The sequence below is a fragment of the Carcharodon carcharias genome, chromosome 3 (assembly GCF_017639515.1).
Source record: "Carcharodon carcharias isolate sCarCar2 chromosome 3, sCarCar2.pri, whole genome shotgun sequence".
Classification (NCBI taxonomy): domain Eukaryota; kingdom Metazoa; phylum Chordata; class Chondrichthyes; order Lamniformes; family Lamnidae; genus Carcharodon; species Carcharodon carcharias.
The window spans coordinates 92,452,895-92,524,983 of record NC_054469.1 but is presented as its reverse complement, the minus strand read 5'-3'; the positions used below and the strand labels follow the sequence as shown (position 1 = coordinate 92,524,983).

The following is a 72,089-nucleotide window of genomic DNA, read 5'->3' as shown; positions in this document are numbered from 1 at the left end:
CTGCCTGCAGCCATTTATGCAAGGAGTAGCCTTAATTGGTTCAGAGTGAGATTTCCACCTCCATCTGGGAGGAAGTCCCTCCTTAGCGAGCTGCAGCTCTGTAATCACAGCAGTGCTAGGTTTGAACATTGGTGTTTGCTGGGACTACAAGCAGTTCTCATGAAGAAGAAGTGATGGAGCCTGGAGCCCAGATTTCAGGCAAGTCCAGGGCTTTGAATGGGCCTGACTGGCAGACCCCAGTGAGAGGGGTGAGGGACAGGGTTGGGGGGCTGGTTTTCAGAGGTCAGAGGGGGAGGGCATAATGACTCGACAGAACAGACAGGTTTCAACAAGGAACAGATAAACTTTATTACAGAGAGTTTTTCAGGTGCTACATGCTTGATCAGAACTCTCGTCAGGAAGCTCCCCCACCAGCGCCCCCCTCCCCACCCCCACCCCCCGGGATTGCCCACACTTAGTGCTCATTGGTCAGGGCCGCCAAGAATGTCACATGACCCCTGATAGCTAGCATGAGAGCTATACCTTCAGTTACTTCATTTCCTCCCCCTTTAGTTTTTTTTTATAATTTCTATTTACAGAGAACATTTGAATATCCAACTATATATACAACTTCAGGTGATTAAAAATTAAGTCTCTGAGGTGCTCTCCTTAGATGGCTAGAGCAGCATAGCTCTACCACTTGAGGTCCCTCAACAGGATTGACATGATCAGGAACTTCAGCTCGAGACACATCATTAGAAAGTGGCAGTTCTGGGTTTGGTAACTCTACAGAGACATTGGGCATGTCTTTTCTAGGTTGATCTGTCACCTCAGGAATTGATGGTTCAACGTTAATCACAGGCAGAAGCTGGTTGTTGGAATGTCTCTATCACAAATGTGTTTCACGTGTTTATGACTAATTCTGTCATCCACTTGCACCTGGAAAGATAAGGGACCAACCTTTGAGACAATGTTTCTAGGAACCCAACATGGTCCACTTCCAAAATTTTGCACGAATGTGCGAGCCTTGCTGTGAATATTGTGATTCAATTTTTGATCACTCTGATTGCTCTTTACCTTCCCCTCTAAATTTGGAAACACCAGACTTAATCTTGTATGTAGATAGTGTTTCATCAAAAATTCAGATGGTGATGAACCCTCTAGTCGAATGTGGCATTGTACGATAACTGAGAAGAAAGATGGAAAGTCAAGTTTCCAGAGTACCTTCTTCATAACAGACTTGAAAGTTTGTGCAGCTCTCTCAGGTACCATTTGATAAGGGATGGTAAGTGGCTGTTTTAATATGTATGATTCCATTTAGATTCATGAATCTCTGAAACTCTATACTGGTAAAGACTGTTACCATCATCAGAAACAACAATTTCAGGTAGGCCATATATACTAAAACAATTACGTAGCTTCTCAATAGTTGTGCTCGCTGTTGGTGTTTTGACTTTGGAGTCATCTATCCACTTAAAATGTGCTTCTACAATCCACATGGTACCTAAGAATGGTTGTACATAATCGAGATGTAGCCTAACCCAGGGTCGACCAGGTCACTCCCACGGATGCAGGGTAACTGAAACAGGCAACTCTATTGTTGCTGACAATGGAGACAGTGCTTGACCATGCTTTCAATGTCATTGTCAATGCCTGGCCACCAGACATAGCTTGGTGCAAGTATTTTCATCTTTGATATGCCTGGATGTGCACTGTGAAGCTCTGTCAGGAGCAGTTCTTTATCCCACAACAAAATTCCATCTTGACAGCTTAACTCTGTTTTTGGGGCACGGAATGATCTCAACTCTACTGATGCAGGCGAATTTGGTCCATCCTTGCAAAACAAGGTCCCTGACTTTTGACAATATCGGATCTCTGTTCATCAAATCTCCAATTTGTTTCACACACACAGACAAAGAATCCAAGAAATTCAGTACCAGCACAACTTCTGTGGCACTGGGGCTTGTACAAAGCTATCTGGTAACGGGAGATGACTGAGTGCATCCGCATTTGCAGTATGTAAGACCGGACAGTGCATAAAGGTATACTCATACGCAGATAATATCAAAGCCCAACATTGTATTCTTGTTGATGCTATTGGCAGAATGGCCTTATCCTCACTGATTAATGGTTTATGGTGACACAATGGCAAAATGTAGTCCATGTAGGTACTGGTGGAATTTCTTCATTCCGAATATCACTGGTAAACCTTCCTTTTCTAGCTGGGAATAAACCTTCTTGGCTATGGAGAGGTTACCTGAGACAAAGCCAATTGGCCTTTCTCATTTATCTTTCATTCAATGTGATAATGCTACAGCTCCTACACAGAGATATACAGAAGGAGAGACATCCTGTACCTGCAGAGGAGTAGGAGGCCAAACAGATGATGCTCAGGAGGCAGAGGGAACAAGTAGTGGGGGAGGTCAATGTCACAATGTTGCTCCAAGAATATAGATGTAGTACAGAAAGAAGATTAATGATCTGACCAGAGTTTTCAAGGTTAGTCAGTTCATCTTCAAATGGCATATGGCACCGCTAGCCTCATCCACTGCATCCCTGTCACCTACCTTACAACAACCTAGACCTATCAATACTCAATCCTAAATTTCATATGCTCACCCTCATTCAATCATAATTGTTGCAAGCCTCACATTCACAACTCATAGCTTGTACACTGTGCCATTTATTCAACCTTGATAGCCATATCACTCAAATATAATACAGGACATTCAATGGCACATGTTTTTCTTTCTTGCAGAAGAAGGTAGCAAAAAACAGGAGACAAGCAGGAAAGAACTGGAGGAGGACAAGCACAGCTGAATGTTTTAACCCCCATCGAGGAGACATGCTGGCCATCATGGAAAGGGCCATCACTGAGGCCGTGGCCACAGGCAGGGCTGTAGGGATCAATTATAACGGTGTCTTCATACCTGATCCACCTTTTCTCGTTGTACGCGATCTCTTCTGACTTAGATGCTGCAGGTGATATAAGCTTGTACTTTTTACTTTCTGTCTCCTGTTATGATCTCAGTAGAGACCAGTAAAGTGTTTTAGTTATTTATTTTTAGAATCTGGTATTTACTAAAAGAATGAGGCCACAAGGTTCACAGTTCAAAACAAAATAATTTTACTACACCAAGATCAAGGAAAATTAATCCTAATAACTGCATTTTATTTAAAAGTCAGTTACCTTAAAGATATTAAAAGTACAATGAACTCAGCTACCTATAATATAAACCAAATGCCTTAACTCAGTTTTCCTTCTGCACCCATTTGACTCACATACCCAAAACTCAAGTCAGATACTTATCCAAAACTGGAAGATTAATCACTTTGTCTGATTCGTTTAAGGGTTGAGATTTCTTGGGCCTTCCGTTAACTTACGGCAAGGTTTTTCCTTTAAATCTCCTCCTACGGTTGCAAACTCACCATTCAACACAGGTGTCTCTAGCATCTTAAACGTAGCCACCTTGGGTCAGAATACTCCTGATTCTAATTTTAACTCTCGAGTTTTGCAAGTAAAATTTCAAAAAATTTACAATTTCAACAGTTGCCAGAAGAAATAATCCAACAATTAACCATCTATCCAACTAATCTATACTCAAGTAGGAGTAAGGGTAAAATAAAAGCAAGGGTCCATATTCTATTTAGTTAAGATATGCCTGGGGAGCTCAGTCCTGTGATTTGCACATCCTGCGCTATGTGGGAAATCCTAGATGCTCCTGGTGGTCTGGATGACCATGTGCGTAGAAGATGCCTGCAACTGGAGCAACTCGAGATCCAGCTTTTGGAGCTTGAACGGCAGCTGGGGGCACTATGGTGTATTCTCAAGGCTGAGAGGTTCATGGATAGCACGTATCAGGACGTGGTCATCCCGCTGTTTAAGGAAGTGCAAGCAGAAAGGGAATGGGTGATCACCAGACAGAAGAAGGGGACCAGGTAGGTAGTGAGGGAACCCCCCCCCCCCCCCGCCGAGTGCATCTTGCTTGCAAACCATTTTTCGGCCTTGGAAAACAGTGAGGGAAATTGTAACAAAGCAGCTTTAATGCTTAAAAGTTTAAAATATTATCCCCTTTATAAACTTATTCTTTCGCTGATAAACATTAATTATTCTAACCATGTCGCACAATTGGTAATCGTATCCTGAAGCAAAATACCTTAATTCTCAAATTCAATTGAAACTTGTTTTATATTTTTGAATGAAAATGTTCGACACCAAGTTGGGCTCAGTAGTGCATATAGTTTTGGCAGGTGCAGTTTTGGTTGCAAAATGGCATCCATGTGTGCACACTTTTGGCAGTAGACCTGCCAGATGCCATTCTTGAGAGATCAGCAGTGTGGGCATTTGGAAAATGCAGCAGAGGTCTGCGGAATAACCAGATCATGACATTCAGTCAGCATGGAATACTGATTTGATATAAGCCCTTCCTTTTTTTCAATTCTTCTTGTTGTATCTCCCTTGGCCTACAGCATGAGAAGGAGATTAAGCAGAGGCAGCACAGAGGAGGACAAGCTGTTCACAGAGAGTGGGGGAATGGGAAAGGTTCCCTGCAAGAGATCCGATTTACCGAGGATCTTGCGAGCGCATTTCTCTTGCCTCCAAATAAGCCAGAAGCAGTTTGTGGATTAACTCCATTTTATGAAGGAGGTGCTCACAGTAATCTGCCACACAGACCGGCAACCTCAGAGCAGGGCTAGGAAGGCACTGCCAGGGTCTGTAAAGGTGACCATAGCTCTGAGCTTCTTCACATCTGGATCTCTCCAGTCAGGAGCAGGTGACATCTGTAACATCTCAGTTTGCTGTTCCCTGCTACTTAACGGTGATGTTTGACGCTCTTCATTCCAGAAGATGGATGTTCTTTGCCGCAGAATTCTTAGCCTCTGACCTGCTCTTGTGGTCACAGTATTTAAATGGCTAGTCCAGTTAAGTTTCTGCTCAGTGGTAACCTCAGGATGTTGATGGTGGGAGATTCAGTGATGGTAATGCCATTGAATGTCAAGGGGAGAATGTTATATTCTCTCTTGTTGGAGATGGTAATTGCCTGACCCTTGTTTGAAATGAGTGTTACTTGTCCAAGTTTTGCTGCATATGGACACAGACTGCTTCAGTACCCGAGAAGTCATGCATGGTACTGACCATAGTGCAGTCATCTGAAAACATTCCCACTTCTGACCTTATGATGGAAGGAAGGCCATTGTTGAAGCAGCTGAAGATGGCTGGGCCTAGGACACTACCCTGAGGAACTCCTGCAGTGATTTCCTGGGGCTGAGATAATTAACCTCCAACAACCAACTTCTTCTTCTTAATGCCAGGTATGAGTGTGGAGTGTGGAGAGTTTTCACCCTGATTCCCATTGACTTCAGTTTTGCTAGGGCTCCTTGATGCTGTAATTGGTCAAATGCTGTCCTGATGTCAAGGGAAGTCATTCTCACTTCACACTCTAAATTCAACTTTTCTGTCCATGTTTGCATCAAGGCTGTAATGAAGTCAGGAGCCAAATGACCCTAGCACAACCCAACTGAGTGTCAGTGAGTAGATTATTGCTGTGCAAGTGCCACTTGATAGCAAAACACTTTCCCTGATGATTGAGAGTAGACTGATGTGGCGATAATTGCCAGTTTGGAATTTTCCTGCTTTTTGTGGACAGGTCATTCCTGCGAATTTTTCTCAATGTCAGTTTGATGCCAAAGTTGTAGCTGTACTGGAACAGCTTGACTAGAAGTGCAGCTAGTTCTGAAGTACAAAACTTCAGTACAATTGGCGGGTATAGCCATGGCCCATAGATTTTGCAGTATTCAGTGCTTTCAGTTATTTCTTACTATCACGCAGAATGAATGAAATTGGCTGAGGACTGGCACCTGGAGGTCTTGTCAGGGCCAGGCTAGCAGGCCAGGCAAAGGGGTGAAGTGGAGGAGGTTTAGGTGGATGGTTGATCTAGAAAGGCCAGGGGTAGGGGGGGGAATTGGGGGTGGGGGGAAGATCTTGGTGGGCCCTCTGATGGGCCCAGAAGCCCGTTGAGGAAGCACCCATCCCTTGAGCGAAAGCTTCTGGACTGAATGTTCGGCGTGGCCCTCGCCTGCCACTGGTTAAATCCCTGGGGACCTTGGGAGGAGGCCAAGATGGATCATTCACTTCACACTTCTGAATGAAGATGGTTGCAAATGTTTCAGTCTCGTATTTTGAACTGATGTGCTGTGCTCCTCCATCATTGAGGATGGAGATATTTGTGGAGCCTCTTTCTCCAGTGAGTTTAATTGTCCACTATGATTCACAACTGGATGTGGCAGGACTGCAGAGCTTACATCTGATCTGTTGCCTATGGAATCGCTCAGCTCTGTCTATCACTTGCTGCTTATGCTGTTTGCCATGCAAGCAGTCCTGTGCTGTAGCTTCACCGGGTTGACACCTGATTTTTAGGCATACCTGGTGCTGCTCTTGGCATGCCCTCCTGCACTCTTCATTGAACCAGGGTTGATCCCCTGGCTTGGTGGTAATGGTAGAGTGAGGCATTTGCCAGGCCATGAGGTTACAGATTGTGGTTGAGTATGGTTTGTGCAGTGCCAGTTTGCTGAGCTGTGGTTGTATCAGATCAAATGATGGTCCTTCTTCATCATAAATGTCCTGTTCCTCTTGCAATTTAATCTTCTGCATCACTGCTTGATACCAACAAAAACAACTTACATTTATTTAGCACCTTTGAAATAATGTAACATCCCTAGGTGTTTCACAGGAGCATTATAAAACAAAGTAAGACACCCATCCACATGAGCAAATATTAGGTCAAATGACCAAAAGCTTGGTCAAGGAGGTGGGTTTTAAGAAGTATCTTAAAGGAGAAAAGTGAGGTAGAGAAGTAGAGAGGTGTATGGAGGGTGTTCCAGAGCTTGTTGCCGATGCAGCTGAAGGCATTACCACAATGGTGAGCAATTAGATTAGGGAATGCAACAAACCCCAGAATTAGAGGAGCGCAGATATCTTGAAGGGTTTGGGGAGATTACAGAAATAGGGTGGGGCAAGGCAATGGTGGGATTTGATGAATAAAACACTATGTGAGGCTAATGGTTCATTTGTAAGGATATGTTATTGAAGATGCATTCACTGACCTTGACCACTCATATGAAGTCATTAAATTTCTTCCTGTACTGCATCCCTGTACTCAGGGTTAGGCTGTGTGCATTGACAGAAATGGCTATCTGCTTCCATTACCTTCTCAGTATCTTTCTGGAGAGCCTCCTGGTCCCCAGAGGGCTGAAGACCTCTCTGTTTCTGTCCACCTCCCTGTCAACCCTGCAAAGTCCTCCTTACTGACATCTGAGAGCTAGTGCCAAAATTGGGAGAGCTGTCTCACAGACTAGTCAAGCAACAGCCTGACATAATCATTCTCACAGAATCATACCTTACAGATAGTGTCCCAGACTCCACCATCAACATCCCTGGCTATGTCCTGTCCCACCAGAAGGACAGACCCAGCAGAGGTGACGGCACAGTGGTATACAGTCAGGAGAAAGTTGCCCTGGGAGTCCTCAACATCGACTCCGGACCCCATGAGTCTCATGGCATCAGGTCAAACATGGGCAAGGAAACCTCCAGCTGATTACCACGTAGTGCCCTCCCTCAAATGATGGATCAGTGCTCCTCCATGTTGAACATACGTTGGAGGAAGCACTGAGGGTGGCAAGGGTGCAGAATGTTCTCTGGGTGGGGGACTTCAATATCCATCACCAAGAGTGGCTCGGTAGCACCACTACTGACTGAGCTGGCCGAGTCCTAAATGACGTAACTGCTAGACTAGGTCTGCAGCAGGTGGTGAGGGAACCAATAAGAGGGAAAAACATACTTGACCTAATCCTCACCAACCTGCCTGCCGCAGATGCTTCTGTCCATAACAGTATCTGTAGGGGTGACTACTATACAGTCATTGTGGAGATGAAATCCCGCCTTCACATTGAGGATACCCTCCATCATGTTGTGTGGCACTACCACCGTGTTAAATGGGATAGATTTCAGACAGATCTAGCTACTCAACACTGGGCATCCATGAGGCACTGTGGGCCATCAGCAGCAGCAGAATTGTACTCGAACACAAGCTGTAACCTCATGGCATGTCATATCCCCCACTCTACCATTACCATCAAGCCAGGGATCAACACTGGTTGAATGAAGAGTGCAAGAGGGCATGCCAGGAGCAGCACCAGGCATACTGAAAAATGAGGTGTCAACCTGGTGAAGCTATAAAACAGGACTACTTGCATGCCAAACAGCATAAGCAGCAAATGATAGACAGAGCTAAGCGATCCCACAACTAACGGATCAGACCTAAGCTCTGCAGTCCTGCCACATCCGGTTGTGAATGGTGGTGGACAATTAAACAACTCACTGGAGGAGGTGCCTCCACAAACATTCCCATCCTTAATGATGGGGAAGCCCAGCACATCAGTGTAAAAGATAAGGCAGAAGCATTTGAAACAATCTTCAGCCAGAAGTGTCGAGTGGACGATCCATCTCAGCCTCCTGCGGAGTTCCCCAGCATCACGGATGCCAATCTTCAGCCAGTTCGATTCACTTCACATGATATCAAGAAACCACTGAAGGCACTGGATACTCCAAAGGCTATGAGCCCTGACACCATTCCGTCAATAGTACTGAAGACTTGTGCTCCAAAACTTGCTCCTAGCCAAGTTGTTCCAGTACAGCTATAACACTGGCATCTACCTGGCTATGTGGAAAATTGCCCACGTATGTATTGTACACAAAAAGCAGGACATATCCAACCCAGCCAATTACCATCCCATCAGTTTACTTTCGATCATCAGTAAAGCAATGGAAGGGGTCATCAACAATGCTATTATATGGCACTTGCTTAACAATAATCTGCTCACTGATGCCCAGTTTGGGTTCTGCCAGGGCCACTCAGCTCCTGACCTCATTCCAGCTTTGGTTCAAACATGGACAAAAGAGCTGAATTCCCGAGGTGAGGTGAGAGTAACTGCCCTTGACATCAAGGCAGCATTGGACCGAGTGTGGCATCAAGGGGCCTGAGCAAAACTAAAATTAATGGGAATCAGGAGGAAAACTCTCCGCTGGTTGGAGTCATACCCAGCACAAAGGAAGATAGTTGTGGTTGTTGGAGATCAAACATCTAGGCTCCAGGACATCACTGCAGGAGTTCCTCAGGATAGTGTCCAAGGCCATCCATCTGCAGCTGCTTCATCAATGGCCTTCCTTCCATCATAAGGTTAGAAGTGGGGATGTTTGCTGATGATTACACAATGTTCAGCACCACTCACGACTCCTCAGATACTGAAGCAGTCCGTGTCCAAATACAGTAAGACCTGGACAATATCCAGACTTGGGCTGACAAGTTGCAAGTAACATTCACTCCACACAAGTGTCACGCAATGACCATCTCCAACAAGACAGAATCCAACCATCGCCCCTTGATGTTCAATGGTATTACCATCACTGACCCCCCGCTATCGACATCCTGGGGGTTACCATCGACCAGAAACTGAACTGGACTAGCTATATAAATACTGTGGCTACAAGAGCAAGTCAGAGGCTAGGAATCATGCGATAAGTAGCTCGCCTCCTGACTCCCCAAAGCCTGTCCACCATCTACAAGGCACAAGTCAGGAGTGTGATGGAACACTCCCCACTTGCCTGGATGAGTGCAACTCCTACAACCCTGAAAAAGCTCGACACTGTCCAGGACAACGCAGTCCACTTGACTGGCACCACATCTGCAAACATTCACTCCCCCCACCACCAATGCACTGTAGCAGCAGTGTGTACCATCTCCAAAGGTGCACTGCAGGAATTCACCAAGGCTCCTTAGGTAGCACTTTCCAAACCCACGACCAATACCATCTAGAAGGACAAGGGCAGCAGATAGATGGGAACAGCACCACCTGGAAGCTCCACTCCAAGTGACTCACCATCCTGACTTGGGAATATATTGCTGTTCCTTCACTGTCGCTGGATCAAAATCCTGAAACTCCCTTCCTAACAGCACTGTGGATGTACCTACACCATATGGACTGCAGCGGTTCAAGAAGGCAACTCACCACCACCTTCTCAAGGGCAACTAGGAATGGACAATGAATGCTGGCCCAGCCAGCGAAGCCCACACCCTGTGAATGAATGAAAAACAACAATGAGCAGAAACATAAATACCTTAGCATGGAGATAGCTCCTTTCCTGCACCCTTTACTGTGCATTTGTAAATAGTTCTACTTGTTAATAAATACTTACAGTTAACCTACTGAAGACTACAAAAACTTCTTTAAGAGACACCTCACTGTAACCAGCACCCTCCCAACATTGTGGCAGCTCGGGATCAAAAACCCTCAACCTCTCCAAAATGCTGAACCAAATCAAGATGCTGGAAGATGAAAAAAAAAAGAAATTTCTGACCTGAGAAAAACTCACAATGGAATCAGAAGGTGCAGAGAAACGTCACCGGAAAACACTCCAGAGATAACACTTGAAAAATGAAGGCAAAGATTTTTACTGCACGGAAGATTCCATTAAATCTCTTTTGGAAGTCCAGCTGCAGAACGCAAGGATAGCTAAATCTTTTAAAGTTCCAGGCTGCAGCTCATATTGAGAACCCTTCCCTAATTCACTGTCAGAGGCACTGTGGAGGAAAGCCCGTCGCTAAATGTGTAGCCTCCGAATTAGTAACATAAGATAAAAGAGTGAACGATTTAAGTCTCTTGGAAACGTTGTGACTACCCAGCTCAGAAAACAGCAAGCATAACTTTAAATTTGAACATCTCATTACTCGTCATAGCAAAACGCGAAACTAAAGAAGTCGGCACAAAGCCGATCCAGGTAGCCATTGCTAAGAGTCTTCTTCAAGAAGAGCACCATCACCATCAAAAACCAGCAAGTTCGGGAACTCTCTTTGTCTTGGAGTCACCAGTGATGCCATCTTGAAAGCCTGAAAGTTCTTAAAGCTGCATCTACAATTTAAAATTTTTTAACATGGATCACAAATCAACACTTCCAACTTCATTTGGACTAACCTTAGGCCCAGACCACTCAAGATTGGGGTCTTTGGAGGAAAATATTTTTAAGATACTGCATTTGCATTAAACTTCTGTTTTAAATAAAAAGTCAGAAAAGACCAGGTGAAAATGCTACTTTACTTTTTAGACCTGTTTGGAGATGTCATCATTGTAAGACAAGGTATTAATGAGTGATCCACCAAATGCGAGGAGATTTTAAAATCTTTTGACATTTGTTTTAATTTGCGAAGCAGTGAAATACTGAAGACAGCTAAATTCAATAAGAGAGCCCAACTGCCAGGGGAACCAGGCAATTCTTTTATCAATGATCTCTACAGGATAGCAGAAGGGAGTAATTATGGAGATTTAAAGTCTGAACTCATCAGAGACAGAATAGTGGTGAGTGTTACAGACAATATACTCTCTGACCTCCTACCAGCTAAAGAAGATCTAACCCTAGACAAGGCAATCCAGCTATTAAAAACAAAAAAACTGCGGATGCTGGAAATCCAAAACAAAAACAAAAACAGAATTACCTGGAAAAACTCAGCAGGTCTGGCAGCATCGGCGGAGAAGAAAAGAGTTGACGTTTCGAGTCCTCATGACCCTTCGACAGAACTTGAGTGCGAGTTTTCTTGGACTCGACCTCAAGTTCTGTCGAAGGTTCATGAGGACTTGAAACGTCAACTCTTTTCTTCTCCGCCGATGCTGCCAGACCTGCTGAGTTTTTCCAGGTAATCCAGCTATTTAGACTGACTGACTTCCATGAGCAGCAAAGGACAATCGTGAGGGGAGAGAATAAAACAGGGGGGAAAACCCTCAGTCCAGCTTATCAGGCCACAAAGAAACAAGGACAATCCAAGTCAGGGAAAGAGCAATTCCCAAACCAACCAGCAGAGTGACCTTGCCAGCGCTGCAGTGTGAAATGCCCTCACAGGAGAGATCAGTATCCTGCACGTATAGCCCAATGCTTTCACTGCAACGGCTGGGACACTTTGGCAAACTGTGCAAGTCAAAATCCCAGAAATACACAGAAGGCCCAAAAGCAATCCACGAGGTCGAGACCGATAACACAGAAGACACACAGCCATGCTTCTTGGGTGACGTCACGGATTGTGGTTTCTCATTCTGGAATGCAGACATCTTTATTGATGGCCATTTTGAATTATATTCAAGTGCCAGCGTGACACTCCTGCCAGACAAGGAACCATGGCTCAAAGACTTCTGGCTTCGAACAATGGACACTCCACTTTATGGGGCAGGAGGAATCTGACTTCCAGTCATTGGCATGATCCTGGGACCACTGAGGTATGGTAGAAAACAGATCATTGAGCTGATGTATGTCAACCGTAACCCACCTTTCTGTCTCCTGAGCAGGGATGCCTGTGTAGCTTTGGATCTCCTCTGTTGTTAGACAACCAGAACTGCACGGTCCCAAGTATTCAAACACTGAAGAGCATTCAGACTCGGACTTGAACTCTGAACTCTCTTCTCTCTTTATGAAGCAGGTTTGTCCATTCCCATTGCAGGTCCCATAAACCCCCCCGTGGTCAGATCAACCTATTGTCCATGAGTTAACCACAATGCCTCCAGTGGAAGTTCTACAAGAGAGTGATCAGCCGTTTGAGAAGCCTCTATCTCCAATTACAATGATAGTACAGCTGGTCAACACAGGAACCAGCGTGCACACACTGCAGCTTCCAGCCAGTGTGCCACGACCACAAGATGTGCTGAAACCTGGGAACAGTCTCCCACCATCGTCAACAAAAGGCAGAGGTGAATGTACCACTAAACCTCCTTCTCACCACAGGAATGCTCTTCCTCAGCCACAGTGGGTATTGAGATGGCCTACATGTAGAAAGAAGAAAAGAAAGAAGGGCCATGTAGGCGAGCACAACATTCATCCACCCTGCAAGAAACGGTTTAGAGTAGCAGCAACCACTGATTAATATAACAGCCGAATTGACCAAGTGCTGTTCAACATGAAGGAATGGAAGAAAAGAAGGAAAGCATACCTAAATGCCAGTCCAACCTCCAAGCCACAGGAAGAACCAGGAAAACAGAGCTTACCACTCCTCCGACAGAACAGCGATTGAGTTATGGTAGGGTTATAAGGCCTACAGACCACCTGGCCCTTTAAATTCAAGGAGTAAAAGCGAGGAGATGGGATAGTGAGAATGTTGTAATAATACTAATACAGCAATAGCAATAATGTACTACTTACAATAATGCCATAACTGCAATGTAAATGCATGAGACTGATAACAATATAAGACATGAAATGAACTGGTGTATCACCATATACATTGGTGGGAGGGGCAGTAAAAAGGTGTACTATAAGGGTCTGGCACATACAGAGTTAATGTGGCACTGAGTACAGTACCACCCAGACAGTGATGTAAGAAGGCACATGACCTAGACCCAGGGTTCAGTGTGGTGTTGAGCAGAGACATGTAAAGACCTAAACCTGGAGATATCTCCTTGCCTGTACCTTTGCTGTGTATGTGTAAGTAGTTCTATTGTTAATTAAGACTTATAGTTAATTCTTTAACAGACACCTTTCTGTAACCAACACCTTCCCTAAGCAACCACACAGTAAGACCTTTAATGCTGGACTGCATGCAACTATATTTTAAACGAGCAAGCAGCACATAGCTTGCCTGCTGCCTACATCACAACTAGCAGGGGAGGGTTAATCATAAATCACAATGCCCTGCCTCTTTTCGGGCCTTATCCTTTTTTTTTAACTCCCTTTATTCTGGCTGAATGTGCATAAGGCAACCAGTCCAGAATAGAGTTTCTCCTTTGGCCTATTTCACTGCACATCCCTAACAAAAAAGTTGTTCTTTTATATTTAATAAAAAGACAGGAAAGTGAAGCTCCATTATCTAAAAAGGTCAATATGGCAAAGCAGACTAGTGAGCCAGAAATAAGAAGAAAGTAGTTTTAATGAAACAATTGTTTATCTTTTGGAATAGAATATCCAACATGTCCCAATGCCAAAATTAAACTCCCACTGCAGGAAATGAAAATGATTAAAGTACCGTTTACAAGATTCAAGAAAATCTGAGCATTGGTAACTCACCAACTAGAACACAACAACATTATATGATGTAAGTAAAATGTTCCACTGCAATGCAGGTGGCCAGTTTAAATACAGTCTTCCCTTAGATTCCAATTTGATCCTAATAAAACTTGTCATGTTCAAAGTAAATGCTTTTCTTTAATTACAAGTCTAATGATCTAAGTTATGACTAGCTCTGTTTATACTGCACTCAGGTGTTGGAAAATCCCACACATCAACTTACATGTGGAAAATTGCAGCCCTAGCCCAAACTCACTTACTGTTTATGAAACACCCATCAGGCCTCCTTCCACCGCCAAATCTCCTCCACACTGCATTAGATACTTGTGGCCTGCAGCTGCAATTAACTTCCAGCAGATAATTTTGAACTATTATTCAGTGTTTTATTGAAGATTCATATGATTTTGATCAGAGTCAGATTAAGTTAAGTCTTGTGGACAATTTTGAATAAAAGCAAGGTGATACTGCAATAGGATGGGGAAGAAGCAGGAGGCAAGTGTCAAGGTCTGTCAGGGTTTATTGGGTCTTGTAACTAGGAGAAAGCCAACTCAAGTAGTGGAAAGTGAGGGGAGTGAGTAGCATGAAGACTGGTGATAAATGTTAGGAAGACAAGGCTTATCTCAGTTTGTATCTTTACTAGACCAACTGTAAAGATTGATGCAAGTATGGACCTGTCATTGCAGCTCCATTTCAGAGAAAAATATTCCTAATAATTAGAAACATACCTGACCCTACAATAGAATAGCATGCAAACTTGGACATAATCTAGAGCAACAGAGAAAGGGGACGCAGTGGCATAGTGGTAAGGTCGCTGGACTAATAAGCCAGAGGCCAATGCTCTGGGGACATGGGGTCAAATCCTACCATGGCAAATGGTGGAATATAAATTCAAATAATAAATCTTAAATTAAAAGCTAGACTCAGTGACCATGAAACCATTGTTAATTGTCCTAAAATCCCACCTGGTTCATGCCCTTTACAGAAGAACTCTGCTGGCCTGCATGTGACTCCAGACCCACAGCAATGTGCTTGACTCTGAACTATCCTCTGAAACAGCCAAGGAACCCACTCAGTTGTATCAAACTGCTACAAAGCCTAAAGGAAGCAATGAAACAGAACAGACCACCTGGCATTGACCTAGGCACCGGAAACAACTACAGCATAGTCAGCCATGTCAGCCCTGCAGAGTCCTCCTTACTAACATCTGGGGACTTATGCCAAAATTGGGAGAGTTGCCCCACTGGCTAGTCAAGCAACATAGTCATACCCATGGAATCATACTTTACAATGTCCCAGACACTACATCACCATCCCTGGGTATTTCCTGTCCCACCAAGAGGATAGACACACCAGAGGTGGTGGCACAGTCAGGAGGGAATTACAATGGGAGTCTTCAACATTGACTGTGGATCCTAGGAAATCTCATGGCATCAGGTCAAACATGGGCAAGGAAGCCTCCTACTCAGCACCGCCTACCACCTCAGCTAATGAAGCAGTACACCTCCACATCTTGTAGCCACAGTCTTTATATGGCTAATCCAGTTCAGTTTCCAGTCAATGGTAACCCTTAGGATGTTTATAGTGGGGGATTCAGCAATGGTAATGTCACTGAATGTCAAAACGCAATGGTTAGACTCTCTCTTGTTAGAGATGGTCATTGCCTGGCACTTGTGTTGCACAAATGTTGTTTGCCTCTTTTCATTCCAAGCCTGGATATCATCCAGGTCTTGCTGCATTTGGACGTGGACTGCTTCAGTATCTGAGGAGTCGCGAATGGGGCTGAATATTGTGTAACCATCAGCAAACATCCCCACTTCATGATGGAAGGAAGGTTATTGATGATAGAAGCAGCTGACAATGGCTGGGCCTCGGACAGTAGGGAACTCCTGCGGTGATGTCCTGGAGCTGAGATAATTGACCTCCAACAATCACAATTCTTTGTGTTAGATATGTCTCCAATCAGTGGAGAGTTTTTCCCCGATTCCAATTGACTTCAGTTTTGCTAGGGCTCCTTGATGCCACACTCTGAAAAGTGCAGCTTTGATGCCAAGGGCAGTCACTCTCACCTCACCTCTGAAGTTCAGCTCTTTTGTCCATGTTTCAATTAAGGCTGTAATGACATCAGGAGCTGAGTGGCCCTGGCAAAACCTAAACTCAGCATCAGTGAGCAAGCTATTGCTAAGCAAGTGCCACTTGATAGCACTGTTGATTACCTCTTCCATCACTTTACTGAGCGTGAGTTTAGAGTTATGCGATGGTTGTCTTACCCTGGCGGCATGGATGAAATCATTCATTCTCTTTCTGCTCTGGACGGTCAATCTCTTCTGTGCAACATTGGCACTGATCAACACTGCCATTGCCTCCCAAGCTGGAGTGGTGAGGTTGCTGGTCCTCCTGCAGCCAGAGCACGGGTCAAGGACACCACGATAGGCCTCAAAAGGCATTCCGGGAATGGGCCACTGAATTTTTCTTAACTTTCTGGGCCATGTCTTCCCTCAAGCAGTGCTGGGCTGCAAGCATTGAGAACTATGTGTGCGGCTGCAGTTTAGATATGGCACCTGGAGTGAGGAAATGGTGAGGTAAGAGCGCTGCTGGCGATTCAGAAGCCGCCCTCCAGTGATAAGGCATGTTTCCTGTGGCTGCATAATTAATGAGGTGGGAAGTGGCTGATAACAGTGCAAAAACCCGCCCTTGCAGCTGGTGGGGAAAACATCTTTTTTCATGCCTGCCACCATGCTTAGTCCAGTCAGGGAAAATTCCACCCATAGAATCATAGAGTGGTTACAGAACAGAAGAAGGCCATTTAGTCCATTGTGACCATGCCATTTCTCTCTACAAGGGGAACTCAGGTAGCCCTCACTCTCCTGGCCTTTCCCCTTAGCCCTGTAACTATCTTCTCTTTGGCTGCTTATCCAGTCCCCTTTTGAAAGCTCCAGTTGTATCTGCCTCCACCATACTCGCAGGTAGTGCATTTCAGATCCTAAACAGTTGCTGCATAATCAGCAGACACTGCTGCTGGTGCCTCTTGCTGAGTGGAGAGCTCACTGGTGGCTTTGAGAAGAGTATAGTAGCACTAGAGATGCAAGATAATGGAGCTGAAATCATACAGATGAGTTGGAGAGACGAATTTTATATTAATTAATACTAATTGAGAATTATCCTAGCATGCAGAATTGAGCTGAAGCTATAGTTTAATAGGAGTGGTTTGCTGTACTTTCCAGACAACTGTTCATTATACCAAAAAGTTAAAAGATGAAGAAAAGTCAACGAACAAATTCAAATGCTTATTGTTTACCAAGTAACTAATTAAAATATATTTTCCCATTATACAAAACTCATTTTAATATTAAAAAAATACAAATATGCAGCAGAACCACACAACAGATGGAAACAGCTTTCTAACAGCTGTTTATTACTTCAAAAAGACAGTAAAGAGTATGTTCATTAAGATTGTAAATGAGGAAAAGGATTTTTGAGTTTACTGTGTAAATGGTTGAGCTCCAACAATCAACCATTCCAGTCAACATTGAAAGCCAGAGCGACATCAATGTAAACCACACAACCGCTGTTTACTTCTTCAAAAGGCCTGAAATAAAGCACCACTAATTGGAGATGGGACAAGAAAGTTTTGTTTTTCTTTAATAGTGTAAACAACTATTCAATAAAGTTCCAATAGCAAAAAACAGGCAAAGCGAAGAACACTATCCAAATAGCAGCTAAGGCATGTTTCCCTTTCTCAAATTGCTTTTTCATTGAATGTGGCATAAAAGGTGGTTATGGGTTAGAACAGTTTGCGATCAGATTTTTATCTTTGAAGAAAACTAACCTTTACAAGACAGGGTTCACCTGACCTCACAAACTTGGTATTTCTGGTCAGATTTCTCTCTATTAAAACTGAAGTCTGAAAATAAAATCTGTGAAGCAACACATAAAAAAAAGTGTCTTACATACAATACCTCTATATTAGTTCCCACATGATCCAACAAGCTGCTTCTAAAAGAATTATGAGGGTTAAATTGGCTTGAATCTGAAATCTGTTCCTCCTTCCACAGATACAGCCTGACCTGCTGAATATTTCAAACATTTTCCATTTTTATTTTAAATGCCAAGTTTCTGCATTATTTTGCTTTTGTTCAAGTGGATGTTAGCTACCTAGATTTTAGGAAAGCATTTAAAATTGAAATCTAAAATTGAATCCAAACATGCTTTTCTGCTATGAGCAGAATTTAGCACAAAGGGCCATATTTACAGATTAAGGATAACAAAATAAAATAGGAAGTGAAGGAGGAACATTTGCACTGAAAGGGTGATAAGTATGTGCAACAGATTTGCATCACACATTATCACACATGTTAATAAAGATTGGACTGACTAACATGCATTTACAGTCCATTGATATGATTTTTGGAGACCAAAATGGTTTTCTGGCTCCATCAATCTTCATGATCTTAAATGATGTGGCATTTATAGATTTTGATATACACCTAGGCCCAATGGATGCTATGGGGAGAATTTTCTCCCTGTCAGGGGGGTTGGGTGGGAGCGGGTGTGCAGCTGATCGCTACCCACGATTGGCTGTGCGCCGCCATTTTATATGGGCATGCCAATTAGGGCCCAACTATCGTGATGTGCACCTGGAAACGCTGAGCACTCCCTGTGCAGGCAGGGTGCCTGCGCTGTTTCACGCAAGAGCGCAAAAGGGCGCAGTAATCTCCCTGAAGCACAAAGCTGCCTCAGTGAGATTAGTTTGATTTTTTAAAATTTAAATAAAGGGAAAAAAAAATTAAGACATGTCCCCTCATGCAACAGTGTCACATGAGCTGGGACATGCCCATGAATTTTATTTAAAATTTTCATTAAGGTTTTTCATGGGATGTGGGCATTACTGGCAAAGCCAGCATTTGTTGCCCTTGAGCTGAATGGCCATTTCAGAAAATAGTTAAGTGGACCTGGAGCCTTATGTAGGCCAGACCGGATAAGGATGGCAGATTTCTTTCTCAAAAGGGCATTAGTGAACCAGATGGGTCTTTACAACAGTTGATGATGGTTGTCATGATCACCAGAACTGAGACTGGCTTTACATTCCAGATTTATTAATTGAATTTAAATTCCGCCAGCTGCCATTTGAACCCATGACCACAGAGCATCAGCCTGGGCCTCTGGATTACTATTCCAGTAACATTTCCAGTACACCACCATCTCCCCCAGTATGGGTGGTGGAATACAATACCTTAGTGGGTTTCAAGACAGCACTAGAAGGGTTCTTATCAATAAATGGGATTCAGAGTTATTAGAAATGCTCCAATGTATTTCTGTGGATAGGAGCTACACGATGGACTGGAAGTCTTCTGCTGCTAGAAACTGTTACTATGTTACAATGTTATGTTACTAGTGTAAACAGAATACTCCATTGGGAACAAGGATTATGTCACACTTTTATGGAAGACTTGTATATCACCTATGATTTTGCACTTTCAATTTATTCCACTTTTCATTCATATCCATTGAGAATCCTCTAAATATATATTACATTTCCTGTAGCACAATAGAAGGCTTATGTATATAGGAAACAATGAGGTATGAATACTATTAGGAAAATAAACGAACAGATTAAAGCCACCTACAATAAGAACAAAGTAAACTATTCAACAGAGAACTAACGCAAGACAGTTACAATTTACAAAAGATCCTCTTTCCTGGGCAATGTATACAACGACTAACTACAGGTTTAATAAATGAAAAATAACGAGGAGCCTTGCACTGATCTAACTAATTCTAGCACATGTCTAACTAATTTAATACTACTAATCCTTTTACTATCTTCATTTGAATGCACAGCTAACTTACAGTGTTCCTGAATTGAAAACTGAGAAGTTTAACATATATATTTCACATTAATTTAGTAATCCACAGCACAGTGAGCTAGTGCATATTGACCAGGCTGTGATAACTGTTTTAATGAACAGTCAGAAGATGCACCCATTTATTAATATTGATAAGTATGTGATAGAATACTCTCCCCTTGACTGGATGAATGCAGATACAACAACAATCAAGAAGCTCAACACCATCCAAAGCAAAGAGTCTGCTTGGTCAGCACTCTATCCATTAGCCTAACCATCCACGACCAGCCACACCGGCATAATGTGGCTATAGAGTGTACTATCTATTGGATGCGCTGCAGCAACTCACCAAGGCTTCTTCAACAGCATCTCCAAAACTAGCAACCTTTAGGATACAAAAGGCCAAAGGCATTAAATGCATGGGAGTAGCATCACCACCAAATTTTCCTCAGTGACACATATTTTGCCATTCTTTCTTCATTCCTGGATCAAAATTTTAGAACTTGCTGCCTAACAGTATTTTAGGAATGCCTTCAATATACAGACAACAGTGGTTCGAGAAGAAGGCTCACCACCTTCTCAAGGGCAATTTGTGGTGGGCAATAAATGATGGCCTTGTCAACCATGCCCTTAATGTAAGAGAATTTAAAGGAAAAATTTGTAGAGATATTCATTTTCAACATTTGATAAATCACCACAATGGGGAAGGTTTTCACTAAATATTAGCAACACTGTGAACAGAGTGAAAAAATCCTTCAAAATCATAAAACATATACTTTAATAGCCAAAGGACAATTTCTTCTAAAATAGAAACTTAAGACTGGAGCAAAATAAAACATTCACATATGGAATAGAAAGATTGAAAAAAAAAGTTTATGAGCAAATTATTGAAGTAAAACTAACTCACTTAGCCACACTGTTCTCAAGCTAAAATGGAAAGTGTGCAGCAATGCAGGAGGCAGTGTTATTCCTCTCCATTTTTGAAGAGATCAAAGCCAATATGATTTTATCAGTTCAATAATTTTTGGAGTGGATTACATAAATTTGTCCCAACAAAACTGTAAGAGATCTGGCCAAAAATTACTGACTAGGTCAGCATGGTCTCTCATGTCCAAAGGAATCTGTGGATGCCATTTGAACCCAATAGGGTGAACTTCTGTGGTGGTTCCAAAAACCAGGCACCCAGTAGCTTTAAGAGAGTAGTTTACCCGCTGGAATGACAGAACTCCAGCTTCTATAGAAGATCAGTATGAATCACCAAAAAAAAGCAAGCATATAATTCTGCTGCTTTCAATTCAGATATGATTTTATAATAGCGGCCATAGCAAGATGATATTATTATATTGTATGTCCTTTAATTTAAATCCTTTAAAAAAATCTTGTTTCACCCATTTACTTTGTTGCTTGTTTCGTCCTTTAGATGTGAATCCAGAATAAACAGCTGAATCCTATCAGAAGGCAGGGAAACTCCACACACTGCAAAAGCAGAGAGTATACTTAAAGTATATGATGTTTTCAGTCCAGTGTGAGGTAGATGGATCTTTCTGAATGATAGATGTTGGTCTCTCAAAGCCAATACAATAGTCTCTTGCAGAATATTAAATAAGGACCCAATCCTCATTGATACAAACTGAAAATCTGCTTTTGCCCATTTTGGACATATATTTAGCTCTGTTCTTTAGTCGCTTTGTGCAACAGCCTCTGTTCAAGAGGGCACATAGACAACATGGTCACGAATGGTACCCTTAAATGTACAGCTACATGGTGTGCAACAGCAGCTCGGGGCATCCATTGACTATCCTTGTGGAGAAGTACCTAGGTTTCATTCACTGTATCCCCCCGTTGGCACAGTTGAAATCAAGATTTCACGGCGTGCAACACAGCACGTTCAAAACTGTTTCTGACCACTCTGTGGCACAATGTGGGTTATTTTAGCTCCCTTCACCCAGTGGAAATGGGGCAGTTGTAGTGTGAGCTTATTGTCCATAGGGGCTATAACCCCAGAATAGTTTGACGATTAGTACATGAGAAAGTATCACTAAAGAGGCAGTCACACACCTGTATTGTTTCCTACAGCAAGAACTGCAATCCACTCTGTCAAGTGGTCATACATCGCCTATGCCACTCAAAGTGACCAGGGCCCTTAACTTCCTTGTCTCCAGTTGCTTCCAAACTGCAATGATTGATATCAGCTACCTAATCAGTATGCTGTCCATATATACATAAAGCAGGCCATTAAAGTCCTCTTTGCCAAGCCAATGATGATATAACTTTTTTAATGAATGCCGGCAGTTAGAAAGAAAGTGTTATGTGCTTTTATATAATAACTGGCTCCCATGAGTGCAGAGTATTATAAACTGCATAAATGTAGTCATTAGGGACAAACAATCAGCCAAAAACATTTGTCAACAAAAAAGGCTACCATTAATTCAATGTGCCACTGGCCAGTGATCACCAACACAGAACCATGCTGACCTCTGTTTGCTTTCTTGGTAGTTGTCACAACGCTTTCATTCTGTGCCAGTCAGCTAATCCCCACTATTACACCCAACTCAGCACATTGGTGGATGATTGCTAAGACACAAGTGTTACCCCCTGCACTCAAGAATCAGGATACCTACACATAGCCCAAGCTTGAAGACACAAGATGAAACCAACCTGACCAGCAGAACTATCATTCAATGTGCTATTTGGCAACTCAAACAATGGTCCTGCTGCCTAGATAGTTCTGACAGCTTTATGCAATACAGCCCACACAAAGTCTCTCATATTTGGTTGTGTGCTGCATTCTGCACAGCCTTTTTATGGAAACATGGAGTGCATATGGAACCAGATCAGCGAGAGGATCTTCCCACATCTGAATATGGAGGTAGATGAAAGCAAATACAGTAACAATTCCATCATGTAAAAACAGAATGCTGCTAGTGCTGTTGTGAAGGCAATAAACAACAGGTGAATGTCTAACTTAAATAAGCGCGAGAGAGCGGCAGAGAGATCAGAACCAATGCAAGTGCGGGGAAGCTCCCAAAAGTGATGTTAGGACAAAAGTGAGAGCTGATTGGTGAGTATTGGGTAAATGTTTTTCTCCAGTTTTTTTTCCAGTTTTTCTCCACTTTAATATAGATTAAGGAAAGGTAAGGGTTCTGACTTTTATTTAAAGTACATAAATAATTTAACTTTTTTAATACTGTATTTAACTTAAAGTAAGGGGTTTTTTTTCAATTAGGTACATGACAGTGCAGCTCAGTCCCGTGTTATGTACCACCTGCAACATGTGGGAAGTCCTGGATGCTCCTTGCACCCTGACTGACCACGTGTGCAGGAAGTGCCACCAGCTGCAGCTCCTTGAGCCCCAGGTTTCGGAGCTTCAGCAGCAGCTGGAGGCACTGAGGTTCATCCGCAAGGCTGAGAGTTTTGTGTGTAGCATGTTTTTAGACGGGGTCATCCCACAGCTTACGGAAGTGCAGACAGAGAGGGAATGGGTGACCATCAGTCAGAAGGAAGGTGTCAGGCAGGTAGTCAGGAAATCCCCAGGGTGCATCTCGCTTGAGAACCATTTCTTTGTGTTGGAAAATGGTGAAAGTGACAGTTCCTCTGGGGAGTGCAGCCACGCTCATGGCACTGTGAGTGGCTCAGCTGCACGGGGTGGGGCGGGGGGGGAAGAAAAAAAAAAGGAAGAGTAATCGTGGTAGGAGACCTGATAGTAAGGGGAACAGACAGGTGTTTCTGCAGCCACAGATGTGACTCCAGGATGGTCATTCTGCTTTCTACCCTTAATGTCGCCTATTAGCACATTCCTTAGATAATATCACCACCTTCAACAACTCTTTGTCCTTTTGTCTATGACATATTTTGGCTATTCTCCACCTAACACTGGTTCTCTATCCAGCTCTACTTGTCTCACCGCACCCCCCCCCCCCCCCCCCCCCCCCCCACCCCCACCACCTTAAACCAGCTTATATTTCACCTCTTTTCTATTTTTCATTAGTTCTGTTGAAGAGTCATACGGACTCAAAACGTTAACTGTGTTCCTCTCTGCAGATGCTGTCAGACCTGCTGAGTTTTACCAGTTATTTTTATTTTTGTTTTGGATTTCCAGCATCCACAGTTTTTTGCTTTTACCCAGGATGGTATGTTGCCTCCCTGGTGCCAGGGTCAAGGATGTAACTGAACAGATGCAGGGCATTCTAAAGGGGGAGAGCAAACAGACAGAGATCATGGTACATATTGGTATCAATGACATAGGTAGAAAGAGGGATGAGGTCCTGCAAGCAGAATTTAGGGAGCTAGGAAACAGATTTAAAAACAGGACTTCAAAGTTAGTAATATCTGGATTACTACCCATACACTAGTGAGTATAGAATAACAGGTTAGTCCAGATGAATATATGGCTGGACAGATGGTGCAAGAGGGAGGGCTTTAGATTTCTGGGATATTGGGACCATTTCTGGGGGTGGTGGGACCTGTACAAGACAGACGGGTTGCACCTGGTGGACCAGCATCCTTGTGGGGATGTTTGCAAGTACTGTTGGGGAGGGTTTAAACTAACTTGGCAGGGGGATGGGATCCTGCGAGATGCACAGCCAAAATTAGAAGAGAGAGCAAGTGAGTCTGGAAGGCATAGAAATTATAGGCCAGTTAATGTACAAGGGAGTTTGGCAAGGTTGGATGGTATTTATTTTGATGCAAGAAGTCTGACGAATAAGGCAGATGAGTTGAGGGCACAAATTAACACATGGAAGTATGATGTAATTGCCATCACAGAGACATGGTTGAGAGAGGGGCAGGATCGGCAGCTCAATATTCCAGGATATAGGGTCTTCAGGCGATTCAGGAAAGGAGGTAAAAATGGAGGGGGCATTGCAATATTGATCAAGGAATCAATTACAGCAGCAACAAGGGATGAAGCGATATGGGTAGAACTTAAAAACAGAAAAGGAGCAATCACATTGCTGGGAGTATACTATAGACCCCCAAACAGTCAGGGAGAAATAGAAGAGGAGATATGTAGGAAAATTTCAGAGGTGCAAAAATAATAGGGGAGTAATAGTGGGGGATTTCAACTTCCCCAACATTAACTGGGTTAGTCATAGTGTGATATGACTATGATAGGTTTAGAGGGAACAGAATTCTTAAAATGCATCCAGCAGAGCTTTCTAAGCCTGTACGTAGAAGGTCCTACAAGAGATGGGGCGGTCCTGCTCTTAATTTTAAGGAATGAAGCCAGGCAAGTGGTAAAGGTATCAGTGGGGGACCATTTTGCAGATAGTGATCATAACTCTGTTAGATTCAAGGTTGTTATGGAAAAGGACAATGATGGGCCAGAAATCAGAGTTCTAAATTGGGGGAAGACTGATTTTAATAGGATCAGATATGATTTGGCCAGGGTGGACTGGGAGCAGCTACTTTTAGGTAAATCTGCATCAGAACAGTGGGAGTTGTTCAAGAAGGAAATAGGGAGAGTACAGGGCCAACATATTCTAGTAAAGACAAAGGGCGGGACCAACAAATCCATGGAACTCTGGATGTTGAGGGCTTTACAGGATTGGATAAAGAGAAAAAGGGAGGTGTATGGCTGATAGCAAGGGCTCAAAACAGTGAAAGCCCTAGAGGAATATAGAATGTGTAGGGGGGAACTTAAAAAGGAAATTAGGGGAGCAAAAAGGGGGCATGACAAAACATTGGCAGGTAAAATAAAGGAAAATCCAGTTATTTTACAAGTACATTAAAAGTAAGAGGATAACTAGGGAAAGAAAAGGGCCCATTAAGGACCGAAGTGGTAATTTGTGTGCGGAGCTGGAAGCTGTAGGTAGGGTTCTAAATTAATATTTTGTGTCAGTGTTCACAAGTGAGAGGGACAATGTGGGTATGGAAATCAGGCAGAAGGACTGTGACATAAGTAAAGAAACTCGCATAGAAAGGGAGGATATTCTAAGTGGTCTGGCAGGCTTAAAAGTAGATAAGTCTCCAGGCCCGGATGAAATGTATCCCAGGCTGTTGAATGAGGCAAGGGAGAAGATAGCAGGGGCACTGGCAATAATTTTCCATACCTCTCTGGCCACATGAGAGGTGCCAGAGGACTGGAGGACAGCCAGTTTGGTACCATTATTCAAGAAGGGAGGAAGGGGTAAACCAGGCAACTACAGGCCAGTCAGTCTAACCTCAGTGGTTGGGAAACGATTGGAAGCAATTCTGAGGGACAGAATTAATCTACGCTTGGAGATGCAGGGATTAATCAAGGAGATTCAGCGTAGTTTTGTTAAGGGGAGGTCGTATCTGACCAATTTGATTGAATTTTTCAAAGAGGTGACTAGGTGAGTAGATGAGGGCAATGCATTTCACGTAGTCTACTTGGACTTCAGCAAGGCTTTTGATAAGGTTCTGCATGGGAGACTGATAATGAAGGTAGGAGTCCATGAGATCCAAGGCAATTTGGCAAATTGGATCCAGAATTGGCTGAGGGGCAGGAAGCAGAGGGTGATGGTGGAGGGGTGTTTTTGTGACTGGATGCCTGTGTCCAGTGGGGTTCCACAGGGATCGGTGTTGGGTCCCTTGCTGTTTGTGGTATATACGATTTAGACTTGAATGTAGGAGGGTTGATCAGTAAGTTCGCGGATGACACGAAAATTGGTGGGGTGGTAAATAGTGAGGAGATTACAGGAGAATATAGACAGGCTGGTTAGATAGGCTGATAGTGGCAAATGGAATTTAATCCAGATAAGTGTGAGGTGATGCACTTGACAGGCCAAAGAAGGCACAGGAATACACGATGAATGGTAGGACCCTGGGAAGTACCGAGGATCAGAGGGATCTTGATGTGCATGTCCACCAGTCCTTTAAAGTAGCAGGACAGGTATATAAGTTGCTTAAGAAGGCATATGGGATACTTGCCTTTATTAGCTGAGGCATAGAATAAAAGAGCAGGGAGGTAATGCTGGAACTGTATAAAACGCTGATTAGGCCACAGCTAGAGTATTGCGTGCAGTTCTGGAATCCACATTATAGGGAGGATGTGATTGCACTAGAGATTGTGCAGAGGAGTTTTACCAAGATGTTGCCTGGTCTGGAGAGGTTTAGTTATGAGGAGAGATTGGATAGACTGGAGTTATTTTCCCTGGAGCAGAGGAGATTGAGTGGGGGACATGATTGAGCTGTATAAAATTATGAGGGGCATAATTAGGGTAGACAGGAAGAAACTTTTCCCCTTGGTGGAGGGATCTCTAACCAGGAGGCATAGATTTAAGGTAAGGGGCAGGAGGGGGGTGAGGAAGAATTTTTTCACCCAGATGGCTGTGAGAATCTGGAACTCATTGCCTGAAAGGGTGGTAGAGGCAGAAACCCTCATAACATTTAAGAAGTATTTGGATGTGCACTTGCGATGCCATGGCATACAAGGCCTAGTGCTGGAAAATGAGATTAGAATAGTTAGGTACATTTTTGACCGGTGCAGATGGGCTTTTTTCTGTGCTCTATGACTCTATGAGAGTTGGTATAATGTCCCCTTGTGATTGGTGGAGAGGTTTTTTTAATTTGCTTATGGGTTCTGACTATTGCTGGCAAGGCAAATGTTCATTGCCCATCCCCAACTGCCTTTGAGCTTGTGCTGGTGAATCACTTTCTCGAAACTCTGCAGTCCATTTGATGTAGGTACACCCACAATGCTATTTTTCTGTAGCAGTTTGATACAACTGAGTGGCTTGTTAGGCCATTTCGGGGAATAGTTAAGGGTGGAAATTTCTTTTATTCATTTACAGGATGTGAGCTTCACTGGCTGGGCTAGCATTTATTGCCCATCCCTAGTTGCCCTTGAGGTGGTGGTGGGGAGCTGCCTTCTTGAACCGCTGCAGTCCCTGTGGTGTAGGCACACCCATAATACTGTTAGGAAGGGAGCTGCAGGATTTTCACTCAGCGATAATCGGGGAGTGGTGGGGTGGTGGTTGGTGGTGGACATAAAATGCAGCAATCCATCATTCAAAAGTTCATTGACTTTGGCAGGACTGGAAAATACTGCTGGCGAGAGGGACTGTAAAATTCCTCCTGAACTGTCAAACACATTGTTGTCGGTCTAGAATCACATGTAGGTAGATGGCCTTCCCTAAAGGACATTAATGAACCAGATGGGCTATTTCGTGATCATTATCACTGAGACTAGCTTTTTATTCCAGATTTATTAATTGAATTTAAATTCCCACAGCTGCCATGGTGGGAGCACGTGCCATGCTCTGGAGCATTAATCTGGGCATGATGAGTAGGAGAGGGAACTGTTCAGGGTGTTTGCGGAAGGGAAATCCTTGCAGAAAATTGGAAATCAAAGATCCTTGGCACAACCTGGTTGTTCTGGTTAGGCTGTTGAAGTGCTTTCTGCACTGAATCTAGATCCTGGGGTAATGTCATTTTTCCACAATGTCTGCCCTCTTCTCCAGGCCTGCTGCAGCATTTGTTTGGACAACATACTGCATCTGAGAGGAAAAGTATCTCCTTCTGTGCCCTCACCTGCTCCACAAGCATCAGTGCTGCTGGGTCAGTGGACAAAGGTGCTCTTGTCCGAGTCATTTCAAACTTTTCAATCCTCTGCAGTAGAGGTAAAAATTCTTCAGCTGAGTTGAACAAACCTTCTCTTTAAGAGTTGCATTCACATTTTAAATGACTGATGGACCCACAGAATCCCACTTTCCGATTGGGAAGGCCGTCTGTCATTGATGTAATAATGTGGGCAGTCTCCCAAATTAAATCTCACCATAAAACTTCAGACGAACCCTATCAGGCAGGTGTAATGCATGGCTGGCCCACTAGCTGCCTGAAAATCAACTGGAGGTAAAATCACCTCTAATATGGCCATGTTAGAACATAGGAGTAGGTTATTCAATACCTCAAGTCTGTTCCACAATTCAATGAGATCATGGCTCATCTATGACCTAACCCTGCATATCCACATTTGCCCCATGTACCATAATATCTTTGGTTAACAAAAATCTATCAATCTCCTACTTTAAATTAACAATTGATCTAACTTAATGCTTCTTGCTGAACCGAGTTCCAAATATCTACCATCCTTTATCTGTAGAAGTGTTTACTAATTTCACCCTCAAAAGGTCTGGCCCTAATTGTTAGATTGTGTCCACTAATTAGTCCTGGACTTTCCAGTGGAATTAGGTTCTCTCTATCCACCCTTATTGGCTCCCCTCAATGGATGGATTTTAATGGTCATGGCTAGGGGAGTTGGGTTGGGAGGGTACTCATCCGCCAGCTGGAAAAACGGAAGCAGAAGCCACTGCTAGTAATACAGTTCAGGCTAGGCAGAGGATCGGTGATGAAGCTCCAAGTATAAGGGTGGTTTTATCAGGGCTAGACGGAAAGCCCTGGTGAAGGAAGGGAGGGGCAGTTAGTATTTAGGGCAGGTGGAGATCTTCACCCATGGACAACTCATGCCACTGGCAGGTTTCTCCATTGGGCATGGGCTGCAAATAAAAGCGCACCCCCTCACCAGGCCACAGGCATACCCACCACAGTTTACCTGGCAGGTTGCACGTGTGTCAGGGCCCCCGCCGAATGCTGGTTAAATTTCAGTGGTGGAGGGATGAGGCCCATAAGTGACCCTTAAGTAGCCACTTAAAGGCCTCAATTTAAATCCTGGCGAGAAGGCTGTCCTCAGGCCTTCCTGGCCCTAACTAAAGCCAGGAAGACAGCAGGTCCAACTTGCACTTTCCGGCCTGATCACACGCACCCCCCACCTGCTACTGAACCCACCACCTAATAGAGGGGACATTAAGTTCTGCCCAAGAACTTTAAAACTTTGATCAAATTACCCGATAACCTATGAATTCCAGGGAATGCAAACTTATTTTTTCTCCTCACAATTTAACTCTTTGAGTTCAGGTATCATTTGGACAAATCTACATTCTCTCCAAGGCGAGGATATCCTTTCTGAAGTGTGATACCCAGACCTGTTCACAGTACACTGAGTGTGGTCTAAATAGGGCATTGTAAAGCTGAAACATGGCTCCTACCTATTTCTATTCTAGTCCTCTAGATATAAGGGCCAGCATTTCATTAACCTTTTGATTGTTCTTTGTGCCTGTTCATGGCTTGCTGTCCCAGACTCTGCTGCATGAGAAACACATTATTATTGTCAGGCTGGTTATTGCGTGGGTGAAATTACTACTTGTAGGTTTAGCAAGTTCTTTTGCAGCTGTTTAAGAAAAGGGCCACCGGTTTGTGGAATGTCCACTTGGTGATCATTAAGGAGTTTGATATTTTTTATTTCCACTTCAAAGAAGAAAATTTGGATTTTGTCCAGGAAAAAAAACAGCAGTAAATCTGCTACCATAGGCAAGGGGGAAATCTCAATCTATTTGAGTTTATAAAAAATAAACTATTAACCTGTATTTTCATTGCTATCCATAATTTTCACAGTCGCCATCTCTGATGGAGAATATTGAAGGATCCAAACAGTATTTTGTTGGCTTTACAATTAACTTCATCCAATCCGATTTTTCCCCTTTAGAAGCTAAGGAGGAACAATTAATGCAGGTATTTAGGACAGGACTTACCTAACTAGAACAATTACAATGTGTGATTTAGTAGGATTTTCAGGCTTTGCAGGGGTGGGAATGGAGGTGAATGGGGCCTGAAAATACCGACACCGGCCAGAGTACCAGTTTCCCAGTGTGGGCCATTTTAGGGTGGCGGAGTGACATGTTTCCACGTGGTGGGTAGCCAGTTAGGTTCTCTAAATTTGGAAACTCCGATTAAAGGAGGCAAGCTGGAAAATTCCGGACCAGAATTTTCCAGCTCAGCTCTAGTTTTATGCAAGAATGGGGGACAGTTTATAGATGCCTGGGGGAGGTCTTCTGGTGAAAGTCCAAAGTAGGGCCCTTCCTGCCTGCATGGGAATGAGACCAGTCACATGCTTCTTTCTAGAGGGGACCCTGGCAACCCCTACCTGAAAAGATTGACAACATTTGCATTCAACAGTGTTCATTTGCACTCATTTGATATCAGTTGTGCTCAAAAGCAATCATTTAGCTATCATTCAACATCTATTGCATTCAAAAGCAATCATTTGGCCATTATTTGACATCAGTTGCACTCAAGACCAATTAATTAGCTATCATTTAACATTACGAGTACCGTAACTGACATCAATGGCATCAATTGCCCCAACCAGAGCACTCAATAATCACGATCAGTAACATCACTTACGCATTCAGACACCAAAAACAAACATTGAGTTTATTTTCCATATTTCTGAATTTCAATAGCTTCAAACATCATAAAACTGAGCTAACTTTAGAACAAGCGGATTCTGTTTTGATTAGGTACACTTAAGATTTTCTTCATAGCCTGTAACTCATGCAGCACTACCCTGCCTCTCCCTCTCCGCAGCCACCCACTTCCCCTCCCCTGCTTTGGAGCAGTTCTCTCCCCATCAACACCACCCCCCCCCCACCCCTGGCTCCAGAGCCATTTTCTCCTCTGCCACCCCTGCCCTCCTGAGCAATTTTCAGTTTCCGCAGTACCCCGAGCAATTTTCTTCCACCTTGTCCCAAACTTTCAAAAGTCAAACTTTTCAGGTAGGGTGAGCCAACATAAGGCAGTATTAGGTCATATGACCAAAAGCTTGGTCAAAGAGGTTTAATGGGCTTTGAAGATTCAGGGGAAATTACAGACCACTTTCCCCACAGTGCGGGCTTCTGACCCCTACTTAACTCTGACATCAGGATCCTGAAGCCTAGGGGAAAAATCCTGGCCTGGGTGCCTGAAATGGAGTGCAGGATTTCCTGGTCCTGCCAGTGGCAGGGCCCATCGCTGGTGAGACCGGAAAATCCCGGCTGGAAGGTCTTTCAGTCCTTTGCATTTACCTTGATTGGTGTAAAAATCCAAACCAGAAACATGCCCCACTTCACCCCCAAGAATGCAGCAGCTTTCTGCCTCTCTTTCCAACTCCACCTCCCCATGTCTCTCTCTCCCCTTACCTCTGTCTCCCCATTTTCCCCACTCTCCAGAGTCCTGTGACTCCTGAGGCCCTGTATTTGTGCCCAGCTGAGCAGGGTGGTGTCTGTCCTCCCTCCTCTGAGGTGAAGTGACCACAGCTCCCTCTTCCTGTGATACCTCCTCCTTCACACAAGTGCCCTGCTCCTCACCCAGTGCCACCCTACCTACACGTATGTGCGGACTCATGGAGGCGAGAGCATCTGCGCTGAAAGCCAAGAAAGTGCAGCCCCCCGATTCAGTGACACATCCCTTCTGGATGCAATGGAAACCCACCGTGAAGTCCTCTACTTCCGCTCTGGCTGCAGATGGCCCATCAGTCTCACCACTCCAGCTTGGGAGGCGGTGGCAGAGGTGGCCAGTGACAATGCTGCACTTAAGAGGTCAGCCATCCAGTGCAGTCAACCATCTCATCAATCTCAACTTACCCACTCACAGCCTGTCACACAATCAATGGCATCTCACTCACTGCCAGCTCAAGGGACATCACCATTCACTCTCTCACACACACATCCTCACATGTCCATCTGGACTCATCTCCTCTGGAGACTGCCTCCTCATCCCGTCAGCACTCACAACACACACATGTCTGGCATCCTTCTCATTTGGTCTAGCTTGCACCTTGCTCACTCTAATGATTATGGGCAGGATTTTGCCCCCGTCGGGGGCGAAGTTGAATGGCGAGCGCAAGCAGGCACACCTCCAATCGGCAACCCCAATTGGGGGCGCAGCACCATTTTACATGGGCAGGCCAATTAAGGCCCGCCCAGCGTGACATCCACACAGAAGTGCTATGTGCTCCCTGTGAGGGCGGGGGGGTGGAGGGCGTGGAGTCCCTCATTTGAGAGTGCTTTCGCATATGAAAGAGTGCACTCATCTCCCTGAGGCCAAGTGCCGTCTCAGGCAGATCAGCTCTACTCTCAAAAATATTAAAAATAGAGAAAAAAAAATTCCCTGACGTGTCCTCCCATGTGACACTGTCACATGAGTTGGGACATGTCCATAATTTTTACAAAAACTTGAATAAAATTTTTAAAAACCTACATGAACCCTCATCCCACCCGTGGATGAGGTTTCATGCTTTTTCTAACTCCCACCTGGGCTCCTGGCCTGCCTGCCAACTATTAATTAGCTAAATGACTCTGTCAATGGCCTCAATTGGCCATTGACAGGTCGGCGGGTGCACAGCTAATTTTGCTGTGCCCTCGCCTACCGGAAAATTTAAATGGGGCAGGGTGACATCGGGAGTTCCGCCCGACAGCACTGTGTGTCATTTTATGGGTTGGCGAGTGGGCCCCGCCCCCCCCCCGCTCGCCAATAGGAAAATCCTGCCCTTTAAGTTAAACCATTTCTTACTGGTATGGGGATCATGTGATGTATAGACCAATCAGCCCTGAATGTGAGGAACCTTAGTGACGGAGCTTTTTAGCCTTGGTCTTGGAACAAGCATGTAATCTCCTCTTAAGGCTGTTAATAAAGTTCACCGTTTCTTACAAGAAAGCCGTCCTGTACTCTCCAGGTGTGTTGCAACTGGCGACAAGGATAAATAGCGCCGACGCAGCACCTCATCTCGCGACTGAGTATTCCAATATTTTAAGAGAAGATAAGTATACTCACCAGCAATGCCTCACTTTGGCAGAATTTACCCGTACAATTTATCCGTCAAGCACTGCAGTCAATACATTGAGTGATTAAGGCTCTACTTTGTAGCTAACAAAATAACAGCAGAGGGGAAGCAGAAGACAATTCTAAGTGTCTATGGGAGTTAAGCCTATAATGTAATCCATAGCTTGATGGCTCCAAATGTGTCAAATTCCAGATCCTTCACTGAGCTAGTAGGACCCCGTGAAAGGACATTTTAAGCCTAAACCCTCTGTGATCATGCAAAGATTCAAGTACAACTCTCGAGTGAGGGCCCCCAGTGAGTCAGTCACAATGTATATCATGAAGTTACAACAGTTATCGGAGCACTGTGACTTCAGTGATACTTTAAACAAAGTTGCGAGATCATTTGGTTTGCGGCAGAAACAACGATGTCATTCAGCGCTGTTTGCTTGCAATCTTCATGGAGATAGCGCTAGCAATGGAGAGTGCTGAGAGGGATTTACAGGCTTTGCCATGGCGCCATTTTGCAGTTAAGGTGGGAACCCTCCGCTGGGCGTGACGCGAGGACCAGGGAGGCTACCGCAAAGCGGAACATGGCCCCTATCGCTAGAAAAACAAAAAGAAATACTGGAAGCAGCTCACCAGTAACCCAGAAGTTAAAGTGTTTCCATTATGGGGGAAATCATGCATCTGAAATCTGTAGATTTAAAGAGGCAGAATGCGCTACTGCCACAAAAGAGGACATGTTGTTAAACAGTGCAGGACTAGATCAAGGCAGCCATTCAGACATCAAGTTAAGTTAAATGAAGTGCACAATATAGAATAACCAGAAGGTACTGAGGCCGCCGTTTATTCCCTGCACAATCTGAAGGCTAGGAAAACTGAACCAATCACTGTTATGCCTCAAGTAAATGGAAAGCCTCTTCATGGAGGTTGACACAGGAGCATTGACCACAGTGGTGGAAGAACACATCTTTAAATACCTCAGAGAAGGTACCCAGCCATTGAGTTTGGAGAAAACTGCTGCTCAGTTAAAAACATATACAGGAGAAGCAATAAAGGTGAAAGGCATCACCTCTGTACCTGTATCATACAGGCAACAGACAGCTCAATAATTGTTGTAACAAGAGAAGGAACTAGCCTTCTAGGCCATGATTGATTGAAGGAAATCAAATTATATTGGTCAGAAATTTTTCAGATCAGGACAGGAGAAATTCCAGAGTTGCTGACAAAGCATGACCAAGTATTCTGAGATGAGTTGGGGAAAATCAAAGATCTGCAACTAAAATATACATGGACCCTGAAACAACACCCCAGTTTTTTAAGGCAAGACCTGTGCCTTACGCTCTGAGAGAAAAGGTTGATGCAGAATTATGTCGTTTGGAGAAATTAAGAATAATCCAGCCAGTCCAATTTTCCGAATGCGCAGTACCCATTGTCCCTGCACTAAAGCCGGGCCAAACCATTTGCATCTGTGGGGATTATAAATTAATGGTAAACAAGGCTGCAAAATAAGACAAATACCCAATCCTAAGGGTTGAAGGTCTGTATGCTAAACTCACAGAAGGAAGATCCTATATTAAACTGGATATAAACCATACATATCAGCAGCTCGAGTTGGACAGCACATCAAGAAGTCATGTCACATTAAACATGCAGAAGGGCCTGTGCCAATATACATGCTGACCCTTTGGTGTGCCCTCTGCCTGTGTGATTTTTCCAGAGAACCATGGAAAGCCTACTACAAGGACTCCTCCGAGTTATAGTGTATTTCGACAACATCCTAATCACAGGATCCACTGAGCAGAACATGTGGCAAACCTGGAAGAGATTCTGAAAAGATTTTTAGAGGCTGGTGTTCGTTTAAAAAAAGAAAAGTGCACCTTCCAAGCAAAGGAAGTTGCATATCTGGGTGATTTTGTGGATGCCCAAGGGTAGCATCCATTAGGGGAGAAAGTCAGGGCAATCAAGGAAGCACCCTCTCCAGCAATGTAATGAGCTGAAGTCATTTTTGGGCATGGTAAATTATTATGGTCGTTTCTTGCCTAATCTATCTACAGTGTTAGCCCCTTTGCATTTATTATTGAAGAAGAACCACAGATGGTCCTGGAAAGCACAGCAAGAGGAAGCCTTCACCAGAGTTAAGAAGCTTTTACACTTGTCATGTCTGCAAGTGCACTATGATCCATCTAAGGAATTGACACTCACTGTGATGTATCTCCCTATGGAGTGGGAGCAATATTGTCACGCAGGATGGAGGATGGATCTGAAAGACCAATAGGATAGTATCTTGAACCCTTTCTGCAGCTAGGAAAGGTTACTCGCAAATTGAAATACAGGGCTTAACTATTGTATTTAGAGTAAATAAGTTCCATCAATATTTGCATGGTCGACACCACCATATTGTGAGATCATAATCCACTGTTAGGGTTGTTTAGTGAAGTTAAGACAATCCCAATGATAACTTTTGCTAGAATTCAAAGATGGGCTTTAATATTGGCATACAAGTATACTTTCATGCACCGTCCAGGAGTGCATATAGCAAATGCAGACACCCTCAGTCGTCTTCCTTTGCCAGATAGTGTTACACACATACAGTACCTCAAGATGTGGTACTTGCATTAAATTTCCTGGATTCCTCACCAGTCTGCACGAGGCAGATAAAGAATTGGACAAATTGGGATCCAATTTTAGCAAGAATCCATAAACAAGTATTGCAAGGATGGTCAAATGCACAAATCCCTGAAGAATTAGAACTATTCTTTGTACATTGTTCTGAACTGAGCTGTCAAGATGGTATATTATTATGACATGCAAGAGTCGCTATCCCTGTGCAAGGAAGAAAACCATTATTGGAAGAACTTCATAGTTATCATCCTGGTATTTCAAAAATGAAGATGCTCACACAAAGTTATATCTGGTGGCCAGCTATAGAAAAAATGGTGAAATAGCAGAAGTTGCCCATTTCAGTTCCACTGCATCAGTGGGCATGGCCTGGTTGACCCTGTGTTAGACTACATATAGACTATGTAGGTCCATCTCTAGGTACCATATTTCTCGTGTTTATCGATGCATATCCCAAATGGATGGATGTGTTTGAAATGAGATTACCTACTGCGTCTACAACCATTGAAAAACTGTGCCAGAGTTTCAGTGTCCATGGTTTACCTAAAGCTATTGTGTCAGACTATGGTACTGCTTTCACTAGCACTGAATTACAAAGATTCATGAACGTAAATGGGATTAAACATGCCGGAACAGCACCGTACCAACCCTCTCGCCTAATGGCTTGGCAGAAAGAGCAGTACAAACCTTTAAAATATGCATGAAGAAACTATCAGAGGGAACATTAGAAACACAAACTTCAAGATTCCTGTTCAGCTATTGCACAACTCCTCATGCGACCATTAGTTTATCACCTGCAGAATTGTTAATGAAGTGCTGACTTCATACAAGATTGAGTCTAGTATTCCCTAATTTAGAGGGGAAGGTGGAGAGAAATCAGGGCAGTCAGAGATGAAATCATAACGTTCACAGTAAAGGTCGAGAGTTTACTGTGGGAGAGACAATTTTTGCCCGAAATTTTGCAACTGGACCGAGATGGATCCCTGGCATAATTGTCTCTGAAACAGGACCTTTTTCTTATCAGGTGGAAGTGAAAAACAGGATTGTTAGGAAACACGTGGATCATCTCAGAAGTTGAGAAATCCTCCAACAACCAGTTAATTCACCTGAAACCAAAGTAAAAACTTCGAATCCTAAGGTGCCAGATTGGCAAAGAATAGACATACCGGATGTCTCTGCTGAAGTAAATGATTCTGAATTGCCACTGTCTAGGGATTTCCCTGAAGCTGCAGTTCCTGTGCAAGTCAATCCAATAGAAGAATCTCCAGCTGTGGAGTTGTGTCGCTCTACCTGAATCCGAAAACCTTCTCAAAGACTAAATTTATAATGGCATGAACTGTATATAATTCAATATAATATGGGTTAGGATGTTTTCTAAAGTAGAGGGTAAAACAAAAGTAAAGGGGGAGGAATGTAATGATTGTAAGTTAAACCATTTCTTCCTGTTATGGGGATCATGTGACTGTATAGACCAATCAGCCCTAAGCGTGGGGAACCTGAGAGGCAGAGCTTTTCAGCCTTGGTCTTGGAACAAGCAGATAGTCTCCTCTGAAGTCTGCTAATAAATTTCACTGTTTCTTACAGGAAATCTGCCCAGCTCTCTCCAAGTTTATTACATTCACACCCTCTGCATCTGTCTTTATGCAGGACAAGATGGGACATAATCAACGGGAGAAGTCCCAGACCTGGGGTGGAGTGCCAGAGATCAAGGTTCTCACTCCACTTGTGAGCTGCTTGTTGGAGCTGGCTGGAGAGGACATGGACTGTTCCTGCAGTGCCGGTGAGGTCAGCACCAAACACACATGTGAGGGTCCTGCACCACATCACCTCTCTCTCAACTGTACTCTGAGTCCAGTGTTCTGTGTTCAACGTGGCTGCCAAGCACTAATAATCTCAGCTTTCTGTCCCAGGCACATCTGATAGGTTGCCCTCAGGCAAGCGTGACCCCAACCCCAGCGCTGAGAGCACCTCAGATGAGAACCCTGAGGGAAGCTCCATTGAAGACCCATCACAGCGCTCACCCGTACTCTCCAAAGCACAGCGACACACACCTCAGTGGGACCTAGATGTAGAGCAGCCTTGGGATCACAATCTGATGAGCACAGTACACAATCTGCGATAGCATAGTGGTATTGTTGCTGGACTAGTAATCCAGAGACCAAGGCCAATGCTCCTGGGATCCAGGTTCAAATTCTGCAACAGCAGATGGTATAATTTGAATTCAATAAAAATCTCGAATTAGAAGTCTAATGATGACCATAAAACCTTTGTTGATTGTTGTAAAAGCCTATATGGTTCACTAATTTCCTTTAGGGAAGGACATCAGTTGCCCTTTCCTGGTCTGGCCTACGTGTGACTCCAGATCCATGGCAGTGTGGTTGACTCTTAAATGCTCTCTGAAATGGCCACTCAGTTGTATCAAACTGCCACAAAGTCACAAAAAAGGAATGAAACCGACCTAGGCAATCTCAGCCCTGTCAACCCTGCAAAGCCCGCCTTACTAACACCTGGAGCTAGTGCCAAAATTGGGAAAGCTACCTCATAGATTAGTCAAGCAAAGCCTGACATAGTCATCCTCACAGAATCATATCTTACAGACAATGTCCCAGACACCATCATCATCATCACTGAGTATATCCTGTCTCTCCTGCAGAGGTGGTGGCACAGTGGTATACAGTCAGCAGGTAGTTGCCCTACAAGTCCTCAACATTGACTCCAGACACCATGAAGTCTTATGGCACCAGATCAAACATGGGTAAGGAAACCTCCTACTGAATACCAGTCCTCCTCCGTGTTGAACACCACTTGGAGGAAGCACTGAGGGTGGCAAAGGTGCAGAATGTACTCTGGGTGGGGGACTTCAATGTCCCTCGCCAAGAGTGGCTGTGTAGCACCAGTACTGGCTGAGTCCTAAAGGACATATCTGCTAGACTGGGTCAGCAGCAGGTGGTGAGGGAGCCAACAAGAAGGAAAAACATAGTGGGGGATTCCGTGATGGTAATGCCATTGAACATCAAGGGGCAATGGTTGGATTCTCTCTTGTTGGAGATGGTCATTGCCTGACACTTGTGTGGTGCAAATGTTATCTGCCACTTGTCAGCCAAAGCCTGGATATTGTCAAGGTCTTGGTGCATTTGGACATAGACTGCTTCAGTATCTGAGGAGTCACAAATGGTGCTGAACATTGTGCAATCATCAGCGAACATCCCCACTTCTGACCTTATGATGGAAGAAAGGTCATTGATGAAGCAGTGAAGATGTTTAAGCCTAGGACACTACACTGAGGAACTCCTGCTGTGATGTCCTGGAGCTGAGATGACTGACCTTCAACAACCACACCATCTTCTTTTGTGCTCCATATGACTCCAACCAGCAGAGAGTTTTCCCCCTGATTCCCAATTGACTTCAGTTTTGTTAGGGCTCCTTGATACCAGACTCGGTCAAATGCAGCCATGATGTCAAAGGCAGTCACTTGCGCCTCACCCCAGGAGTTCAGCTCTTTTGTCCATATTTGAACCAAGGCTGTAATGAGGTCAGGAGTTGAGTGGCCCTGACGGAACCCAAACTGGACATCAGTAAGCAAGTGCCGCTTGATAGCACTGTTGATGACCCGTTCCATTACTTTACTGATGATCAAGAGTGCGCTGATGGGGCAGGATTTGTTCTGCTTTTTCTGTACAGGACATACCTGCATAATTTTCCACATAGCCAGATAGATGCTAGTGTACTGTACTGGAACAGCTTGGCATGCGGACCGGCAAGTTCTGGAGCACAAGTCTTAGTACTATTGCTGGAATATTGTCAGGGGCCATAGCCCTTGCAGTATTCAGTGCTTTCAACAATTTCTTCATATCATGTTGGAGTGATATCATCCTCACCAACCTGCCAGCTGCAGATGCATCTGTCCAGGACAGTATCAGCAGGACTGACCACCGCACAGTCCCGCCTTCACATTGAGGATACCCTCCATCTTGTGTGGCACTACCGTCATGCTAAATGGGATAGATTTTGAACAATCTAGCAATTCAAGATTGGGCATCCATGAGGCACTGTGGGCCATCAGCAGCAGCAGAATTGTACTCAAACACAATCTGTAACTTCATGGCCCGGCATATCCCCACTCTACCATTACCATCAAGCCGGGGAATCAACCCTGATTCAACGAAGAGTGCAAGAGGGCATGCCAGGAGCAGCACCAGGCATACCTAAAAATCAGGTGTCAACCTGGTGAAGTTACAACAGAGAACTACTTGCATGCCAAACAACATAAGCAGCAAGTGATAGACAACCAACGGATCAAATCTAAACTCTGCAGTCCTGACACATCCAGTTGTGAATGGTGATGGATAATTAAACAACTCACTGGAGGAGGAGGCTCAGCAAATATCTCCATCCTCAATGACTGGGGAGCCCAGCAGATCAGTGCAAAAGATAAGGCTGAAGCATTTGCTACAATCTTCAGCCAGAAGTGCCGAGTGGATGATCCATTGTGGCCTTCCCCCGGAGATCCCCAGCATCACAGATGCCAGTCTCCAGCTAATTTGATTCACTCCACGTGATATCAAGAAATGGCTGAAGGCACTGGCACGTCAGAGGCTAGGAATAGTGCGACTAGTAATTCACCTCCTGACTCCCAAAGCCTGTCCACCATCTATAAGGCACAAGTCAGGAGTGTGATGGAATACTCCCCACTTTCCTGGATGAGAGCTTCTCCCACAACACTCAAGAAGCTTGACACTATCCAGGACAAAGCCCGTTTGATTGGCACCACATCCACAAACATTCACTCCCTCTACCACTGACACACAGTAGCAGCAGTGTGTACCATCTACAAGATGCACTGCAGGAATTCACCAAGGCTCCTTAGACAGCACCTTCCAAACCCATGACCACTACCATCTATAAGGACAAGGGCAACAGATAGATGGGAACACCACCACTTGCAAGTTCCCCTCCAAGCCACTCACCATCCTGTCTTTGAAATATATCACCGTTCCTTCACTGTCGCTGGGTCAAAATCCTGGGACTCCCTTCATAACAGCACTATGGGTATAACTACACTATAATTACTGCAGCGGTTCAAGAAGAACCACCCCCTTCTCTGGGGCAACTAGGGATGGGCAATAAATGCTGGCACAGCCAGCGAAGCCCATATGCCATGGATGAATATAAATAAAAAGGAGGCAGGGACATCAGCTTTAGCTCTGACGAAGGGTCATACAGACTCAAAATGTTAACTCTGTTTCTGCTGTCAGACCTGCTGAGTCTTTCCAGAATTTTCTGCTTTTCTTTGAGATAGGGACATCCTTGGTTGCCAGCACTTGGAGGACTGCTGGAGGAAAGGAACCTGCAGAGTCCAAGTCAGATGATGAGCCCCTGGACTCAGTTTTCAATCAGTTGCTGGAGCTGCAAAGACAATCACAGGAACATCAGGAGACCTGATAATTCCTAGGGCCTGATGATCTACATCCCAGTGTGCTAACAGATGTAGCCATGGAAATAGTGAGTGTGCTGGTTGTCATCTTCCAAAAATTCTGTAGATTCTGGAATACTCCTGGCAGATTGGAAGGTGGCAAATGTAACCCCACTATTTAAAAAAGGAGGGAGGGGGAAAGCAGTGAATTACAGACTGGTTAGCCTAACATCAGTAATAGGGTAAATGCTAGAGTCTATTATAAAGGATGTGATAACAGGACACTTAGAAAATATCAACAGGATTAGACAAAGTCAACGTGGATTTATGAAGGGGAAATCATGTTTGACAAACCTACTGGAGTTTTTTGAGGATATAACTAGCAGAATAGATAAGGGAGATGTCGTGGACATGGTGTTTTTGGATTTTCAGAAAGCTTTTGATAAAGTCTCACATAAGAAGTTAGTGTGTAAATTTAAAGCACATGAGATTGGGGTTAATATATTGGCATGGTTTGAGAATTGGTTAGCAGACAGGAAACAGAGAATAGGAATAAATAGGTTGTTTTCAGAGTGTCAAGTGTTGACTAGAGGAGTACCGCAGGGGTCAGTGCTTGGGCCCAGCTATTCACAATATATATCAATGATTTGGATAAGGGAACTAAATGTAATATTTCCATGTTTGCTGATGACACAAAACTTGATGGGAATGTAAACAATGAAGAGAGTGTTAAGAGACTTCAAGGTGATTTAGGCAGATTGAGTGAGTGGGCAAAAACATGGCAGATGCATTATAACATGGATAAGGGTGAAGTGATCACTTTGGTAGGAAAAATAGAATGGCAGAGTATTTTTTTAAATGGTGATAAATTGAGAAATGTTGATGTACAAAGGGACCTGGGTGTCCTTGTGCACCAATCACTGAAAGCAAACATGCAGGTGCAGCAAGCAGTTAAGAAGGCAAATGATATGTTGGCCTTCATTGCAAGAAGACTTGAGTACACGAGCAATGAGGCGTTACTGCATCTGTACAGCGCCTTGTTGAGACCACATCTGGAGTATTGTGTAGAGTTTTGGTCTCCTTACCTAAAAAAAGGATATACTTGCCACTGAGGGAATGCAGCAGAAGTTCACCAGACTGATTCCTGGGATGGCAGAATTGTCATATGAGGAGAGATTGGGCTAATTGGGCCTTTTTTCACTGGAGTTTAGAAGAACGATAGGAGATCTCATTGAAACATAAAATTCTGACAGGGATGGACTGACTGGTTACAGGGGGGTTATTTCCTCTGGCTGGGGTGTCTGGAACAAGAGGTCACAGTCTCACCGTCCACATTCAGGCTGAGATGATAGCACCGGCATGCCAACACACTGACGTCAACGCTGGGAGAATGGTGGCCACCCCGGAGATCTTGGTCCAGGACATCGGTCCTGCACTGCTGTGCAGGCTGAACTCCATCGCCGACGCCATAGTTGGCCTTTAACGCAAGGGTGGCCCGATCTCATTCCAGTCTCCCTTCTCCTCAAGGAGTCAGCCAGGGGCCCTCGGGCACCCATAAGGAGGAGGATCAGTAGCTTGACACTCCGGGGCCATCCACCCAGATGACTCTGGGATTATCCGGCCCATCTGAATCCCCTCTTCCACTGACCTGAATAGCTCCAGCTCTACGTATCCATGAGGGTGTCACTTCCACACAGCAGGCCCCTGATAGCCAGCCTCTGGTCTTGGCCCTCCAGAGGACGCATGCTGGAGTCATCATAGACAAGGTGTCACAGTCAGTAGGCTGCCTCCACCTCTGCTGTGGATATTGTGGGAGCACCAAGACATAGCGGCAGGGTTAGGAAGGTTAAGAAAATGTAACTGCACAGCCGGCACAAGTGTTAATCACTTGTACATAATGTTTACTGTTGTAAGTAAATTCCCAAGGATGCTTCCTTGCCTATGGCTCCTTATTGTGATGAGCAGTGCTCGGGTCGCTCAGATGTGAAACCTTGGTTCCTGCACAAGATAAAGGCAGGTGTCTCAGTCCAGGGCCTCTTCCCTGTGCAGTGTGTAACCTTCAGAGCAAAGTGATAGTCTGGCTTCACAATCACTGGACATATTAGTGATGTCTGCACCTTGATGGTTCTTGTTATTGCCACTAGAATGTCATGGGCAGGCGTCACAAAGTTCTGTCATTCTCTCTGTGTGCTCTCAGCGCCTTAGAGGTGGGGCTGACCCCCATCTCTTCAGCTGTGCTCCTGTAGGGGTCAGGTGCTGAAGGCTGACAAAGGATCAGGCGCATTTAAAGTTTCACGACTGCTTCTCCATGATATGACTCTGATCACAGAGCGCAAGTGAGCTGCCTTCAACTAAACAGGAGTCAGATATTCACAGAGGCTATGTACAGATCTATGGAATGCCCTCGCTGCATGTCGTCATCATCCTCCTAGAATCAGGTGACTATCTGGGCCTCCGCTGTGTCTCCATGACATGAGCCTGAGCACTGAGGGTATGTGCGCTGCCATCAACCACACAGGAGTCAAACGTTCACAGATGCAAGGTGAGGATGTCAGGACTGTCCTCACCGCATCTCGTCATCATCCTCCATGAATCTTGTGGCAATGAGGGCCTCATGAGTGCGCCTGACTCATTGGGCCAGTGCAATGGCCTCATATCTGACATCCGCGCCTTCCAGGACCTCTTCACTGTCATTCCCTTTGACCTCCTCCTCATCAGAGGAGACATGCAGCTCCTCCGTCTCCTCCTCAGCCTGGTCCTCCACCCATTGCAGCACCAGGTTGTGTTTTGTGCAGCAAGCTATGATGATGCACGACGCCCTTTGGCGGTTGTATTGCAGTGCTCCACCAGACCTGTCAACACATCGGAATCAGATGCCTAGCGTTTGCTCTACTAAAGTCCAGCTCAGGGCATGAGCTTCATTATACCGTTGCTCTGTTGCAGCCTGAGGCCACTGTATGAGTGTCATCAGCCACTGTGGGTAGCCCTTGTCCCCAAGGAGCCAACCCTGGAGCCACTGTGGACCATGAAACATGTCAGGGATCTGAAACCTGCTAAGGATGTGGGAATCATGGATGCTCACTGGAAACCATGTACGGTGTGTTTGTGGTGATCGTACACTAGTTGAACATTCAGTAAGTGGAAACTCTTGCAGACTGCTTGTTGCCACGGAGACCTAAGCACTATGTGAGTGAAATCAATGGCATCCTGCATCTGTGGAAAACTAGGGATTTGTGCAAATCCCAATGTTCTTGCTTCCTGGCTTTCTTGATCCCAGGTGAAATGCACAAAGTTCTGTCCCTTCGTGAAGATGTCATCCATGACCTCTTGGATACACTTGTGTGTGGAGGCTTGCGAGATTCCACACAGAGCACCTGTGGAGCCCTGGAAAGAAACACGGGCGTAAAAATTGAGCGTCGCGGTCACTTTCATGGCCACTGGCAGTGGATGCCCTCCCTGTCCCCGGCACCAAATCCTGCAGCAGGTAGCATATGCGACCAGCCAGTTCCCTAGAAATGTGCCATCTTCAGCAACACTGGTTCTCAGTCATCTGCAGGAATGACAAGCTCCGCCAATAGACCCTGGGGCTATCAAGGCGCCCACGAGCGATAGCTCTCTGTGGATCTTCAGCTGCATGCACAGCAGGCCCTGACGCCCCTTCATCTTGAGGGAAGTGTTCCTCCCTTTGCCAAGCCAGGCGACTCCACTGCACTCTTCTTCTTCTTCTCTGCTCCCTGTAAGCCATGAGGCATACTGCTAAATCACCAGGCTCCAAGATACTGATGTTCTCCTCCTGCAGGATCAAAGAGAGAGAGAAAGACGCATGGCTTAGTGTAGGTGTCATAAGAACATCTCTTGGTTCAGTCGGAAGGCCCCTTCACGCATGCAGGAGAATACTAGTAACTACTTGGATGGCCATTGTGTAATCTGCTGATTGTGTAGTGCACTTTATAGCTGTCCGAAACCCCACCCACCTTTGCCCCACTCCACTTGACCGGTGGCAGCTTCGACCACTAGGCTGCATGCTGTGCTTTCAGCTTGAGCACAGGCATTCTCTTAACACACATTGCAAGGCTCTGCTGTCAGCTGAAACCATGAAGGATACTGGTCCAGACCCTAATGAAGGCAAAGAATTCTGAGTGCCTCCATCAGTGACTGAGCCATGGCCACCTTTCGCAAGGCAGTTTCCTAGTTTGTCAATTGTTCTGCTACCCCCTAAAATGCACATTAATTTGCAGTCTGTGCCCAAGCAGTGAAAAGCTCAGGAGCATTTGGTGCTTTCATGCTTTTGCGTTGCTTGAATGCGCAGAAAAGCTTCAGAGGCCCGACTCCAAGCACGTCAATGGAGCTGTTGCTGAATGGTCTCAGCTGTAGAAGAATGCTCACTTTTGACAAGCTTTTCCAAGTGTGTGACTGCTTCCCTCACCACATCCCCGGCACGTGCTTGTGTTCTTCCTTCAAACTGTGGTGCCTTGCACACATCTCTATGTCCCCTGGCCTGACCAACACTGAAGCCTTGCCCCGGCACCGCACTGAAAGCCAGCAGGAAAAAGCAACTTGCCTGTGACCCCCACAAATGCAAGGTGCCTCTTCCTTGATGTCCTATGAGCAATGCTCCCGAGCATTGCGCAAGGTTGGTGTACACTCACTTCTGAATTCCCCTCAAAAGTTCAGCTCGCCAGATGCATGCCTTTTAAAGGCAGTCTTGTAGAATGCCATTCTGAAGTCACACTGACATGGGTGGTAAATTTGACAAGGGGGGATGATTCCAGTGTGAGGGCACAATAACGAGATGTAAATGCATTTCAGTTAAGATCCAATGTTGGACAGTGGAAAATGTGGCCCGCCATCGATGATCGAAGCGGACGATCGCAAACTGATTTCTTGACAGCATGAAACCGATTTTTGGCCTTCTTGCCATATTGTCCGCTCCTGCCCACCATGACGCATGCAGCCAATGGGATGGATGATTCCGCCTAGCGTAAGATAATATCATCTCAGATCCCAGCCCATGGACACCTTCTGGACAGCCCTGAGCACAAACTGGCAGTGTACCATGGCCAACGCATGTGCAGACACAATACCTGCAGAGATGGAAGAAATCAGAAACGTGTCCCAGGAAGATATGACCCAGGAAGATATGACCCTGTTTGGCCTTCTTGCCATATTGTCTGCTCCTGCCCACCATGACGCATGCAGCCAATGGGATGGATGATTCCGCTTAGCGTAAGATAATATCATCTCAGATCCCAGCCCATGGACACCTTCTGGACAGCCCTGAGCACAAAATGGCAGTGTACCATGGCCAACGCATGTGCAGACATAATACCTGCAGAGATGGAAGAAATCAGAAACGTGTCCCAGGAAGATATGACCCAGGACACAAAATAAAAAGTAATTAACAGGACAGTCACTGAAATTCCGGGACACTTGATCACCCTGGTTGGACAGGGTGTAATACAATGCACCCTCTTATTGAGTGCCCTCTGTTATCACCATGTCCACCATGATCACCTATTTCACCAGGACCATTTGCTCCTCACCTGTAATACTGGTTATTTCCACAACTCAATCCTCCATTGGTGTGATTATCTGGAAGTACGGCACTTCCCCACCTGTTTGGCCCTCTCCTGGGCACTTCATACCCATTTCTCCTGAAAGGACAAAAGGGAGTGACATAAGATACTGCTGTCCTCTTTGGCCAATGCCATCTTCTCCTATTCATTAAAGGTGCATGTTTCAGTGGTTACAGGTCCTCAGCTACACTGTGGCTCTAAGCCATTCTGAGGGGTAGTAAGTCCCCTGGGCATACACTCCTCCGATGTTCAGGAACAGCATGCTCTGTGGTTCCTCAGATGGTGTTTCTACTGGAGGGTGAAAACCCAGAGGTCTGTCCTGAGAGTCGGAGGTTGCACTCATCTTGCTAGAGTGAATCAGGTCATTGAACCTCTTCTACACAAGGATTGGCTACCAACATTTCTGCAACTCACAGTGGCTGCTATTTCAACCCAGGCTTGTTTTGTCTGTACAGATGGCCTTCTCCTGCCACCCTCCTGGAAAATGATGTCTCTCTTCACCGTCATGGCCTCCAGCATCACTTCAAAGTCACTGTCAGAAAAATTAGGCATTACCTTGCTCTGGGTCCCAGGTCCCTGACTCTCCTGGGACATTATGAAATTATCCCTCTACTTGCAGTAGGGAATTGGCAGCCACAGTGATGGCTGCCCATGCTGACTTTCAGTCTGATCCGCACTTCATTTGGCCTTCTTCCATTCTCACACCCATGGCTGCTAATTGGCTTCTGAACCCATCTTCCTTTCAATTAAGCCCATGGAAAGCGTGTCTCAATTCTGTTTTCCCCCAGGCACAGGTTCAAAGCCCAGAAAGAACCCTGACTTCCATTCAGCCAGGTGAGAGGATGCCTCCATGTTTAAGCGACCCCTCTGTTTCTTACCTGCCATTATCACCTGCTGTTCCTCTCAAGCTGGAAGGCCGGAGTTGCCCTCCAGCTTTACAAGCCCACTAGCCCCCACTTAATTGGAAAGGGAACCTGTCTCCATGCCAATAAAGAGGGCATCTTTCTGAAAATCACAATGAATGACTGTTTCCCTCCCAACTCTGTCCCCACTGCTCGGGGCATGGGTTTGGACCACAAAAGTAGTCATGATGTCTGTTCCCTACTCCTGTCAGGGAACTTCAGCCCTTAAAGTCTGATGTGTTAAAACCTAATATTAGATAGGTTTAAAATCCATCAATATATTAGAATACAGGCACTCACTTCAGATACAATGATACTTTAGCCTTTGACAGCTACATTCAGGTTCCTACAATGTGGGCAAGTTGATTAAAGTTTGCTTTACGTTAAATTTAAGTGTGATTCCAAAACTTGTGTGCAAAGGGGACATCTCATAGTAGTGTGAGTACATAATACACAATCTTCTTTCCATCCATTAAAATTCTTAAGTTAAAGTTAAAATGAATGGACAGAAAATCTAACAACTTTCTGCGTCTAACAACTTTCTAAGATGCACTCACTGTGAGGGCTACTCCCCGCTGGATTGTAAACTGAAGCCCTGTAATTCTTATTGCTGTCTGTGATTTGATTGACCACCATAGTAGCTGTGTCATAGAACTGAGGAGGTCTTGGAGACTGAATGAAACTGCGGCAATGAAATGATGCCATGTGACAGTAGAACAAACTCTCCCTGCTATTTTTGAGGAAGTATTAATTTATTTATTCTAAGCATCATTGGCAAGATTATCATTAAGAGAGTGGGAAAGGGGCAAATCAGAGCTTTCCAACTGAGCTTGTGGCTTTGTATAGTGCTGTCCCATTCAATGAATGTCATGTGTTTGAGCTGAAAAACATTATAGAAAGAATCATACAATGAAAGTGGAGTGTGAAGGTACTATTTCAGGGAACACTTTGACATTTCTTTTTCTTCTGTTTTTTTTAGGGATTGGTGAGTAGAACATGCCACAGCTAATGCTCTTTAGCAAATCAGCATCTTACAGCAACTTGTGTTACCATCACTGCCTCTGCAAACATGAGCACAGCTTCCAGCAGCATCTAAATAGCAATAGCAAAGACAAAGTGTGGAATGGATCACAACAACAAAGGATGAGGAGCTGATGAGGACACCCAAAGATAGAAATCTGCTGTCCAGAGTTGCAGCATTGTTTCAGTCTCTGTTGTGGTACCTGAGCATTTACACCAATTGGGATTGGCATACAAATATAGATTGCTTTTTTGAACATAGTTGTCTACATGAGTTACTTTTGTTCATGCCATATACTTTGCAAGCAGTACTGAGGGATTCACCAAGTTGTAGGTGAACTATTCACTGCATCAGACTCTTCCATGGGTCACATGGCAATTCCTGTGGCATGTGCAGTAGTCCTCAGTAACACAGGTCATTGATAACATAGACAAATAGAGACATTTACAGCACAGAAGAGGGCCATTTGACCCATCAGGTGCATGTTGGCCTAAAAAGAACTATCCAGCTTAATCCCACCTTTCAACTCTTGGCTACCACATTTCAAAAGCATTTCCAAGTGTGTTTTAAATGTCCCCACCACTGTTTCAGGCAGTGAGTTGCAGATCTCCACCTCCCTTGGAGGTGGGGGTGGGGAAAGCGGGGAAATACTCCTCCACTCCCCTCCAATCCTTACACCAACTACTTTAAACCTATGCTCCCTTCTCTGCTAACAGAAATAGGTCCTTTCCAGCCACTCTAGCTGCAGCTCATAATTGTGTACATCTCAATGAAATCTTCCCTCAACTTCCTCTGATCCAAAGAAAATAACATCAGTCTATCCAATCTTCCCTCGTAGTTTAAATTATCCATTCCTGGCAACATCCTCATAAAACTCTTCTGTATCCTCTCTAGTGTGATCATAATTCTCTTGGGTGCAGTGGCCAGTACTGTACACAATATTCTACCTGTGGTTTAACTAATGTTTTATACAGGTTTAGCACCACCATCCTGTTCTTACACTTTAGGCCTTGGTCAATAATGGAAAGATTTTTTGAAATTCTTTCATGGGACGTGAACATCACTGGTTAGGCCAGCATTTTTTTGCCCATCCCTAATTTCCCTTGAAAAGGTGGTGGTGAGTTGCCTTCTTGAACTGCTGCAGTCCCTGTGTTGTAGGTACACCCACAATGCTGTTAGAAAGGGAGTTTTCAGGACTTTGACCCAGTGACAGTGAAGGGACGGCGATTTTGCTCCAAGTCAGGATGTTGTGTCATTTGGAGGGTAATTACAGATGGTAGTCTTCTCATGCGTCTGCTGCCCTTATCCTAGTAGGTGGTAGAGGGTCGCAGGTTTGGAAGGTGCTATCAAAGGAGCCTTAGTAAGTTGCTGCTATGCATTTTGCATATGGTACACACCGCTGCCACTGTGCTTTGGTGGTGGAGTGAGTGAATGTTTAAGGTGGTGGATGGGATGCTGTTCAAGCGGGTTGCATTGTCTTCAATGATGAAGAGCTTTCTGCATGTTATCAGAGCTGCTCTCATCCAGGCAAGTGGAAAATATTCCATCACACTCCTGACTTGTGCCTTTTGGAAGAATAGCCTTTGGGAAATCAGAGGGTGAGTTACTCCTTTCAGAATTCCTAGCTTCTGACCTGATTTTGTAGCCATGGTTTGACTGATCCAGTTCAGTTTCTGGTCAATGGTAACCCGAGGATGTTGACTTTGGTGGATTCAGTAATGGTAATGCCATTGAATGTCAAGGGAGATGATTAGATTCTCTCTTGTTGGAGATGGTCATTGCTTAACACTGTTTTTGGTATGAATGTTACTTATCACTTATCAGCCAAGGGTGAATGTTGCCCAGCTCATGGGCATGGTCTGTTTCAATATCTGAGGAATCGCAAATGACACTGAACGCTGTGAAATCATCAGTGAACATCCCCATTTCTGACCTTATGATGAGAGAAAGTCATTGTTGAAACTGTTGCAGGTTGGGCCTAGGACACTACCCCGAGGAATTCCTTCAGCAATAGAAATACCTGGAAAAACTCAGCAGGTCTGGCAGCATCGGCGGAGAAGAGCAAAGTTGATGTTTAGAGTCCTCATGACCCTTCAACAGAACTAAGCAGAAATAAGAAAGGGGTAAAATATAAGCTGGTTTAAGGTGTTTTTCAACATCTCTTTGTTCTTTTGTCTGTGGCATCTTTTGGTTATCTCCTATCACTGCTTGCTTGTCCCAACAACACCCCCCAACTTTTTCCCCCCTGCCACCTTAAACCAGCTTATATTTCACCCCTTTCCTATTTCTACTTAGTTCTGTTGAAGGGTCATGAGGAACCAAAATGTCAACTTTGCTCTTCTCCGCCGATGCTGCCAGACCTGCTGAGTTTTTCCAGGTATTTCTGCTTTTGTTTTGGATTTCCAGCATCCGCAGTTTTTTGTTTTTTTCCTTCAGTGATGTCCTGGGATCAAGATCACAGAATCATACAGTGCAGAAGAGGCCCTTCGGCCCATCGAGTCTGCACCGACACATGAGAAACACATGACCTACCTACCTAATCCCATTTAACAGCACTTGACCCATAGCCTTGAGTGTCATGACGTGCCAAGCGCGCATCCAGGTACTTTTTAAAGGATGTGAGGCAACCCGCCTCCTCCACCCTCCCGGGCAGCGCATTCCAGACCGTCACCACCCTTTGGGTAAAAAAATGTTTCCTCACATCCCCCCTAAAACTCCTGCCCCTCACCTTGACCTTATGTCCCCATGTATCTGACCCTTCAACTAAGGGGAACAGCTGCTCCCTATCCTCCCTGTCCATGCCCCTCATAATCTGGTACACCTCGATCAAGTTGCCCCTCAGTCTTCTCTGCTCCAACAAAAACAACCCAAGTCTAGCCAACCTCTCTTCATAACTTAAATATTTCATCCCAGGCAACATCTTGGTGAATCTCCTCTGCACCCCCTCCAGTGCAATCATATCCTTCCTAAAATGTGGCGACCAGAACTGCACACAATACTCCAGCTGTGGCCTCACCAAGGTTCTATACAACTCCAACATGACCTCCCTACTTTTGTAATCTATGCCTCAATTGATAAAGGCAAGTGTCCCATATGCCTTTTTCACCACCCCACTAACATGCCCCTCCGCCTTCAGAGATGTATGGACACACACATCTTCCTGTAGCCCAAGACAATGAACCTCACTGAACCACCTGACCAATCTTTGTGTCTTCCGCAAACTTTCTAATCCTACCCCCCACATAGTCATCTATGTCGTTTATATCAATGACAAATAATAGAGGACCCAGCACAGATCCTTGTGGTACGCCACTGGACACTGGCTTCCATCCTTCTGTCATCACCCTCTGTCTCCTACAGCTAAGCCAATTTTGAATCCACCTTATTAAGTTACCCTGTATCCCATGTGCATTTGCCTTCTTTATAAGTCTCCCATGTAGGATCTTGTCAAAGGCTTTGTTGAAATCCATATAAACTACAACAACTGCACTACCCTCATCTACACACCTGGTCACCTCCTCAAAAAATTCAATCAAATTTGTGAGGCATGGCCTTCCTCTGACAAAGCCATGCTGACTATCCCTGATCAAACCTTGCCTCTCCAAGTGGAGATCGATTCTCTCCTTCAGAATTTTGTCCAATAGTTTCCCTACCACTGACATGAGGCCCACTGGCCTATAGTTCCCTGACTTATCTCTACAACCCTTCTTAAATAGTGGAACCACATCAGCTGCTCTCAGTCCTCTGGCATCTCCCCTGTGGCCAGAGAGGAATTAAAAATTTGGGCCAGCACCCCTGTGATCTCCTCCCTTGCCTCCCTCAGCAGTCTGGGACACAAATCATCCAGACGTGGAGATTTGTCCACTTTTAAGCCTGCCAAAACCTCCAATACCTTGTCATTCCCTATATCAATTTGCTCAAGAACCTCACTGTCTCTCTCCCCAAGCTCGATACCTTCATCTTCATTCTCTTGGGTGAAGACGGATGTGAAGTATTCATTCAACACTCTAGCAATGTCATCTGGCTCCACCCATAGATTGCCCCCTTGGTCCCTTATGGGCCCTACTCTTCCCCTAGTTATCCTCTTCCCATTGATATACTTATAGAATATCTTGGGATTTTCCCTACTTTTACCAGCCAGATGATTGGCTTCCAACAACTACAACCATCTTCCTTTGTGCTAGGTTCCACTCAACTAATGGAGAGCTTTCTTGATTCCCATTGACTTCAATTCTGCCTTGGCTCCTTGATGCCATGCTCAGTCAAACGCTGCTTTGATGTCAAGGTCAATAACTCTCATCTCACCTCTTGAAGTTAATTTCTTTTCTTCATATTTGGATTAAGTCTATAATGAGGTCAGGCACCGACTGAAGTATCCTGTGCGCCTTCTTGACCACCTTATCTCCCTGCCCTACCACCTTTAAGAACCTGTGGTCAAACATTCCAAGTCCTCTTTGTCTCTCTGCACTTTTCAGAATCCTACCATTTGTTGTGTACTCCTTGCTTTGTTTATTTTCCCCAAATGCTCTATCTCATATTTCTCTGGCTTGGATTCCATTTGCCACTTTTCTGCCCACCTGAGCAGCCCATTAATATTGTCCTGCAATCTACAGCTTTCTTCCTCACTAGCAACCACATGGCCAATTTTCATATCATCTGCAAACTTCTTAATCATAATTCCTACATTCAAATCTAAATCATTGATATATGCCATGAACAGGAAGGGGCCTACTATAAACAGTCTGCCAGTCATAAAAATACCTGTCAGCCATCGACTTTTGCTTCCTACAACTGAGACAATTTTGGATGCAGCTTGCCATTTTCACCTGGGTCCTATGAATTTATAATTTTCAGACCACCCTGCCACGTGTCATTGCTGAGAACCTTGCTGAAATCAGTATGGACTATGTCAAACACTCCACTTTAATTGATCCTCCTTGTTAAGCAACGGCACATCAATAGTCATCTTCCCATCCTTCAGTACCATACCTGTAGCCAGAGAAGATTGGAAAATGTTGGTCAGAGCTTCTTCCCTTGCTTCTTTTACCAGTCTGGGACACATTTCATCTCAGTCTAGTGATACTCACTTTCAATGATGCTACACACCATAATATTCCCTCTTTCACTAGGTTTATCCCATTCAATATTCCACACATTTCCTTGACTCCAATGTCTGCTTCATCCCCCTCTTTTGTGAAAATAGGTGCAAACTAGTCATTAAAAATCATATCCATACCTTCAACTCCACACATAACTTATCTATCTGGTCTCTAATCGGACCTACACGTTCCTTCATTGTCCTTTTGCCCTTTAAATATTTATTTATAAACCAACTTTGAGTTTCGCTTGATTTTCCTATTCAATTTCATCCCGGCACTGACTAAACTCCTCTAGGCTTTCTGCAGTATTGAGCTTTTGGCATCTGACATATGGGCTGGAATTTTGACCCCCACTGGGAGCACGCTGACAGGCAGCGGAAAAGGTGGGGTGTAAAATCGAGTGCGATGGTGGGGGGGGTGGGGGAGTGCCATGCATGTTGTCTACATGCCTCTGCTAGTATTTTGCCAGCAGTGAAGGGTGCCCAAGCCACTTGGTGAGGTTTCCCAGTAAACTCTAGTGGCCTGGCTGCTGACTTCGGGGGAGGGGGTCGTGGTGGTAGAAGTGGGGTGCAGGGTCGCTCCTGTTTGGTCACCCTGTGTCCAACAAAGGACAATCCCAGTGGAAAGGGCCATCACCATTTGAACTCCTTTTTGATCCCCTTTTTTCAAATATTTATTTTTTACTTTTATATATATATATATATATTTCCCACCTATTTTTAATTTATTTCCATTTTTATTCATTGCTTTATCCCCACCTTTTAGCCTATTTCAATATTTTTTCCCACACCATCCCCTCCCCTCACCCCACCCCCACTTGGGACATCTGTCACTTGCTCATACTGCTTTCTACATTTAATGTCACCATTAGCACCAGCTTTAGCCAGTATCACTACCATCAACACCTCTTCGACCTTTTGTTTATGACATCTTTTGCAATCTCTCCTTTGCCTCCACCTATCATTAGCCTTCTATCCAGTTTCACCTATCCACCCCCGCTTAAACAATATATATGTCACCATAATTTTATTTCTCTTTAGTTCTGAAGAAGAGTCATACAGATTCGAAACGTTAACTCTGTCTTTCTCTCCACAGATGCTGTCAGACCTGCTGAGTTTTTCCAGCACTTTTTGCTAATGTTTCAGATTTCCAGCACCTGCAGCATTTTGCCTTTACCATTCAGTGGTTGTTTCCTGTCCACCTTTGTCAAATCACATATCTGATCAGAAAAATTTGCTTTTCTCCTATTCAAATCTTTTATTCTTGGTCTATCTTTATCCTTTTCCATAAATCAGTTATATTTAGTGTAGTTTGATCAGAACCACCAAAATGCTCATTCTTCAACCTTCCAAGCTTCATTGCCTAAATCTAAGTTCCAAACTGCCCCTTCTCTTGTTCAGCTTACTACATACAGCTAAAACAAAGTTTTCTGAATTTTAAGAAGTGTGGCCTGTACACTTTTTACACTATTTCTATCCTAGTTAATATTTGGGTATTTGAAATCCCCTGCTATTTCTACCCTTCTCAGCAATTTGCCTACATATTTGGTCTAACTCCCTCTGACTGTTAGGGGGTCTATGGTATAATCCCAGCAGAGTGATTGCCCGTCTTTCAATCTTCAGTTCAACACATATGGCCTAATTTGATGGTCCTTCTAGCATATCATCCCTCACAGCTGTAATTATTTCTCTAATCAATATTGTGACTCTCACTCTTTTTTTAATTCCCTTCTTTATTCTGAGTACCCTATAATCAAGAATATTGAAGCTTTCCTTAAGCCATGTTTAAGTATTAACTATGATATAATACTGCTAAGTCTCTATCTGTATCCTCATCCTCCTTATTCCTTACACTTCTTGCATTGAAGATATATCAATGTGGAGGGAACCAACAAGAGTGAACAACATGCTTGACCTCACCCTCACCAACCTGCCTGCTGCAAATGCATCTGCCCTTGACAGTATCAATAGGAGTGACCAGCACACAGTTGTTCTGGAGACGCAGCCTCGGCTTCACATTGAGGATACCCTCCATCATGTTGTATGGCACTACCACCATGCTAAATGGGATAGATTTTGAACATATCTAGTAACTCAAGACTGGGCATCTATGAGGTGCTGTGGGCCATCATCAGCAGCAGAATTGTACTCACCCACAATCTGTAACGTCATGGCCCAGCATAAGCCCGATTCCACCATTACCATCAAGCCGGTGGATCAACCCTGGTTCAATGAAGGGTGCAGGAGGGCATGCCAGGAGCAGCATCAGGCATACCTAAAAATGAGGTGTCAACCTGGTGAAGCTATAACATAGGACTACTTGCATGCCAAATAGCATAAGCAGCAAGTGATAGGCAGGGCTAAGCAATCCCACAACCAATGGATCAGATCAAAGCTCTGCAGTCCTGCCACATCCAGTCATGAATAGTGGTAGACAATTAAACAACTCACAAATATCCCCATCCTCAATGATGGAGGAGCCCAGTGCATCAGTGCAAAAGATAAGGCTGAAGTATTTGCTACAATCTTCAGCAAGAAATGCTGGGTGGGTGATCCATCTCAGCCTCCTCCGGAGATCCCCAGCATTACAGATGTCAGTCTTCAGCCAATTCTATTCACTCAACGTCATATCAAGAAACAGCTGAAGGCACTGGATACTGCAAAGGCTATGGGCCCTGACAATATTCCAGCAATAGCACTGAAGACTTGTGCTCCAGAACTTGCTGAGCCCCTAGCCAAGCTGTTCCAGTACAGTTACTATGCAGGCATCTACCCAGCCATGTGGAAAAATGCCCAGGTATGTCTTATACACAAAATCAGCACAAATCCAACCCAGACAATTACCACCACATCAGTCTACTCTTGAGCATCAGTAAAGTAATGGAAAGGGTTATCAACAGGGTTATCAAGCGGCACTTGCTTAGCAATAACCTGTTCACTGACACCCAGTTTGGGTTCTGCCAGGGTCACTCAGTTCATGACCTCATTAAAGCATTGGTTCAAACATGGACAAAAGAGCTGAACTCCCGAGGTAAGGTGAGAGTGACTGCACTTGAGGTTAAGGCAGCATTTGACAGAGCGTGATTTCAAGGACCCCTAGCAAAACCAGGGTCAATGGGAATCAGAGGGAAAACTCTCTGCTGGTTGGAGTGATACTTAGCACAGAGGAAGATGTTTGTGGTTGTTGGAGGTCAGTCATCTCAGCTGCAGAACATCATTTCAGGAGTTCCTCAGGGTAGTGTCCTCGGCCCAACCATCGTCAACTGCTTCATCAATGAATTTCCTTCCATCCTAAGTTCAGAAGTGGGGATGTTCGCTGATGATTGCACAATGTTCAGCACCATTCACAATTCCTCAGACACTGAAGCAGTCCAAGTCCAAATGCAGCAAGACCTGGATAATATTCAGGCTTGGGCTGACAAGTGGCAAGTAACATTTGCACCACACAAGTGTCAAGAAATGACCATCTCCAGCAAGAGAGAATCCAACCATCACCCCTTGATGTTCAATGGCATGACCATCACTGAATCCCCCATTATCAACATTCTGGGGGTTACCATTGACCAGAAACTGAACTGGACTAGCCATATAAATACTGTGGCTACAAGAGCAGGTCAGAAGCTGGGAATCGTGTGATGACTAACCCACCTCCTGACTTCCCAAAGCCTGTCCGCCATTTGCAAGTCACAAGTCAGGAGTGTGATGGAATACTCCCCACTTGTCTGGATAAGTGCAGCTCCCACAATACTCAAGAAGCTTGACAACATCCAGGACAAAGCAGCCCGCTTGCTTGGCACCACATCCACAAACATTCACTCCCTCCACCATCGATGCACAGTCGCAGCAGTGTGTGCCAACTACAAGATGCACTTCAGGAATTCATCAAGGCTCCTTTGGCAGCACTTTCCAAACTCATGACCACTACTAGAAGGACAAGGGCAGCCGATAGATGGGAACAACACTACCTAGAAGTTCCCCTCCAAATCACTCACCATCCTGACTTGGAAATATATCGCCATTCCTTCATTGTCGCTGGATCAAAATCCTGGAACTCCCTTCTTAACAGCACAGTCGGTGTACCTACACAACATGGACTGCATCAGTCCAAGAAGGCAGCTCACCTCACCTTCTTCAGGACAACTAGGGATGGGCAATAAATGCTGACCCAGCCAGCGAAATCCACATCCCGTGAATGAATGAAAAAAAAACATTTTTAAAATTGTTCATGGGATGTTGGTGCCACTGGCTAGTCCAGCATTCATTGCCCATCCCTAATTTTTGTTGTTCAGAGGATATTTAAGAGTCAGCCACATTGAAGCAGGTTTGGAGCCACATGCAGGTGAGACCAGGTAAGGACAGCAGGTTTCCCTCTCTATAGGACATGAGGGAACCAGATGGGCTTTACAACAGTTGGCAATGGTTTTGTGATCATCATCATACTTATAATTCTAGATTTTTATTCCATTCAAATGTCACCATCTGTTGTGGTTGAATTCAAACCCAGGTCCCTAGGACATTACCCTGGGTCTCTGGAATTGCATTCCAGTGACAATACTACTATGCCACCACCTCCCCATACTAAACAATTCCTTTGTTGACTATTTTCTATCTATTGTTTCCCCAGCTTTCCTACTTTCTTAAACATTTTCTGCTTTCTATAGCCATGCTTCTTTTCCTTATGAATCTATACTCGGATTCACATTACCCACCAAGCTGGTTTAAATCCTCCCCAATGCCACAAGCGAACAGTGGGGCATCTGTCACATCAGGTACAGAAGCCTCAGCCTTAAAGGTGCTTTCCTGTACAGCTGAGATTCAGAGACCTTATAAAATTCCAAAATTCTGCTCTCGCACAGGCCAAAGGATAGGAATAGGAACTGTCCAACAGCAGTGACCTATGAAATAGCTGAATTTCAGGTTCAGTTAGTGCCCTTGCGCAATTAACAATAAATGTGCCAGAATGTGAGAAGGAGCAGTCACAACACCAGATGGGGCTAACTCAGCTGCATGGCAAAAAGCCACTTGAGTCCCAGCAGGCTGCCATGATAACTCTGTAACCAGTCACCCGCCTTTTCCTTGCAACACACAATCACTTTGAAGTATTAGATTAAAACCTAGGTTTAAAATGAGCGGGGGAAACATCTGGGTTGGGAGTGCAGAAGCAGAAAACCTCGGCCGAAGTGTGACATGTCACGAACCACAGCATAGCGTTGCTAAAGAAGCTGAAAATATTCAGAATGAATTCAACAGTTTGCATTTATGTCCTACACTTGACTTGCTGATGATTTATGTGAACTTGTATAAAATAATTCAAGGCCACAACAAAAGGCGGACAGTGATAGTAGTTGAGAAAGTGCACAGAAAAATGTAGTAGCAGATTGAGAAAGAAAGTTTTAATCCAGGTGTTGGAGAAGTTCCCCACATACCTGTGGAGAATTTTTTTCTGCAAAAATAGGATTATACATTTCATCAGAAGGATGGAAAAGAGGAAAAGGTATTGCAACAGATTATATGTTGTTAAACTTACATAGTATTTGAAAGCTGCAAGTATCTTGCTGATTAAACCATCTTATGGCCATTTTGATCTCTGAATAGTGATGATCAGCTACCAATTTTAATTATCATCTTTTCTGTCCTATTATAGGACTGTCATGAATCTATTAACTTATGTAATATTATTGGAAAATATCTTTCTTTTAAAATAGAGGTTTAGTCTTTGGGTGTGTCTTAATTGGATTAAAGACAGCTAGTCTGGGTGCTTTGATGTGTACTAGTTCTGAGGTGTAAGAGAGGTAGAGTGTATTTACATTTTTTGAATACAGCATTCAAGAAGTGGGGTGAAATCTAGCACCTAGCTAGCAGAGACCAAGCAATATGTTTATACTACTAATAAAATTGGTACAATGAAAGGGGGTTTATTGTTAGAAGAGGTGGAGTTCAAAGAGCTTGGTGATACAATGAGAATTTACATTCAATGTGATGTGCTGGATATAACCAATAGCAATTTTCATGTGTACAGAGCAGAGGCAATGTAAGATCAAAGTAGCTGTAAGCCTGCAACTGACTCCACAGGAACCAAGGTGAGAGGAACCTCATTTTGAATCGTAAGGTGAAAATGCTTTGCCTGGGGTCTGGTTAAGTCTATGGGTTGCTGGTGCCTCAATGGAGATTAGTTTGGGAATTTGTTAAAAGTTACAATAGTAGTAATTTGTAGCCATGTTTATGTGTTTAATTTGTTGTAACGTAATAAACTGTTTCATTTAGTTTAATATAAAACCTCTTGGGAACTAGTGGTCTGATTCCTGAATTTAAAGTTGCATCTCAAACATATCATTTAAAAAATATAGGTTACAACAGTTGTTTAAAGTTTCCCACTGGGATTTTTAAATAACTCATCTTTACCAATTGATGGGTCATAACAAGGGCTGAAGTATCTTTACTTCAACTATTTTGGGCTTTATCCCTATTTCTGATGAAAGTCCACTGACATGAAAAGTTGTCCCCTATATTCCTGGGGATCTGGGGTGGGTGCAGGTGAGGCTAAGAACGTATGGAAAAAGGAAAAGGACAGAAACGAGGAGGCCTTGATGACCTTAATGGAAGGGCCTTATTAAAATGTTGCTCCTGCCTGGCAGCCAGCAAATGAACAGCCTGGCTGGTGGGCAAGAGCAGACAGCAGCAGTGGGAGACTGCTAATGAGGAAAATTAGGGATGGTCCCTGGAAATCAGGAAGGGGAAGGCCTGTGATCGGTGTTGAGGAAACAAAAAGGATTCGTTGAGAAGGGGGTGCATTCGTGTCCTCATAGCTCCCAAGCAGTGCTGAAACTGTGCTGCCACTTACCATGGGGAGCTGGCAGCTTCCCCCTCCCTTTCACTGTAGAATTTTCTGACTAATGGAAAACCCACTCAGCAGCAGTAAATTTTAAAATGAGATCCCAATTGCACTGCAGGAATCCAATTAAAATGTGTTAATAAGTGTCCACACTCTATAGTGGGACACTCCCCTGATATCTTGTAAAGAAGGTGGCAGATTAAAGTTATGCTTCGCTTTTTAATCCCGTCTTTGATCCTCTCTCATCCATTATTTGGGGGAGGGGACACGGGGTGATTAATATTGAGGCCATGAACACTGTTTCTCTATTTATAGATGCTGCCTGCCTGGCAGGACTGTTTCCAGTTTTTTCTGTTATATTTTGAGTTATCACTACTCTTTTGTAAAGCTATTCAGATAACTATATCAAATGTCAGAGTGTGCCTTGGATACCTATAGATAGCAATCAAGGACAATTGATGGTTATCCTTATTTCTAGGCTTTGTACATCTTATACCATTTTTTGTTCTATGTGTGGTGGAAGGGAAACACCTTGGCAGGATTATTAAGTTGTTGTTGCACCCAAGAATATTTAGATTGCCTGGGCACAGCACATAATGGAAAACAAGGCCTGGAGGATTGCATATCCATGAGAGAACCTACTTGACTTTCCATCCATTAGTTTGAAACAAATAGAGAAATCAGGCAGGTTGCCACCTGCCTAGCTTTCCTCTGTGTTCTATGCCCAAGCAATCCAAAACGCCCAGGCTCAGTTGCGGGAAAAACTGCCTCACTATGTTCTCCCTGTTATACCACAGCTGCACCCAGTCCATTATGTGGGTTATTGGCCTTTTTGGGATAGTTAATGAATGATGCAGCAATAAGTATATTTTGATAAATTCCTTGGTCATGTTTTGCAATCAAAAGAATTTTGAGGAATATGTCCTGTGTAAAGTTACAGGTCTGTCTTTAAAAGAAGACAGATTAAAAATGTACTCTAATTTAGTGCACTTTCAGTACACTAAGAGGACATTTATCCTGGCAAGAGTGAAGCTTGCATGATTAATAGTCATATAAGTCATCTGATCCCTTGGATTGAGTTGCAAACTTGTATTCTCAAGCATCAACAGTTTTATGGAACATGATAAATTATGATTTTTTGAGAGTTTTGAAAGTCAGGAATTTACATGTAGTGTGTAACTTTGTGGTTGCTGTGTGGTGGTTGTGTTTTGAAGAACATGAGGTAATTTACGCAGTATTTCACAAACTTTAATGAATGTTTATTGGGGAGCTACTTGCATGGTAGAAGGTTTCAAATACGTTTGGCACCTTTATGTATTTTTGTAGCAATTTTCAGTTAACAGGAGTGAAGTGGAAACCTACAAGAAACTTTTCTCATACTGATGCTCAGCTAGGATGAGCTAGTATCATATAGGAGGTATGTTTTATATCTGTACTTTCAGAGTTAGATATCTGCATTTTACCATACTACACAATATACATGTTATAGTATTCTATGTATTGAGAATAAATCAGTTTCACTTCACAATGGAACTTGGGACACCCTTGCCTCCAAAAACAATTTCCAGAACTACAGAATCACACAGAAAATGTAAAGCAGAGACTGGGTTGGAGAAATAAACTAGTGAATCAAATAGGATGGGATGGCTGGAGAAGTCTGAGTGAGTAAACAAGAATCGGTAGAAGAGGAAAATGACCCCAAAACCTTCAAAAGGAGACCAACCAAAGACAACACAGAACTGAGAAGAGAGAACAGGGGACCGGAGTGGGGGTTATCTACTGGAAGTAAAGCAATATTGATAAATTGTAAGAAAACAGTTAATTGTGTTTTTATCAGTAACAATGACTGTTGCTCTTTGTATATTAGAACTGTAAATCTATATCAAATTACTCAATTGTTCATTAGGTTAGGTAGAGGTTATGGCACAGGCAACTTTGTTAATCCTTTACAGATTAAAATAATAAAAACCTTGAACAAACTGCATTTGAGACAGACAAAGAAATGGATGACTGGAGAATGGAATGAGTTATATGCCTTTTGGGATAGTTAATGAATGCTTCAGCAACAGGTATGTTCTGATTTGTTCCATAGTTATGTGTTAGTTGTTATCAAAACAACTTTACAGAATATGCTGTTAGCAAAGTTGGAAGTTCCTGCAATTGTGCTGAAAGCAGACAGATTTAAAACATGCCTTTAAAGTTTGCTCTTTGATCTTCTTATGAAGGAATAATTGTTGAAATATGTTTCAAGGCTATTAGAAATAGGCCAACAGATTTTCAAGGCATTTTTCATGTTAGGGGTCTTGGAGACCTTTGATTTTAAAAAAAAGGTCAGGTCTTGCTTTGAGTTCAATTTGAATAAAACCTGGGCCTGAATTTGTCATTCGTCAGGAAGCGAACGGGAAATGGGCCTCTGGCCGCCATCAGCCCCCAACCATGAGAAATGCTCAGTGCTGCTGGGGTGGGGGCGGGAAGAAGGCAGGCGTCAACCTAACTGAGGGTGCGGGTGAGTGGTTCTCGTGAGCTCCCTGAAGGCAGGCAGCTGTCCCAGGGAGCTGCAGACCTCCACAGAGTAAAGGAAATGAAAAAAATGTTGCAAAATATACCCATGCAGGACAATCCAGGACCTGAAAGCATACCTCATAAAAAAAATCAGTCTCCAGATATCTCTTTTTATTTAATGTCCTCACAGAGATTTCATCCCGCCCTGGATCGAGGTTTGAGCAAAAATTTGAATGCTGCAGCCCGTCCCCCAACCATAAATTTGGACAGGCCACATAAAAATCATTGTTAATTACATCGTTAATGGGCTTAATGCTCGCGGCAGTCAGAAGCATGCCCACCAAGCGAAATATCATGCGAGTACGCGATAACATTGGGATGCTTACCCAACGTCATCTCGTGCTTTTTCATGGCCATTTGGGTCAGGCATGCGCCCGCCCGCAGGACGTAAAATCCTGGTCCAGATCAAACCAAGTCTCACAACAGAGATGCTTCATTCATTTTTCAATAAAATTCACTAACTGCAAATTTATATACAAAATTTCAACCATTTTCAGTTCTAATTATGCATTGTACCACAAGGAGAGTGGTGGTCATTATTAATGCTGAGAAGTAAAGAATGTACCACAACATGAAAATATCATTGGACACATCAATCCCTCCTTACTACAGACCAAAAATAAAGGCTCCGATCAAATAATTTTATCACCAAGAAAAATTTTCCTTTGCCTCTTCCAAGAATAAAAGCAGGCAAAATATCAAAATAATTCCATTAACATATTTTTGATCAGTTGCCTTTGGTGGTAGGTTTCTAAGATCATAATAGTGAAGGAACAATCCATCGTGTCCCATTAAACATTTGATCATTTCCATCTGTCTACAGGTCCCTTTAATCTTATAGTCAATCTTATTTTAAGGTGCTTTTTAATAGATTGCATTACACATACCCACTGTTTTTTAGACAGCTTTTTTCTTCTTAAATCAATCATACTTCAGATTAATTAATGTTCTACAAACCAAATTGGGAAATAAATATTCCAGGGTGTACAATATTTCAAAAAGACAGACAGAATAGCCAAGGAGTAGAGTAAAGGATGAGATAAGGACATTAGTGAGGAAGGATCTTGGCTTAGAAGATCATGAAGTAGAATTAATATGGGTAGAGATTAAGGATAGTAAGAGTCAGAAATGCTGGTGGGAGTAGTTTGTAGGCCATTTGACAGTTGTTATAACATTGGACAGAGCATTAAACAAGAAATTATTGGAGCACGTAACAAAGCCAATGTAATAGCTGTGGGGAAATGTAATCTTCATATAGAATGCACCAAACAAATTGGTAAGGATGGTCTAGAAGATAAGTTTGTAGAATGTTTTTGTGAGAATTTCCTGGAGCAATACATTGTGGAACTGACTAGGGATAAAGCTATTTTGGATCTATTATTGTGTAATGGGGCAGGGTAATTCGTAATCTCCTAGTGAAAGATCCGCTGGGAAATAGTGATCATAATAAAATTGAGTTTCATGATATGTATGAAGGTGACATACTCCAATCATAAACAAGAATAGTAAATGTAAACAAAACCAATTACATAGGTATGAGGGAAAAACTAGCTAAGTTGATAGGAAAATAGACTAAAAAGTATGGCAGCCAATAAACAATGGGAAACCATTTAAAGAAACAATAACTCAGCAAGAAAGATCCATCGTAGCTTACTCAGGAAGTTAAGGATTGTATGAGATTAAAAGAAGAGGCTGATAAGGTTGTAAAGAATAGTAGCAATTGTGAGGCTTGGGGGTGTTTTAGAAATCAAAAAAGGGCCACCAAAATGTTGACTGAGAAAGGGAAAAAATAGAATATGAAAGGAAAGTAGCCAGGAATATATAAAAACAGATTGTAAGGGCTTTTACAAGTATATAAAAAGGAAGAAAACAGCTAAAGTAAACATTGGTCCCTTAGAAGCAGGAGAAATTATCATGGGGAATGAGGTAATGACAGACATTGAACAAATATTTTGAGTCTGTCTTCATAGTGGAAGACACAAGTTACGTACCAGAAATAGGGGTAACCTAGAGGTTAATGAGAATGAGGAAATTAAGGAAATTAATATCAGCAGGGAAAAAGTACTGAAGAAACTTAATAGACTCAAATCCAATGAATCCCTAGGACCTGATGGCCTACACCCTAGGGTTCTAAAAGAGAAGCTGCAGAGATAGTGAATGCATTGGCTATAATTTTCCAAACTTCCCTAGGTATGATTTTTGTGGTCCCTGCCAGCATATTTGCATGTAGGTTTCTTGAGGGGGCACATGAAATAAAGCAGATGGCTAGCCTGTCCTCCATATTACAGGGGCACATAAGCCAGCCTGCAGTCCACTAGCTTGAGGTCTGTTGAGGCTCTTAAGTGACCAATTAATGGTCACTTAAGGACCTCTTTATACCTCTGCTGCAATAATACATGTGGCTGGGGAAGGTGGGGGAAAGCCGAGCCTGACAGCTTTCACCTCACTGGCTGAAGGCAGGCAGGGAGGATAGGGTGGTACCACCTTTGAGGGGTCCCCTGTGCCTTTTGGGGGCACCTATTCAAGATCATGCACCCACTTTGTGCCTCCCCCGGCTTCTAAAACCTGACCTTCATCACCTTCCCCCCCACTCCACCTCGATGGGGTTATGGAAACATCCCTGTCCAAACCGGCCGGACTTAACTGATGTATGGTCTTCATCTTCAGATCTTCTCTGGACTCTTATAACCCCAACAGTGGCCTCTACTGTGTTCTGGTGCTGCAGGACTACAGAGCTGCCAGCCAATCAGATCAGTTGGCGGCTCTCGAGGGTGGGACTCACTGTCACTGAGGGGCAGATTACCCATTCTTAAATCATTCAGGCTGCTCCCAATGTATTGTCATTGTGGGCCAGCCAGATTTAAAGTTGGCATGGGATCTACAGGCCAGTTAGCCTGACATCAGTCATTGGAAAAGTATTGGGATCTATTATCAAGGAGCTCTTAACAATGTGCTTAGAAAATCATAGCCTGGTCAGACAAAGTCAATGTGATTTTAAGAAAAGGAAATTGTGTTTGACAAATTTATTAGAGTTTTTGAGGATGTAACTTACAGGGTAGATAAAGGGGCACCATAGATGTAGTATGCCTGAATTTCCAAAAGGCATTTTATAGTGGGCCACACAAAGGGTTAATGGGCAAAATAAGGCTTATGGAGTTGTGGTGATATATTAGAATGGATAAACAAATAGCAAAAAGTAGGCATAATTTGGATGTTCTCAAGTTGGCAGGATGTAACTAGTGGAGTGCCACAAGGATAAGTGCTGGGGCCTCAGCTATTCACAAATTTTATTCGTGATTTAGAAAAAGAGACAGAATAATGTAAATACACTTTACTAATAATACAAAGCTAATGGAAATATAAGTTGTGAGGAGGACACAAAGAGGCTGCAAAGAGATATAGACAGAAGTGAATGGGTAATAAAATGGCAAATGGAGTAGTATGTAGGGAAGTATGATGTTAGTGAATTTAGTTGTAAGAATAAACAAACAGAATATTTGTTAAAAAGCCTGAAACTTGTAAATATTAATGTTCAGAGAGACATGCATGTGTTCGTACAAGTCGCTCAGAAAGTTAGCATGTGGGTACAAAAAGCAATTAGAAAGACAAATGGCCTGTTGACTTTTATTGCAAGGGGATTGTATTACAGGAATAAAGAAGTCTTGTTGCAATTGTACAGGGCTTAGGTGAGACCACAACTGATGTACTATGTGCAATTTTTGTCTCCATATTTAAGGAAGTATATACTTGCATTGGAGAAATTATAGAGAAGATTCACTAGATTGGTCCCTGAGTTGAGGGGGTTGTCTTATGATGAGAGGCTGAGTAAATTGGAACTACACTTTCTGGAGTTTAGAAGACTGAGAGGTGGTCTCACTGGAACATGCAAGATTCTAAAAATGCTTAACAGGGTAGACACTGAGGTTGTACCTGTTGACTGGGGAATATATAACATGAGAGGCACATTCTCAGGATAAGGAGTCAATCATCCAGTATTGAGATGAAAATAAATTACTTCACTCAAAGGGTTGTGAAACTTTGGAATTCTCTACCCCAGAGGCACGTGGATGTTCCATTGTTGAATATATTTAAGGCTGGGATAGACTGAGTTTTGGTCTCTCAAGGAATCAAGAGATATGGGGAATGGGCCAAAAAGTAGAGTTGAAGCCCAAGATCAGCCTTGATCTTATTGAATAGTAGAGCAGGCTCGACATTCTTTATTGCCTACTCTTGCTCCTATCCCATGTGTTCTTGTGTACTATTCTGAAGACAGATCCAGATAGCAAGATATTCACTATCTTTGGGAGAGATTCAAAGCACAAGGCACTCCGAAACAGAATGCCTTTTATGGTAAACAGTATATTTAATATATGTCTAAACAGAACAGCATTTTCCCTCTCCGTCTTTTACCCCAAGAAAGGGCAGAACTTTCCATGCCCGCTGGCGTCGGGCATCATGGTGGGCGTGAGTGGATAATATGGTGGGAGGCCGAAAATTGGTTTCACGCCGTTGTCAAGTCAGTTTGCAACTGTCCTCTCCACCCGTCAATGGTGGGCCATGCTTCCCACTGTCGGATATCGGGAACTTCATTGTAATACATCTGCATATCACTATAAGCCCAGCTCACCAGAATCATCCCCCCATGCTGGAACACCCAAGCACATTGCAACTGATTGCAAGATGATGTGTTTCACAACAGCGTTTATGCGACGTGCAGCTGCTGAGCTGCACTTTGAGGGGAAATCAGAGGTGAGTGCACAGTAACATTGCGCAGTACTTGTTAGGGCCACCTGTTGGACCTCAAGGTTGAGGCGACATGCGTTCATGCAAGGGCACAGGCAAGTTGCTTTTTCCCAGCTGGCTGCCAGTGCAGTGCCAGGCAAGGGCAGCCTTGCGATTGAGGTGAGTTAGTTGGGGGGGCAGGGGCTGCACTGCAGCTGAGACAAGTTGGGCGGGTGGTGCAAGGGCTGCACTGCAGTTGATGGTAGTGCACAAGCACGTGCATTGGGGGGAAAGGGGAGGAAAGCGGCCACGCATTAGGGAAGCCTTGTCTAAAGCGACCATTCCTCCGCAGCTGAGACAGTTCAGGCTCAGCCACAATGACATGCTTGGAGCTAGGCCTCTAGCTTCTCTGCCTTCTCAAGCCATGCAGAGGCCCGAAAGTGCCATCAAATGCTCCAGAACTCTTTACCCCCCAGTCATAGACTGCAAACTAATGAGCATCTTAGTGGACTGTAGAACAATTGGATGATTGCTCAAGTTGTACCATCTCCTTACGAAAGCTGGCCATTGAGCAGTTACTGGTGGAGGTGATCACAACCTCTTGCAATGTCATCATTCAGGTTTTTTTTAAATCATTCATGGGATGTGGGCTTTGCTGGCTAAGCCAGCATTAATTGCCCATCCTTAGTTGCCCTTGAGAAAGTGGTGGTGAGCTGCCTTCTTGAACTGCTGCAGTCCATGTGGTCTAGGTACACCCACAGTGCTGTTAGGGAGGGAGTTCCAGGATTTTAACTCAGCAGTGGTCAGGGCGGTGGGGTTGTGGACGTAAAATGCAGCGAGCCATTCAAAAGTTCATTGACTTTGGCGGGATTGGAAAATACTGCCTTAACCATCAAACACATCCTCCTGAACAGTCAAACACATTGCTGTAGGTCTGGAATCACATGTAGGTCAGACCGTGTAAAGACGGTAGATTTCCTTCCCTAAAGGACATTAATAAACCAGATGGGTCATTTTGTGATCATTATCACTGAGACTAGCTTTTTATTCCGGATTTATTAATTGAATTTAAATTCCCCTAGCTGCCAAATGGGATTCAAACACATGCCCCCCGAACTTTAGCCTGGGTCTCTGGATTACTAGCCCAGTGACATTACCACTACGCCACTGTCTCACCCTCTGTAAATAAATGTAAGACTGGTTAAAGATTGATTCCAGAGTCATCCTTCACCACCTGGCTTTCTCAATGAGAACATATGAGAATATGTAATGTTATGGGAGGCAGTGGCTGACTGTTATAAAAACACACCTGGTTCACTAATGTCCTTTAGGGAAGGAAATCTACTGTCCTTACCTGATCTGGCCTAAATGTGACTCCAGACCCACAGCAATGTGGTTGACTCTTAAATTCCCTCCGAATAAGGGCAATTAGGGATGGGCAATAAATGCTGGCCTAACAGGCACCTACATCCCACGTGCAAATAAAAAAAACTGCTCAAGCTTTGAAGAACTGCTGTATTATATGCTCCCTTTTAAATGGTGAAGAATAAAATCTAATTTCCCAACACTGTTGGGTGAGTAACTCCTTTCAGGTTAGTCCCTCTGTTTTTGCCACTGTTCAGTAGCTTTCAACAACTTGAAATTAATCATTATTTGGAACACAATTTTTAGGAAGGTATCCGTTGTCAGGATTTCAGTTTTAAGGGATTATGGAGTAATAACTGAAAATGCCAGAAATATTCAGCAGGTCTGGCAGCATGTATGATTTCTCTCTCCGTAGATGCTTCCAGACCCACAGAACACTCCCACATTCTCTAATTTTTTTTGGATTTCTAACATCCAAAACATGTAGCTTTTGTGTTGTTATTATGAGATGCTTTTCATCATGTGTTTCCTACACCTGCCCTGGGTAGCTTCCATTCTACATTCGTGTGATGAAGTATTCTTACTATATTAACAAAATAATTAATCTTAATATCAGGTGCTCTTGTCAGGTGCTCACTTCAGTGGAAGTAAAAAGACTTTAGTTGAGTTGAATGAACCTTCCCTTAAGAGCTGCCTTCACATTTTAAATGACTGACAGACCCGCAGAATCCCACTCTCCGATTGGGAAGGCTGTCTGTCATTGATGTAATAATGCAGGCAGTCTCGCAATGACATTCAAATGTGATCTCACCATAAAACTTGGGCTTCAGGCGAACGCTATCAGGCAGGTGTAATGCATGGCTAACTGCCTGAACATCACCTGGAAGTAAAGTTACCTCTAATATGGCCATGTAGGTCATATAGGCCATGTAGGAGTAGGTCATTTAACACCTCAAGTCTGTTCCGCAATTCAATGTTCAATGAGATCATGGCTCAACCTGCATAGTGTCTTGGTGAACTGCAGCACAATTGGATGATTGTGCAAGTTCTACCATCTCCTTGCGAAAGCTGGCCATCGAGCAGTTACTAGTGGAGGTAATCACAACCCCTTGCAATGTCATCATTCAGGTATTTTTTGATTCATTCATGGGATGTGGGCTTTGCTGGCTAAGCCAGCATTTATTGCCCATTCCTGGTTGCCCAGAAGAAGGTGATGGAGAGCTGCCTTCTTGAACTACTGCAGTCAATGTGGTGTAGGTACACCCACAGTGCTGTTAGGAAGAGAGTTCTAGGATTTGACCCAGCGACAGTGAAGGAACTGCAATATATTTCCAAGTCAGGATGGTGAGTGGTTTATTGGACAACTTCCAGGTGGTGGTGTTCCCAAGTATCTACTGCCCTTATCCTTCTAGATGGTAGTGGCTGTGGGCTTGGAAAGTGCTGTCTAAGCAGCCTTGATGAATTCCTGCAGTGCATCTTGTAGATGGTACACACTGCTGCTACTGAGCGTCGGTGGTGGAGGGAGTGAATGTTTGTGAATGAGGTGTCAATCAAGTGGGCTGCTTTGCCCTGGGTGGTGTCGAGTTTCTTGAGTGTTGTTGGAGCTGCACTCATTCAGGCAAGTGGAGAGTATTCCATCACACCCCTGACTTGTGCCTTGTAGATTGTGGACAGGCTTTGGGCAGTCAGGAGGTGAGTTACTTTCTATGAGATTCCTAAACTCTGACCTGCTCTTGTAGCCACAGCATTTATATGGCTAGTCCAGTTCAGTTTCTGGTCAATGGTAACCCCAAGGATGTTGAAGGTGGGAGATTCAGCGATGGTACTGCCATTGGATGTCAAGGGGCAATTGTTAGATTCCCTCTTGTTGGAGATGGTCATTGCCTGGCACTTGTGTGGCTCAAAGTTACTTAGTTACTTGCCACTTGTCAACCCAAGCCTGGATATTGTCCAAGCCTTGCTGCATTTGGAAATGGGCTGCTTCAGTATCTGAGGAGTCGCCAATGGCGCTGAACATTGTGTAATCATCAGCAAACATCCCCACTTCTGACCTTATGATGGAGGGAAGGTCATTGCTGAAGCAGCTGAAGATGGTTGGGCCGAGGACATTACCCTGAGGAACTCCTGCAATGATGTCCTGGAGCTGAGATGACTGACCTCTGTCAACCAGAACCATCTTCCTTTGTGCTAGATATGACTCCAACCAGTGGATAGTTTTTCCCTTGATTGCTATTCACTCCAGTTTTGCTAGGGCTCCTGATACCAGACTCGGTCAAATGCGGCTTTGATGTCAAGGCCAGTTTTGGCCAGTCTCCCCCATTGTTCAAGCTAACGATGCAGCTTCGCAGTGCAGGTTAGGAGAATGCCTGCACCTGAGCTGAGAGCACAGCATTTTATCCACCAGACAAAGCTGCTGCCAGTTGGTCAGTTGGAGTGGTGCGGAGGTGTGTGAGGTTTCGG

The 72,089-nt window shown here is 44.0% G+C and overlaps 1 long non-coding RNA gene across 1 annotated transcript; it reads left to right on the top strand.

The window, feature by feature from the left end:
* The first annotated feature begins 13,413 nt into the window (after positions 1–13,413).
* LOC121276382 lies at positions 13,414–49,306 on the top strand. Its single transcript, XR_005942648.1, has 3 exons — positions 13,414–13,495; positions 37,786–37,918; positions 49,009–49,306. It is a non-coding gene; the product is annotated as an uncharacterized LOC121276382 (long non-coding RNA).
* The last annotated feature ends 22,783 nt before the right edge of the window (positions 49,307–72,089 follow it).